The sequence below is a fragment of the Cucumis melo genome, chromosome 9 (genome assembly GCF_025177605.1).
Source record: "Cucumis melo cultivar AY chromosome 9, USDA_Cmelo_AY_1.0, whole genome shotgun sequence".
Taxonomy (NCBI): Eukaryota; Viridiplantae; Streptophyta; class Magnoliopsida; order Cucurbitales; family Cucurbitaceae; genus Cucumis; species Cucumis melo.
Window position 1 is genome coordinate 6175710 of NC_066865.1, and position 60948 is coordinate 6236657.

Genomic DNA, 60948 nt, shown 5'->3' on the forward strand with positions numbered 1-60948 from the left:
TTTCAACACATCTAAAGAAAGTGATTCCAAAAGTCAATATCAAATTTAATTATATCAACAATTATTTTCAGAAAGGCTCATATTAACAACTATACAATTTATTCATAGATTATTCCTTTTTAACAACTCTTATTCATATCTTAAATATTTATCAACAGATATATTAATATTTCTACCATATTTTCACATTTTTGTTATAAATTCAAGATAGAAGAAAAATCACCAAATATGCAACAAAATATAAAATAAACAATAAACACGGTACTTTATTTTAATATATATATATAAAATTTGAATGTAAAGTAAATTTAAAAATTCCAAATTTTTATGGACGGTTTGAGTTTAGTAAAAAAAAAAAAAAAGTTCAAGGTATTGCAAAAGGATATTTATTTATGAACTAAAAAGGATGGGGAAAGGGAATTGTTTGTGTATATATATGTTTTTTTGTTTTTGAAGAACTAATTGTTTGTATATAAATAATGTATATCACAGTCAAATTGTGCATATGAAATCTAAAGAAGTTGTATGGAGAAGACATGTGGTAGGGGTGAGTGAAAGCAGCGGTGAGATTAGCAAAGAAAATATAATTGAAATTCTTATGTGTATATATATAAATGAAATGACAGAGCATTTGATCTGTGATTTGGTGTTTTATTGTTGAGTGATGATGTTCACTTTTTAGAGTGTTATTATGGCTTTGCTTTTTTGGGTTTGTGGGTTCAACCAACTTTGCTAATATGGGTTGGATTTTATTTTGTTTTAAATTTAAACAAAGGGGGAAATCACTTTTTGTAGCTCTTCCTCTCCTCTCAAAACAAACCATTGAGCTGCTTGTTTTATGTTTTAAATTTCAGTTCTAATAGTTTGTATTCCAAACCATTATATCCTACAATTAACTACAATGTTACGAGTTTTGAATAATAATATTTAATTAATTGTAGACTTTTCTAATACAAATAAGGGATTTGAATCATGAATCCCTTGGTCTTCGGTGTACACGGATGTCAATTGACCTACAATTAATTACAATACACATTGTAATAAGAAGATATGCGAAATAGTAATTTTAGAGTTAATTGTAAGTTATAATAGTTTGAGACCATAAATATAGATTAAGATACCCTACCAGCTTTAAGTAAGGATCAAATAACTTTTAAATTATATATAAAAAAAAGTGTCTTTCAATCTTTAGTTGTTGTTTTGAATGATTTTTTTTTTTCTATATCTTCTCTCTCTATCCTTTAGTTAGTTTATTACACTCAAATTAAATTATATTGTTAACACTTAAATTAATACAAAAGATTATTCATTAACTTTGTAAGCATATATCTGAAAAATTGGAGAGAGAAGAAAGATACATCAATGCAACTTTTATATCTTAAAATTTTATTTATTTTTTTCAAATAAAAGCATTAAATATTTTGAAGGGGAAGAAAAAAGTGATTTTCTTTTTTCTTTTTTCCTTTTTTCCTTTTTTCCTTTTTTCCTTTTTTCCTTTTCTCATTTTCAAAAAAGAAAAATAAATAAATAAAGACAGTTGGATAGAGACATCTCATTTTCTCACATTTCACTTCTTTTCTTCTTCCTTCTTCATATTTTCTGCATTATATATATATATATATATATATATATATATATATATATAATATAATTTATTTTTTAAAAAATAGCAAAATATTAAAACTATTTGTAAATAATTTCATTTTTTTTATTATCTAATTGGATTTTTTCAGGAGTTTATCTAATTGAATTAAAGTATAGAAGTAGTTTATTCTAATTTAAAAGTTCGATGTGTTATGTTTTGAGCATAGTTTAATAGTTTTAATGATTATAATAATACAAATTTAATGATTTTCCCAATACTTAGTGTCAACGTCTAATTTGTTTATCTTTAATATGATTGTGTTATTGATCATTTGATTTTTTTTTTCTTTCTTTATCTTTTTTTAGAAGATTGATCATTTGATCGAAGTTATCTTTCATTGAGCAAATATTATAAATTAATTAGAATCTTATATACTTATTAATTAAAAGAAGAAGAAGAAGAAGAAGAAGAAAGAAGAAGAAAGCAACCCTACAAAAGGAATATATTAGAAATGATTTAGATAACAAGGTTGCTAGATTCTTTATTATTACTATTATTCTCTAAAAACAAACTTATTTAGTCCTAATTATACAATGAAAGCATCATCATTTAATTGAGTACAATTTTATCTCCTTATGATTAGTACTCATACGATGGGCCAACAAATATTGCCAAGAGTTTTATAAAATACACAATATGTTTGCTCATATTGCTAGTGTTGCAACTCGACCCCTAATGGGGATTCAAAGGCAATACCGCTAGAACCGAAATTTGTTTTCGTATTTGGTATACTTTTGTTATTTATAGCTTAAAAAAATGTGTCAAGTAGACTATCTAACTCTAGAGACATTATTGTTCAATAGTCTAAATTATTTTATCTAATAATAAAACAAAACAATTCTCCCTTACCTAAGCTAACACGTCGGTAAATTTCTATGTTGATTTTTGAATACTTGATGTTTTTCTATTTTCTTTAATTGTCAATTTCATAACGAAGATTAATTAATTAATTTATTTTTCTTTCTTGGTGTTAAATCTTAATTTGTTTAGAAATAAAGACCGATTGAAGTGATATATATATATATATATATATATATATATTCTTCATGTTTGATTAATCTCTATCAATTGAATCATTTATATAAAATGAAGAAAAGCAATCAATGTCATGAGAGTACGTGATAATGATATGAATTTTATTATTTATATTTTATAACTTAATTACTAGCTTTGAATATAATTGAATAGTGTATTAGCCGATAAATGGATAATAACGAATAATTATACAAAATCAAAGATAGTTAATCAAACAAACACTATTGACTAAAAAATAATAGTAAAATAATAGCTTAGGACTAAGATACAAGAATTTACATCCAACACAAAGTTTTATGTCTACTAAAACTACTTCGAAAGAATTAAATAACAAAACTTTGGGTATGTTCGTAATGACTTAAGAAAAAATGTTTTTTATTCTAAAATCTCCTTGAAAGAAAACATATGTGTGTTTGGCAACTTTTTTTTCAAAAGTGTTCTTAGGTAAAAATTTATTTGATTTGTAATAGAGTAAAAGGTTTATATATATAATTTTGTCTGTGAAGATTTCAATAGGAGTTCAATAACGATCATTAAAGATGTTGGTTTGAGGTGGTTGGGGACTGTTGCTGTAGAATGATAATCAAAGGTTAACATCAGTGGTCATTAGAAGTTAAACAATGACAATCACAAAAAAAAAAGTTGTTGGCAGTTAACCAATAACAATCATAGAAAAACGATTGACAAAAGTTGACCTGTGACGATTATTATAAAACCATTGACAAAAATAAGCCAACGACGATCCCAAATAAATAACCAATAAAAGTTGATAGGCAACGACCACGAGAAAAAGACGAAAGAAAGTTGGCCTACAGCAATTGACAGATAAATGATTGTCGAAGGTAAGTTGGTGAGGATAGTTGAAGTTGTTGACTGGATTGTTTCATACAAATTAGGGAGGTTAACCATTAAACACGCAATTTATTTTTCTAAACAGTTGGTTTTAGATATTTATCCAAAATCACATTATTTTATAAATTCATTTTTCAAATTTATTTTAGGTGATTGTCAAACACATGAGTTTTTTTTCAAAACCACTTATTTTTTAATTTAATAACTTGAAAATACAATCCAAATACACCCTTTAAACTTTTAAAATTATAGAACACACCGGTAAATCCAAATGATTTTTCCTTCAAATAGTTGACCTATTATTACAACAACGTTCAAATTTATTGTTATAAACCAATTTTCAACACTAAATTCTAACTTTTTGAAAATCATATTAGTCAAATTTGTAATTAAAAAAAGAAAGAAGAAGAAGAAGGAATCATTTGAAGCTTAGCCATAGTTGGAGTCAAATTCAACAATTGATCTATTCATTCCACATTCATTATAAATGAATATTAAATAGCATTAGATTTATCATTTTAAAAAGTAAAAATTATGTATGAAAAATTAAAAGACTGCATTTTTTTTTCTTTGTTATGAATACGTTTATTTATTTAATTTCTTGGACTTCGGCTTTGTGTTGGTATGTGAAAGTCCTCCAACGTTTGTGTATAATTAATTCTATAGGGAATTGAACCTAAAAAAAAGGTTTGTTTCGATAATTTGAATGGATCCGATAATTTGACCATTCGCCTTTTTCCTATATAACTTTTCTTTTCCTTTCCTTATTTTTGGGGAGGGCCTTAGTTTGAAAGTGATTTGAGCTTCACCTACAAACACTTATTCCATTTTAAATTATCATAAATATCTTCTTTGGATAATTGTCCCAAGCACCTCAAAACTGTCCTAATTAAGTTTATTATCCTACAAGAATCAAGGAACAAATTTAAAAAATAATCCTACTTTTAAAGAATTTCAAAAATAGGGTTGATTTGAAACGTATCACAAAAATAAGGGAAAATGACAAACTATTGTAAAAAGTATTCATCTTTTGTGGGAAAGGAAGTCATGTACCGAATGCACAACTTCCTTTAGTGACTGGATTAAAGTAACCCAGTGAAAGCCTACATGGCTCAAAACTGGTGACTGAATTAAAGGAAGGCACGTACACAGTATAAAACTTCTTTTAAAAAAATTACAATTTTTTTTTTAAATAGTGTTATTTTAAAAAATAATGTCAAATAGGGTAAGAGAAAAACTATTGTAAAAAATAGGGTAGTGAAACCATGGAAAGGTACATGACAACGCGTTGAAGTCGTAGATCGGGTACACGACAAGGCATTGAAGTCGTGGACCTAATTCATGACGTCGGTGAGCTGTCCGTCCTCACTGACAATCAACACTGCCATGAATGAAGTCGTAGACTTCTTCACTTAATGAACCCTCATCTCCTTCGACAGAAGAATTTTGCCTATTTTCGTTCTCTTCTCTTCCGTCACTCCACCCATCATCTACTTTTCATAATTGTGACCGTCCCACCATTTGATCATTACTTACTTAGGAGTGCCAAGGTATAATTATTTTCTACTTTTTAACATATATTTTTGTTTATTCATAAATAATTCACTTTTAATAATATTATTTTGTAAAACATTATAAAAATAATATAGTGAAATTGAGTAACCAATTCACGACTAGGTTAAGTATATGATTTTGTATAATGTAATTATTTGATTTTATGACTTGATGTATATTTTAGGACTTAGATTTTAGTGTATTGATATATAAATTTTAGGACTTAAATTCATAGAATTATTGATATGTAACTTGTGTAATTATTTGATTTTATGTTTTTGCATTTTTGTTTCATAAATTGATATATAAAAACCATGACCAACTAGAGGCGTCTTTCCTTTCCACAATTGCAAAAGAAAGAGAAAATATATTACCATTTACATCGATGAATAAGGCAACATTTTTCCATTATACTTTCCATACAAATAGACTTCATCAATCTGAATTAATGACCTACAGTATTTGAACTCTTCTATTGCAGAACGAATGAGGAGAAAACTCTCCAAAAAATAGTCGTCCGAGGAACATTAGATGAAAGAAAATACCAATTGAATTGAGTTCTAGGATTGTAACGTACAACAACACTCAACCAGTATGGAAGCTCTTCATACAATTTCTATCAATCACTAAAAACAACAATCAACATTTTTCTCTTGGCTTACCATACTCGTTTGTACTTGACATTATAACCATAATGTTTCTTAATTATTTCTTGGAGCAATGTCATAGTAACACTAGAATCAACTCTAATCATGTTTTGAATTTCAATACTCATGAAATTAGAATCGAGCTGTGAGTGATCTTATGTTAACTTTGAATACATACACGAATACCTTTGAACTTAGTAATTTCAAAGGGAATTGCCAAACATAGGTTAAAAAATGAGGGTTAAATGACTTTTGGGATAGTTTTTGAAAATGAAGAGTTTTTGAACAATTTAAGGGTAAATGAACAAAAATGCCCTTTATTAAATTTCTCTTTCCCTTTCCCTTGTCCTCCACGTAAAAGCTTTCGCTTTCCCTTCTCTTTCGTGTAGACTTTCCCTTTCCATCCTCTTTCACGTAGAACATCTGAAGTAAAAAAAATCACGTTTTCTTGGCTTTTGAAATTTTCTGCTCTGCTCCAATACTCTGCTATGCTCCAGTGTCGTTCGAAGATACTCCGGCCATTCGTCGCTTGCCGTTCGTCGATCCTCTAGTGTATTTCGTCGCTCCTCCTTTTCGAACCATTCAATCAACTTTTAGCGTTTTCTCTTATTTCGATGAGTTTCATCTCTAACCCATTTTCAATTTATTTGCTATAAATGTTTGGTTTAGGTATTTGTTGCGAGTTTCATCCGTAAATGTCTGATTTAGGCTATTTTGGAATGAACTTATTTGCTGTAAATTATTTTAGTCAAAGTTTGGTTTAAGTTCTTAGAAAGTTCAATGGATAGTGAAATGAATTGAAGTAGAGGATTTAGATGGGTCAAATAGAGGAGTAAGCAATAGGAATAGAAGAAATAGAAGGTTTCTTTATGTACATTGCTTTCTACCTATTATGTATTGTCTTATATTGTGAGCAATTTTTCATGCTGTTATGGATGCTTCTCAAACAACTCTAACTTCTTTTTTGATCACTTTCTCTCACCTGCACTTTATGCATTAGTTTGAATTGTTTTTATACATGTTTAGTAAGTCTCTTAGGCCCTCATGGTTTATCTCGTACATATCTTGCACACATCTCGCACCTTCCAAACTTTCACTATTTATTTCAAAATCAAATTGGTACACCCCCTAATCCATTTATAGTGATTCTTTGCATGTTTAGTAAGTCTCTTAGGCTCTCATGGTTTATCTCGCACACATCTCGTACCTTCCAAACTTTCACTATTTATTTCAAAATCAAATTGGTACACCTTCTAATCCATTTAGAGCGATTCTTTGCATGTTTAGTAAGTCTCTAAGGCCCTCATGGTTTATCTTGCACGTATCTTGCACGTATCTCGCACCTTCCAAATTTTGCATCTCACGGTTATTTTTCTTATTTCTTTGCATCTCGCAAACATCTCGCAGGCATCTCGTAGGTTTTTAAGTTCAAATGCTTAATCTCAAATGAATTATATACTTGTGCCTATGTGATTTAGGGTGCTTTTAGCTACTGTTTTTTAATCTCGCAAATAAGTCATACACATTTTTTTAATGTGATATGTCAACTTCTAAGTTCAAATCAATTTTTGCAGGAACTAAAAAACTTAAGGTAGTTTAAGGATGTCACATGTTCGGATTTTAGTGCGTTACAGTGGTGCATGGGATGAGGGACGAAGAAAATATGAAGGAGGCATGTTAAAAGGTATCGTTGTCAGTAAAGAAATAACACACAAAGATTTACAGGATGAATTATATGACCTTGCAGAAGTTGACCCTACAAAGTTCGACATAAAGATAAGATGTATATATGAGATAAAAGGGGAAAATGAAGCTCCTCTATTTAAGTTAAGCAATGACCGTGATTTGAAGTTTTATATTCTTAGTGAAAATCCATTGGAGGTCCCTCTATACGTATCATTTGAGCCTAGAAAAGCAAAATCAATATCCATGTCAACCATTGGGTTCTATTATGTTTAGATTTGGTAAGTTGTCAAGTCAAAGTACGGAATTCGCTTCCGTCACTTACAAGTGCCGAAGAGATGAGAAACATATTACTGTCGATTCGAGAGTTGGTGCAAAATTTGTTAGATACTACTAGATTCTTTGCTAGGAGAGGTGGATCATCGACATACAAAGAACCTTGACCAGTTGTCATTATCGACTCCATTCCACTACAACGAAATAATAGTGATTGTGGCGTATTCACCATTAAGTATTTTGAGTACATAGCTGCTGGTTTTGATTTAGATACGTTATGTCAAGAAAACGTGTCGTACTTCATAAAACAATTGGCATTTCAATGATAGACCAACACTCCTACGTATTGAATTTTGTTGCAAGATTTGTAGTTGTATATCATGTATGTTGCGAAATATGTACTTAAATCACAAGTTCACTACAGCTCCCACAATAAAGAGATGCTCCTACAAAAGATTGCAAAGGAAGAGCTAAAGTTCATTGTAGCTCCTCTAGTCGAAAGTTGAAGACAAAAAGAAGTGGTTGGTCCGAAGAAAAAAAGAAGTGATTGGTCCGAAGAAAGCTCTACAAGTGAGGAGTTGGATGTAGGACAAATAATTTTTTGCAAGAGAGATTTGTCAACGAGATTAAATGTGTTGGCAATGAATTTTTTTTTTTCGGTTTGTAGTAAAAAAGTCTACAAAAGAAGTTCTTTTTGTTAGATGCATCGACAACAAGTGTGGTTGGAGATTGCGAGCGGTGAGATTAAAGGATTCAAATATATTCAAGATTAAAAAGTATGTCAAAGTTCATTCGTGCTCTCTTGAGTTTTTGAATCGTGACCATAGACAAGCAAACACTAGAAGAAATCTGGTATTTAATGTCAATTGGAAAAAATGCAAACGAAGCTTTAATGTCGGTTTTCAAAAGATGGATATTTAATGTCGGTTTAAAAACGACATTAAAATCTCCCTTTTGAAAAGCGACATCAAATGATTATTTTTTTATATTTTTATTTTGTAAAACATTAAGTGTTTTTTTATTTCTCTATCTTAGTTTACCCTTTCTCATCCCACGTGATTCTTCCTCTCTTTTGTCAATTTCTTTCCTTCTCTTCTCTTCTCAATCTCACGTCACTTTCTTCTCTCTCTTCTTTGAACAGTTGTCGCGCCACAATCACCATCATCCCTCGTGCCAAGCTCATGCCCATTTGTCGTCGAAGAGTCCTTCGGGCTAGTTTTTTTCTTCGATCGCCGTTGTGCTCGCCACCACCGTTGGGTAAGTTTTTTTCTCTTTGGGCCGCTCTTCTTTCTTTAATTTGCATGCCTCAACCTCTCTGATTTGCGTCAACCTCTCTTAGTGCCTTAACCTTTGTTTGATTAGTTTCTTAAGACAAACACTCCCACTCTCGTAATCGCTACTAAACCTTACGCTTCTTTTGAACTCTTGAATTAATTAAACCCACCAACTACAAGTGGAGTTTGCATTTGCTACGATTTTCGTCTGTTACTCTACTAATTGTCCATCAACGGATGTTGGGAGCACATGGACAATGCCCTCACAGAGACTTCTATTTTCTCCTTGGTAAGTATTTTGGTCTCCCTTCCCAACCCCACTTTTTTTTTTCATTTTAATTTCATTTCTCATCGTTATTCTCGATTTCAACCAGTCAACATTTGATATCGAGACCAAACTTCATTTAACCATTGTTTGTGAAGTGCATCTTCAAGACATGGTTGTTTCATAGTGGATCACCTGGGCACTCACAAACTTGTTTGTGAAGTGCATCTTCAAGACATGGCTTTTAGATACTGGGTTATGGACTTATGGACTGCAATTTTAGATGAATGTGCTATAGATTGTAATGTCAAGATATGTTAAACTTGAATATTATGTGATGACTTTTGACAAGATATGTTCAATTTTTAAACCGGGTTTTTAGCATATTGAAATATGCAACTGTGCAATCAGAGTTTTTGACTAATGTTGATTATATATAACGCTGCTATTGTATATTTCCATGATGTTTTATTACCACAAAACTTATATGCATAAATATTCTTTGTAATAAATATCTGATCCCTTAGATTCAACTACATACGTAGTGGATAAAGGTCTTCAAGCACAAAATATGCATCTTAAGTTTTCTGCTATTGGTTGAATTGAACTTGACCGTCATTTGAATTGCTCGATAAAAACTGTAGGACTACATTAAGATGGGGTTCTACACTTTTTCTTCGGCCATTTCAAATTTCATTAGAACTAAGATATCATCCTGGGACATCGTTTTAAGTTCAAGGTTTTTGTTATTGATTGAACTTGACAGCCTTTTACTAGCTTTTGAATTGCTCAGTTGAACTTGTATGGTTTCAGAATTTGCAACAGGATATTACATTTCAAAAATTATGGTAGCTGATATAGTAAATGCTGGAAAGTAATCAAATGGCCATTTGAGCTCGAAGGTAATAATCTTTTCGTGTGAATGCACTTAAATGGGTTTTGTTTTCGTAGGAAGACTTCGAGAAATTTTGGTCAGAATGTCCATGGGACGATGATTTGAAGTATGCTAAAGCTATTTGTCATCAGGTTTGTTACTATTATAGCTTATAAATTCATCTAGACTTACAAAGGTTAATTTTTCCAATGAATATTCAAATGAAATAAAAGATTTGTTGGGAAAATTAAACATAATTCAAGATACCCACAGGTAATGTCTTTCTTCAGGATGAATTTCGCAAGCTTGCTGTAAAATTCAACCTACCAAACAAAGACAGAAAGGAATCACAAGGAATATGTTTCCTCGAAAAGGTACTTTGGGATGTGGTGATTCATACATATTTTTTGTTTGTTTGTCTTTTTCTTTTCAAGAGGCTAATGGCTTTCTCAAAATTCATTGTTCAATGCTTATCTATTTCTAATATGTTGGCGTTGCTATTTATATTTTAGAATATTCTTTACTACTTTTTAGAACTATTTATAGTAATACAGGATTTAGTACAAGACTTGCCAACTCGTGTTGAAATTTTCTGATGGCTATACGTTCCCTGAGCAAGTGTTTTATTTCCTTATTCTTCCCGACAGCCAACACCAAGGTCTAAGACTTCCTGGAGGACCTTGGTATGCCTTCTCAGTTTCGTTTCTTTCAGAATAAATTTGATGATCTCTAGCTGAGCTATATTACGTTATTTACTTACATCTCTTGCTGAGCTATAGTACAATGACGATTTTAGCTTTTTTGCCTTCGTCTAATGCAAGTATGTCGTGGAAAAAGATATAAAGAACAATGTAGTATTTGTGTCGAGAAACTATTTCTCATTTGACAAAAGGAGGCGGGTGTTTCGTATTGGATCTCTAAAATGGCTTGTGGTTTGCCTCCAGACCAATTTACTAGGCTTTAATGTAAGATGTAGTTTCAGCTTCCATCTCCCATATTTCTTGTTAGTTTCACTACTTCAAGTTGGCCTAGTCGTCACGATTTAACATAAAAGGAAATTTTCTTTAACTTTTCTATAAACCTTTAACATAATGGAAATGGAACTATGTGTCGGACGTAGTTGGGACAATCTTCATAAAAGTTCGATGTTTTTGGATTTGTCATATTGGTGTTGGTAATGGTCAAGTTCGAAAGGAAAGGATCCTTGAATGGGTAGTCTCTTTCTTATTATGTGTTGTTTGCTTATCATTTGGTACTCTTGTTAAACTTACTATTTGTATTATTCTCTTCCTGTAATAACTTTTCATAATGCTCATTTGTTTCACATTCTAATGTTATATTTCTTCCTTAATTCGAAACGAGAGGTTATTCATGAAATATATATATCAACTAAGTCCTAAAATTATCATGATGTTTTTCACAGGAAGCTACTTTTTACTAAAGGAATGATTACAATAGAAGAAATGGCTACAAGTGAATACAATTAGTTAGGCCCTCATCTGTGTGACACAAGATCTTGAAGTTAGTCGTTTGTGGAGCATTCTGGGCTATTACTGGTTGCAACTTTTGTTATTCCTTTCTCAAATTCTTTTTTTTTTTTTTTTTTTTTTTGTGCAAAGTATGATAATGTAATAGTTAAACTTTTCACTTTCTTTGTGTTTGGAGCCAAGTTTTATATATAAACATACAAAATATTAAGATTTGATTTTGTATAAATACAAGTAAAAGAGAAATATTATAGTTTCTAAAATAACATTGTTAGACATAATTCGAGAAAAATAATATCGATTTTTAACTATTTGGCGACATAAAAAATAGACAATAGTGCAAAAATTTAATAAAAATAAATTTGTAAAAATGGACCTAGAAGACAAGACTTTAATGTCGGTTTAAAACGACATTAAAGGCCTCTTTAATGTCAGTTTTAAACCGACATTGAAGGTCTTCAATAACGCTATCAAAGATGTCGGTTTAAAACCGATATTAAAGGCCTTTAATGTCGGTTTTAAACAGACATAAAAAAAGGCTTTAATGTCGATTTTAAACCGACATTAAAGTCCAATCGACATTAAAGGCCTTTAATAACACAAGCAAAGATGTCGGTTGGCAATCGACATGAAAGATCTTTAATGTCAGTTTAAACCGACATTAAAGGTCAGATTTCTTCTAGTGAAAATCAATATCCATGCCAACCATTGGGTTTTATTATATTTGGATTTGGTAAGTTGTCAAGTCAAAGTATGGGATTCGCTTCCGTCACTTACAAGTGCCGAAGAGATGAGAAACATATTACTGCCGATTCGAGAGTTGGTGTTAAATTTGTTAGATAGTACCAGATGTCATTGTCGACTCCATTCCATTACAATGAAATAATAATGATTGTGGCGTGTTCACCATTAAGTATTTTGAGTACATAGCTGCTGGTTTTGATTTAGATACATTATGTCAAGAAAACATGTCGTACTTCAGAAAACAACTGACATTTTAATTATGGACCAACACTCCTATGTATTGAATTTTGTTGCAAGATTTGTAGTAGTTGTATATCATGTATGTTGTGAAATATGTACATAAATCACAAGTATAGATTCTATAATGCACAAGTATAGACGCTATATAAATTAGAGAAAGCGTAGTTTATGAATGATCAATTAATTACATTCAAATATCATATTTGTTTGCAAAACTACTTGTAGGTAAATGATTGCTTAATATTTTTTATGTTTATTAAGAAGATCGTTTAGACTTTACTAAACGATCGCTATATGCACGATCTTTTACATTAGTGTGATACATATAAACGATCGCTTAATATTCTTCACCTAAACGTTTAGGAAACCGCTTAATATTCTTTTAGATATTAGTGTGGTTTATATAAACGATCGCTTAATATTTTTTTATGTTTATTAAGAAGATCGTTTAGACTTTACTAAACGATCTCTTAAAGATATATGCACGATTTTTTACATTAATGTGATACATATAAACGATCGCTTAATATTTTTCACCTGAACGTTTAGGAAATTGCTTAATATTCTTTTAAATATGAGTGTGGCTTATATAAACGATCGCTTAATATTCTTCACTTGTAAGTTTAGGAAATCGCTTAATATTCTTTTAAATATTAGTGTGTTTTATATAAAAGATCGCTTAATATTTTTTATGTTTACTAAGAAGATCGTTTAGACATTACTAAACGATCGCTTCAAGATATATGCGCGATGAGTATTTCTCTACACGAATGTTTTTATATAATTATTTTGTGATATGTATCTAAACGAATACAAACACTAATTCAAAAGTACAAGAACCAAATATATATTTATTTACCAAAAGTATTTATTCGCCCAAAGTTTCAGTACATACTGTTGTCTAAACAGTTTCATGTTTTGCAAAGTTAGACAATCATGGTCAACATTTGCTACAAGGCATTCCATAAATTTAGAACAGAAAATGTCATAATCCAGTGAACGCCCTTTCTGTAATGTGGTATTCGATATGCGTACTCGCCAAGGGCTATATTTGAATCATTTTGAAAGGAGGTTCACTCCAATTGCAATTGCGAGTGAGGCGATGCATCGTGCAGGCATTTCAAGATCTTGATAAACAAGTTTCTTCTGAACATAATTTGGCACTGAGTCGAACACGTATATTTTGCATTTTCTCATATCAGCTACAATAGCCGACCAATGTTCTTTTATGTTGATGCAGCCAATCACGTAGTTGACATCTCTCACCCTAGTTTATCTTGGAAATCACCAACATTTGTGTTGAAATAGTATTCCAAATCTTCTTCTGTCCATAGATTTAAGTGTGTTGTTGTGTCTGTCCATTCAAGTTTCTGATTGTCTGCTGTCAGCAAATGAGTATAAAAAAGACGTCAAACTATGCAGTGTGGCTTATTGATTCTAGTCTTAAAGAACAAGTAAAAAAGTTTAGTCAGAATATAATTATGCAGTTTAATTTCTATACAAAAAAAAATTAAAGAATAATGTATTGTTAAACGATCGTGTAACTTTGATAAACGATCGTGAAATGTGATAGGAGATCGGATATATAGTAAAACGATCGTTTATTTAAACAACTGATAAACGAAATACTTTCTGAAAATAAATTTTACCTGAATCAATCTCTTGAGCATCTGCTTCATTTCAACAGTTCCAATGGTTGCTTTTTGATTGTGTCATCCATCCTAGAGACTATAGAAGTCAGTGTAGATAAATCCTTACGAACTTCTTTTGTTTCGTTCTTCAGTTTCTTGTAGGATTTTGAATGACTTTGTTGTTCTTTGTCATTGGACTTCTTTGATCTGCAACGTTTCTTTTGGTGATTGGATGCATTTCAGACTAGTCAGCCACTGTTTGACTTTGTTTCTTTCGTTGTGACAGTTGTGGAGATGAGTTTGATTGCTCCAATGATTTGTTGTTTATTGCATGATCAGGAGTATTGGTATCACTGTTGTTAATATCTGGAAAGGATCGATCGTCCTCCATTTGCATGTTATCATCCCTCGAATTCGACCCTCTATGAAAGCTTTCTCTTGGGTTGATAGCTTAAATTTAGGTTTAACAACAGTCTGCAATGTTATAATAAAAGAATTGTTAATATAAACGATCATATAAGTAAAAATGTAAACGATCGCTGACAAGTTTTACTTACATTTTTGTTGTCGAATATGTTCTTTTGCAGCATTTTGTAAGATGGAGTTTGTGTACAATTCCATCTCAATATCTAAATGTTTTAGGTGATGAAAGAAGTATTTAAAAGCTTCGATTTGTCAACTTTCTTTTACACTCGTCTGCTCAACCGTTTAAAGACAAGTCTATAAGGGAAAAAAAACATATAAGCTAAAGAAGACAAAAAGTTCCAAAGCAATGGCATACTACAACATTAAACGTGCTTGCTTTTTAGGTGATTTTTATTTGTTTATACACTTTAATTAAATGCAAATTAAACATCAAAGTTTAACATATTTGTTTAAATGTTTTAGGTGTAGGCTTATGAAGTATTCTCAACTGCAAGTGAGCACCTTGCCACAAGAAACAGTAAGGGATTTAATCCTTAGGATATTGAGATTGAATTGTACACAAACTCCATCTTACAAAATGCTGCAAAAGAACATATTCGACAACAAAAATGTAAGTAAAACTTGTCAGCGATCGTTTACATTTTTATATATACGATCGTTTATATTAACAATTCTTTGATTGTAACATTACAGACTGTTGTTAAACCTAAACTGAAACTATCAACCCAAGAGAAAGCTTTCATGGAGAGTCGAATTCGAGGGGATGATAACATGCAAATGGAGGACGATGAATCCATTCCAGATATTAACAACAGTGATACCAATACTCCTGATCATGCAATGAACAACAAATCATTGGAGCAATCAGACTCATCTCCACAAATGTTACCACGAAAGAAATAAAGTCAAACAGTGGCTGACCAGTCTGAAATGCATCCAATCACTAACAAGAAACGTTGCAGATCAAAGAAGTCCAACAACAAAGTCATTCAAAATCCTACAAGAAACTAAAAAACGAAATAAAAGAAGTTCGTAAGGATTTATCCACACTGACTTATATAGTCTCTAAGATGGATGACACAATCAGCAAGCAGTAATTGGAGCTGTCTGAAATGAAGCTGATGCTTAAGAGATTGATTCAGGTAAAATTTATTTTCAGAAAGTATTTCGTTTATCAGTTGTTTAAATAAACAATCTTTTAACTAAAATATGTGATCTCCTATCACATTTCACGATCATTTATCAAAGTTACACGATCGTTTACTTTTATATACACGGTCGTCTAACAATACATTATTCTTTAATTTTTTTATAGAAGTTAAACTGCATAATTATATTCTAACTAAACTTTTTTATTTGTTCTTCAAGACTAGAATCAATAAGCCACACTGCATAGTTTGACAACGTCTTTTTTATACTCATTTGCTGACAGCTGACAATCAAAAAACTAAATAGGCAGACAACAGCACATTTAAATCTATGGACAGAAGAAGATTTGGAATAGTATTTCAACATAGCTGTTGGTGATTTCCAAGATAAATAGTGTGGAAAGATGTTAACTACGTGATTGGCTGCATCAACATAAAAGAACACTGGTTTGCTATTACAGCTGATATGAGAAAATGGAAGATCTACGTGTTCGACTCAATGCCAAATTATGTTCAAAAGAAACTTGTTGATCAAGCTCTTGAAATGCATGCACGATGCATCACCTCACTTGCAATTGCAATTGGAGTGAACCTCCTTTCAAAACAATTCAAATATAGCCATTGGCCAGTACGCAAATCAAATACCACATTACAGAAAGGACGTTCACTGGATTGTGACATTTTCTGTTCGAAATTTATTAAATGCCTTGTAACAAATGTTGACCATGATTGTCTAACTATGCAAAACATGAAAGTTTAGACAACATTATGTACTGAAACTTTAGGCGAATAAATACTTTTGATAAATAAATATATATTTTGTTCTTGTACTTTTGAATTAATGTTTGTATTCGTTTAGATACATATCACAAAACAATTATATAAAAATATAAAAACATTTGTGTAGAGAAATACTTATCGCGCATATATCTTTAAGCGATCGTTTAGTAATGTCTAAACGATCTTCTTAGTAAACATAAAAAATATTAAGCAATCGTTTATTTAAAGCACATTAATATCTAAAACAATATTAAGCGATCTCCTAAACGTACAAGTGAAGAATATTAAGCGATCGTTTATATGTATTACACTAATGTAAAAGATCGTGCATATATCTTTAAGCGATCGTTTAGTAATGTCTAAATGATCTTCTTAATAAACATAAAAAATATTAAGCGATCGTTTATATAAACCACCACTAATATCTAAAAAAATATTAAGCGATTTCCTAAACGTTTAGGTGAAGAATATTAAGCGATCGTTTATATGTATCACACTAATATAAAAGATCGTGCATATAGCGATCGTTTAGTAAAGTCTAAACGATCTTCTTAATAAACATAAAAAATATTAAGCAATTGTTTACCTACAAGTAGTTTTGCAAACAAATATGATATTTGAATGTCATCAATTAATCATTCATAAACTACGTTTTTTCTAATTTATATAGCGTCTATACTTGTGCATTATAGAGAAGAATCGATACTTATTTCACAACATACATGATATACAACTCCTACAAATCTTGCAACAAAATTCAATACATAGGAGTGTTGGTCCATAATTGAAATGTCAGTTGTTTTCTGAAGTATGACATGTTTTCTTGACATAATGTATCTAAATCAAAATCAGCAGCTATATACTCAAAATACTTAACAGTGAATACGCCACAATCACTATTATTTCGTTGTAGTGGAATGAAGTCGACAATGACAACTGGCCAAGGTTCCTTGTATGTCGATGATCAACCTCTCCTAGCAAAGAATCCGGTACTATCTAACAAATTTGGCACCAACTCTCAAATCGACAGTAATATGTTTCTCATCTCTTCGGCACTTGCAAGTGACAGAAGCGAATCTCATACTTTAACTTGACAACTTACCAAATCCAAACATAGTAGAACCTAATGGTTGACATGGATATTGATTTTGCTTATCTATGGTCACGATTCAAAAACTCAAGAGAGCACCAATGAACTTTGACATACTTTTTAATCTTGAATATATTTGAATCATTCAATTTCATTGCTCGCACTCTCCGACCACACTTATTGTCGATGCATCTAACAAAAAGAACCTTTTTTGTAGACTTTTTTACTACAAACTGAAAATTGTTTTTCATTGCCAACAGACTTAGTCTCATTGACACATCTCTTTTGCAAAAAAATATGTCCTACATCCAATTCCTCACTTGTAGAGCTTTCTTTGGACCAACCACTTCCTTTTGTCTTCAACTTTCGACTAGAGAAGCTGTAGTGAACTTTAGCTTTTCTTTTGCAATCTTTTGTAGAAGCATCTCTTTGTTGTGGGATGTCAAACGATTCATTGTTCATCTCAATTGATACCCATGTAAAAATATCATCTTTTGAATCATATGATTCCCATAAAGTCGAAGTGGTCCCTATCATGTTATCACAAAAGCCAACCTGAACTTCACCAATATCAACTTTATTCTCATATAATGTATCCATTGCAATTGGAGGATGAGGGTTTAAATTATGAACTTAGTTGTTCCCAGATACTGAATTGTAATATTTATTTAACACTTTCTTGCTTTGATTGCTTTTAGGCTCAAATGATACATATAGGGGGGGACCTCCAATTGATTTTCACTAAAAATATAAAACTTCAAATCACAGTCATTTTCCCCTTTTATCTCATATATATATCTTATCTTTATGTCGAACTTTGTAGGGTCAACTTCTACAAGGTCATATAATTCATCCTGTAAATCTTTGTGTTATTTCTTTACTGACAACAATACCTTTTAACATGCCTCCTTCATATTTTCTTCGTCCCGCATCTTATGCACCACCGTAACACACTAAAATTTGAACATGTGACATCCTTAAACTACCTTAAGTTTTTTAGTTCCTGCAAAAATTGATTTGAACTTAGAAGTTGACATATCACATTAAAAAAATGTGTATGACTTATTTGCGAGATTAAAAAACAGTAGCTAAAAGCACCCTAAATCACATAGGCACAAGTATATAATTCATTTGAGATTAAGCATTTGAACTTAAAAACCTACGAGGTGCCTGTGAGATGTTTGCGAGATGCAAAGAAATAAGAAAAAGAACTGCGAGATGCAAAATTTGGAAGGTGCGAGATACGTGCAAGATAAACCATGAGCCCTTAGAAACTTACTAAACATGCAAAAAAGAATCGCTATAAATGGATTAGAATGTGTACCAATTTGATTTTGAAATAAATAGTGAAAGTTTGGAAGGTGCGAGATGTGTGCGAGATACGTATGAGATAAACCATGAGGACCTAAGAGACTTACTAAACATGCATAAAAACAATTCAAACTAATGCACAAAGTGCAGGTGAGAGAAAGTGATCAAAGAAGCTAGAGTGGTTTGAGAAGCATCCATAACAGCATGAAAAATTTGTTAGAATTAGTAGCGCTTTGCCCTTAGAGTATTTCTGGAAAGAATAATATATAAGATTTTATTTCTTAAATATTTCTTATATCTTTTCCTTTCTTACTCCTATTGTACTCTATTTATTCTCTTCCTTTGTACCTATTATATTCGTTCATAAGAAAAATAATAAAAACTAAAGTATCGTGGTTTTTCTCCCGGTCCTCGAGTTTCCACATAAGTCTCGGGTTGTTGTCAATTGCTTTCAATATGGTATCAGAGCAAAGCAATAACGAAACTGAACCCGTCACTGCCGCTGCCGGGATCGCTGCCGCCATGGAAAAACTGCTCCAGAACCTACAGAAACCGCTGATCTACCCAACGGCAGTGGTTCCACAGCCGTACACGCCGCTGTCTGACCAGAAGATACCTCACACGCCGCCCTTGTCCAATGCATGGGCCCATGCGCCGTCACCTTTTATCTCACTGCCCAACCCATTCTGTTCTACACGCCGTCGGATGTTCAACCGTCAAACCCTTCCGACCATCCGCATCCTCACGCGTTGCCTATGAGCTCCGGACAGCAACCCTCAACCGTAAATCTATCAAATCTGTACAGTAAGCATCCATTGTACGTTGACTCTTTACAGCAATCGTTGTTTTCTGGTAACGGAATTGATCAACTCCAGAACAGATCGGACATTGAAGTGGGTGAGTATTCGACGCATTCCAAACCAACCGAGTTGCCGATGTATTCCAAGAATCCGGTAACTTCGTTTCCTAATTAACCATCAAACTATATAATTGGCTCTTTGGGTTCGTCTACATGGAATTTTTCAAGTGAAAAATTAAATGGGCAAAATTATTTTTCTTGGTCCTAATTAATAAAGATGTTCCTCGAAGGTCGTCACTAGTTCGACTTCTTAACTAGAGAGACTGTACGTCCTCCACCAGGAGACGCCTTGGAAAGACTCTGGAAAGGGGAGGACTCACTTATTCGTCCATGCTGATTAATAGTATGGAACCACAGATCGGCAAACCTTTACTATATGCAGCCACAGCAAAAGATTTGTGGGATACAACTCAAACCATTTACTCGAAACGACAGAATATCTCTCGATTGTATACACTGCGAAAACAAGTCCATAATTGCAAACAAGGGACCCTAGACGTGACTACCTAATTTAACAAGCTCTCTCTCCTCTGGCAAGAGATGGATTTGTGCAGAGAGACAATTTGGGACACACCAAATGACGATACACAATATGCTAAACTTGAAGAGGCTGACCATGTTTATGACTTCCTTGCAGGACTTAATCCCAAATTTGATAATGTTTGTGGTCGTATACTCGGACAAAGACCTCTTCCCTCCCTAATGGAAGTTTGTTTTGAAGTCCGCTTGGAAGAAGATCGTACTAATGCCATGGGTGTACTGACTACCCCTACCATTGACTCTGCTGCCTTTAGCGCTCGATCCTCAAATCATGACAGTGACAAGAATAATGGGAAGTCAATTCCTATGTGTGAGCACTGCAAGAAACAATGGCACACCAAGGATCAATGTTGGAAACTCCACGGTCGTCCCCTAGGAGGTAAGAAACGGTCCTCCAACGAGAAACAGAACTCAGGACGTGCCTACATTAATGAGACTACCCTGCCAGCACTTCTCAACCAACTGATTCTACTGCGAGCCAGACCAAGACTCCGACTCTAGGTGCCATTGCTCAGTCAGGTATGCCTCAGTCCCTTGGGCTTATTAGCGTTGATAGGAAGAATCCCTGGATCTTAGACTCGGGGGCTACAGATCACTTGACAGATTCTTCGGAACACTTTATCTCGTATGCCCTGTGTGCTGGTAATGAAAAATCCGAATAGCCGATGGCTCTCTAGCTCCGATCGTTGGCAAAGGACAAATAGTTCCCTTTGACAGTTTTGCTCTCCAGAATATTTTGCATGTCCCTAAACTATCTTACAATTTGTTATCTATAAGCAAGATCACTCGTGACTTGCATTGTAAAGCTATCTTCTTACCTGAATCGATTTATTTTCAGTACATGAGCTCGGGGAGGACGATTGGCACTGCCCGACATAGCAGGGGACTTTACATCCTTGATGATAATACCTCATGTAGTAGTTTGTCTAGGGTTAGTTTACTGTCATCCTACTTTAGCACTTCTGAACAAGACTGTATGTTGTGGCATTTTCGACTGGGCCACCCAAACTTTACATATATGCAATATTTATTTCCCCACCTTTTTTCTAAACATGATGTCTCTTCTCTATCTTGTGATGTGTGTTTTGGACTAAACAACATCGGGTCTCTTTTTCCTCACAACCATATAAACCTACACAACCGTTTACCCTCATCCATAGCAACGTTTAGAGTCCTTCCAAGGTCACCACCTCCTCGAGAAAGCGGTGGTTTGTAACTTTCATCGATGACCATACCCGTCTTACCTGGGTCTACCTTATCACAGATAAATCTGAGGTTCCATCCATTTTCCAAAACTTCTATCATACTATCAAAACACAATTTCATACAAAAATTACAATCCTTCAGAGTGATAATGGTCGGAAATTCCAAAACCACAACCTTAGTGAATTTCTAGCCTCCAACGAGATTGTTCACCAAATCTCGTGTGCCTACACTCCTCAACAAAATGGAGTGGCTGAACGAAAAAACCGTCACCTTGTGGAAGTAGCCCGTTCACTTATGCTTTCCACTTTACTTCCATCATACCTGTGGGGAGATGCTATTCTTATCGCTGCTCACTTAATCAATAGAATGTCTTCTCGTATCCTCCACCTTCAGACTCCCTTAGATTGTCTTAAGGAGTCTTACCCCTCTACTCGCCTTGTTTCTGAGGTTCCTCTTCGTGTGTTTGGGTGTACCGCTTATGTCCAGAATTTTGACCCTGATCAGACCAAATTTACCCATCGGGCTCAGGCTTGTGTGTTTGTTGGGTATCCCCTTCACCGGCGCGATTATAAATGTTTTCACCCGCCGTCTAAGAAATACTTTGTCACTATGGACGTTACTTTCTGTGAAAACCGACCCTACTTCCCATTAGCCATCTTCAAGGGGAGAGTGTGAATGAAGAGTCTAACAGCACCTTTGAATTTATTGAACCTACTCCTAGTACCATATATGACGTTGATCATCATCCCATAATCTTACCCACAAACCAAGTTCCCTAGAAAACATATTACAGGAGGAATCTCAGAAAAGAAGTTGGGTCTCCTACTAGTCAACCACCGACTCCAGTCCAAGATTTCGAACCTCCTCGAGACCAGGGTATGGAAAACCCTACAAAACCTTATACTAATAATACGATGAGTGAGAATGACAGATCTGATGTTGCTGTTCTTGAAAATATGGAAGAAAAGAACCGTGATAATGAGACTAAGGTTATAATAGAAACCAGTAACGATGAAGCTGAACAAGGTCATACAAGGAAACTTGATGAGTATGATCCCTCTCTTGACATTCCAACTGCATTGAGAAAAGGCACCAGATCCTGCACTAAACATTCCATTTGCAACTATGTTTCCTATGATAATTTATCTCCACAGTTTAGAGCGTTTACAGCAAGCCTTGACTCTACCATAATACCAAAAAATATCTACACTGCTCTAGAGTGTCCTGAGTGGAAGAATGCTGTTATGGAAGAGATGAAGACTCTTGAAAAGAATAGAACTTGGGAGATCTGTGCTCTACCCAAGGGACATGAAATTGTAGGATGCAAATGGGTGTTCTCTCAAATACAAAGCAGATGGTACGCTTGATAGACACAAGACAAGGTTAGTTGTAAAGGGATTCACTAAGACCTATGGTATTGACTATTCAGAAACCTTTTCTCCAGTTGCTAAATTGAATACTGCTAGAGTCCTGCTATCTGTTGCTGTGAACAAATATTGGCCCCTATACTAGATGGATGTTAAGAATGTTTTTTTGAATGGAGACCTTGTGGAGGAAGTCTACATGAGCACCCCGCCAGGATTTCAAGCCCAATTTGGTCAGCAGATGTGTAAACTCCAAAAATTCCTATATGGTCTGAAATAGTCTCCTAGAGCATGGTTTGACAAATTCACTACCTTTGTCAAATCCCAAGGGTACAATCAAGGGCACTCTGACCATACTTTATTTACAAAGGCTTCCAAGACAGGGAAGATTGCTATTCTAATAGTTTATGTGGATGACATTGTTTTAACTGGAGATGATCAAACATAAATCAGTCAACTAAAGCAGAGAATGGGTGATGAATTTGGAATCAAGGATTTGGGAAATCTGAAATATTTCCTTGAAATGGAGGTGGCCAGATCTAAAGAAGGTATCTTCGTGTCTCAGAGAAAATACACCCTTGATTTGCTAACCGAGACAGGTATGTTGGGATGTCGTCCTGCTGATACTCCTATTGAATTCAACTGTAAACTAGGAAACTCTGATGATCAAGTTCCAGTTGATAAAGAACAATATCAGCGTCTTGTAGGTAAATTAATTTACTTATCCCATACTCGTCCTGATATTTCCTTTGCTGTGAGTGTTGTCGGCCAGTTTATGCAGGCTCCCTATGAGAAACATATGGAAGCTGTTAACAGAATCCTAAGATACTTGAAAAATACACCTGGTAAAGGGTTGATGTTTAAAAAAACAAATAGAAAGACCATTGAGGCATATACTGACTCAGATTGGGCAGGATCTGTTATTGACAGAAAGTCTACCTCCGATTATTATACCTTTGTTTGGGGCAATCTTGTAACTTGGAGGAGTAAGAAGCAAAGTGTTGTGGCCAGAAGCACTGTTGAGGCTGAATACAGAGCTATGAGTATGGGAATATGTGAGGAAATTTGGCTCCAGAAAGTCTTGTCAGATCTTCATCAGGAATGTAAGACACCATTGAAGCTTTTCTGTGATAATAAAGCCGCTATTTGTATTGTTAACAACCCAGTTCAATATGATAGAACTAAACATGTTGAGATTGGTCGGCATTTCATCAAAGAAAGACTTGACAGTGGAAGCATATGCATTCCGTACATTCCTTCAAGCCAACAGATTGCTGATGTTCTTACCAAGGGGCTTCTCAGACTACCCTTCGACCTTTGCGTTAGCAAGTTGAGACTCATCGATATTTACGTCCCAACTTGAGGGGAGTGTTAGAATTAGTAGGGTTTTGCCCTTAGAGTATTTTTTGAAAGAATAATATATAAGATTTTATTTCCTAAATATTTCCTAGATCTTTTCCTTTCTTACTCCTATTGTACTCTATTTATTCTCTCCCTTTGTACCTATTGTATTCATTCATAAGAAAAATAATAAAAACTAAAGTATCGTGGTTTTTCTCCCGGTTCTCGGGTTTCTACGTAAGTCTCGGGTTGTTAATTGCTTTCAATAGCTCACAATATAAAACAATACAGAATAGGTAGAAAGCAATGTAGATAAAAAAAAACGCTCTATTCCTTCTATTCCTATTGCTTACTCCTCCTCTATTTGACCCAATTAAATCCTCTACTTCAATTCATTTCACTACCTATTGAACTTTCAAAGAACCTAAACCAAACTTTGACTAAACTAATTTATAGCAAATAAGTTCATTCCAAAATAGCCTAAACCAGACATTTACGGATGAAACTCGCAACAAATACCTAAACCAAACATTTACAACAAATACCTAAACCAAACATTTACAACAAATACCTAACCTATTTTTGGCAATTCCCTTAATTTCAAGCATTTTGTGGCTCTTACACCTACTTCTACGTAGCCTCCAATTACAGCCCTCTTTCCACTGTTTGCATCTAATATACCAAATATTTTAGTTTGATTCTACTACAACAATTTCATAGTGTTTTGTCACACAAACCTTTTAACGACCAACAGAAGATCAAATAACATTTTCTTTTGAATTAAACGGAAATTGTCCATAGATATATTCATATCTCCCAATGCGGATCCTTGTTCACGAACAAAATCAACAATGTCTCAATCTATTTGTGTAAATATCTCAAATGGTATCATTTCACTTTCACGCCATATTTTCTTCATTTCCAAAAAATTCATCAACCTCTACATCTATATCACTATCCCTATCCTTACCAAGTTCAAGAATAACTAGATCTTCAGGTTGCATCGACATATCTAATCAGCTGGTAAAGTTTAAAAAATATCGAGACCACCATTTATTTCAACAATACTATAATCAAACAAAGCCTACTTACCTAATTAGTCAAAACCCCAAATTTAAACAATCTAAATAGTTTTTATTTCAAAATATGCACACTTTTAATTTTAAAAATTTACACATCAATGCATATTCCAATAAAACAATGCAATGTCTAATTTAGAAAACAAAAATGCAAAGTCATCAAATCAAATAATTACACAATTGACATATCAACAATACTATGAATTTAAGCGCTAAAATGTACATATCAATACACTAAGCCCTAAAATATACATCAAGCCATAAAATCAAACAATTATATTTCCACAATATATACAAAATCATACACTTAACCTAGTCATGGACCGGATATATGATCTCACTATATTATTTTTTACGATGTTTTACAAAATAACATTATTAAAACAAATTATTCATGAATAAGCAAAAATATATGTTAAAAAGTAGAAAATAACTCTACCCTGGCACTCCTAAGCAAGTAATGGTCAAATGGTGGGACGGTGACAACCACGAAAAGGAGACGACTGATGCGGCGGCGGAAGAGAAGAGAATGAAAAGAAAATAGGCAGAATTCTTCTGTCGAAGGAGATGGAGTTTTTTTAAGTGAGGAAGTCGTGTACCCCATCCACAGCTTCCATTTGAAGTGTGGACCCGATCCACGACCTCGTGCATGCTAGACACATGGCATGACTGCCAGTGAGGATGAACAACTCATCGAAGTCGTGGACCGGATCCACAACTTCAATGACTAGTCGTGTACTCAGTCCGCGACTTCAACGCATTGTCATAGATTGGGTCCACGACTTCAGTACCCTATTTTTTAACAATAATATCCCTCATACCTTATTCTTTTACATTATTTTTTAAAATAACATTATTAAAAAAAATCAAAGGCTAGTTATTAACTCAACTGAGTGTTATCCATAACTCAATCAACATGCATTTATTAGTCATTCCATCACAGTTGTGTTTAAAAACAAAAAGAAAAAACTCAGCTTCCATCAAACCAAAGACTGTATCGCAAGCTTGTAGGTTCAACCCTCAATGTTGTCTAGACCCTTAGGAAATGGGCAAAAATAGATTTTAACTTGATTAAATATGAAGTCTTCCCCTTAAAAGTTGTCCCTATCAAAAATATCATTTAAACAATCTACCAACCAACACTCGTTCCATTTTTGGACTGTACCAATTACCAGTGGAATGAAAGGAAGAACACCCAGCGCCGAAAGGAAGAACACCCAGCGCCGAAGTCCACCAAACCACATTTTAATACCTCATAAACAAAGTAAAAAGATGAGACCCCTAGGGCCGCATTACATGTCTTTTCGGAAACTATCAATATAAGTGTAGGAATGACTATGACATAGACAATGTGTTCTATTCTTAATTCTTATGGCCCTCCTTTCACTCTTGGCAGACATCGAGCCTGAAATAGGGAAGAGATAATCTTATTTGGAGCCCCGGTCCTTCAAAGGGGGTGTTTGGCCCAAGACTTTAAGTTGGTGGAGTGAATATTATAGGTCACTTCATGCTTGTGGTTTCAATCATAATATTTGTTCCTTTCAATTATTATAACCTACCATTAACTACAATATTGCTATTTCAAGCATCTCTTTGTTACGGTGTCTACTATATTTCATCAACCTTTATTTTCTTCTTTGTTGCAATGTTTACAATTTCCTACCCAAATTGCGTCCTAAACACATACTATTATAACCCAGATTAAATTAGTCCACCCTAAACTTAGACTATCCAAATCTACAACTACTATATCCCAAAAACTACAATAACCAAACCAGCTCACACCCCAAACACCCTTAAAGGGTTTTTTTTTTGGAAAATCTACAAAATACTATAACCGAAAGACTATAATAACTAAACCAACTCAGCACCCCAAACACCTTCGATGGGTTTTTCTTGAAAATTTATCTTCTGTTACTGACTGATTCGATCACCTTTTACGGAGTCAATCTTTTTGCCTCTTTAGAAAGTGAAAATCCCAAAAGATTGAAATGTTTTGTTTGTCATGTTATTCATGAAAACTCAATAACTTCAGAGAGGCTTTCAAGAAAGTTTCCATCCCTTATTGGACCTTCTTGTTGTATTCTTTGTCCGAGGATAAAAGAAAATCTGGATTATTTGTTTTGAAACTGTATTTGTAACTATGTTTACACAGTTCGGAACTTTCTTCTTTGGTGTGTTCGACATCCAGTAGCCCTGACACATAGCCTAGAGGGTCAGAGTGTTCGAATGAGAAAATGCTCATTCATGATGTATAATGTTTCTCTTTGGACTTCGGTGGCGAGTGAGCCCATTTTGTAGTTGAGGTTATATTTTGTTAGATTCAAGATCCTTCCTAGAGGAAGCCTTTGGATCATTTTATTTTTGCAATTCCTTATATTTTTTCATTTTCCATCTTTCATTAATGATGGTCTTTAATATAAATACACACACTCAAAATATCAAGTCAACCTAAATTATTTCCTAGATTACAAATGCAGCAACCCTTACAGTAGAGAGCAATAGCAACCAAAGCACGCTAAAAAGAATAAAGCTCAAGAGAAGTAAATTTAGTAGAATCAACCTCAAAAAGAAGAAGATTACATACCAGGCCATGGTGCTATTGAAGCATGGATTGCCAAAGGCCTAAAGTTACATGGATATGTTGGCAATTGGAAATGATCCACACTATCCAATTTATACAAGAGGTGAATCTAAATGGCATCACAATAATTTTCCAGCCAAGCAATAGCAGACTTGAGGATGCGAACCTCACCGGTGAGAAGATGTTGGGCCATTAGCCTTCGTCGTGCCAACTTTCTGCACAGACAAGGAGAATCAACCGGCTCTATTGCCTGCATGACCAGTACAAGAAGATTTAGCTTGTCTAAGAAGTACACCGTATATATACATATTTAAAATCAAAGACATCACTTTTCATTGATGAAACAAAAAGAGACTGGACCAATTCTCATATTGCAATTACTTTTCATCAATGAAATGAAAACAGACCAAATACTCATATTACAATGATACATAATAACCAATAGGAATCATTTGACAATTGGATCAACAAGTACATCAAGACATCTCAACTAGGTTTACACATCCATAGCACCCTCATCACATCCCAAAAGGAGGTTTTAATGATAGATCTCAAATTCCCAAAAGCGACAAATACAAAGCAACAAGATAATGAAAGACATAATTAAATTGAAAAAATGAAAGCATTCCAATCTAAGCAAATATCCTGTATAAAGTAATCTTTGAAGGCTTTGGATTGGATGCACCAAAAATATACAAACCCGTTACCCATATCAGTATCACAAAATCTCAATATACAACAGAAAGCAATGCAAGGAATTGAGCAACATAAGAAAGAAAAGGTTAACTTTTCCAATATTGGTGACATTGCCTGCATCCAACAATATGACATATATTTTCCAGTCCAAAGCGATCGAGTTTGAAATATATACGTGTGTGTGCACACATGTTTGGGATATATATATCTACACACACATACGTTCACAAATATATTTAGCTCCCAATATTTGAGACAAAGGTTTGACTTGAAAGTTTGCATTTACTAAGTGTTAGAATTAGTGAGCTTGGCCCAAAAAAGGATTTACCCTAATTTCCTTTCCTCTTTTATCATAAATATTTTGTCTATTTATCTTCCCTCTTATATCTTTTGTTAATATGAGAAATTAATAAGAAAGTCAATAGTAGTTTTTCACCCGGTACTCAGGTTTTCATGTTGCTCGGTGTCTACTTTACTTTACCGTTTTTAACACTAGGTTTGAGAGGTTTTGGGAAGTTTGAAATAAACCTGAATTTTTAAACCCAGGTTTGGCAACTTCTCCCCCAGATGTAGGTTAGAGCTAGGAAGTTGTGAGAGTACTAGTGAGCGATATATTTGGAATGTTTGTAGAATAGTAGTAAGAACATAGTAGTAATTAGTTAAGTGGTGTTTTGGTTATAATAAAGGAAGTTGAACATTTTAGGGGAAGCATCGATTTTGGGTTTTGTTATTGTTTTGGCAGAGACATAGCCCCTTTTGAAGGGCTATCAACATTGTAATTTATTTTGACATTGCAATATATTTCTATCAATTTGTTTGTAATTGTGTTTCCTAAACCCTAGTTAGGAGAATCTAAAGCCAAACTCACCAGTCACCCAAGCCTGACCTCAGGCCAAATGCCACTACTAAAGGTAAGCAGAACCAGTGGACATATAGTGTGTCAGCATTCAAAACAGTAATACATTAGGAAAGAAATGGAATAACGGAAAAAATGTCACAAAGATGGCTCTGACTAAAGTCAATAACCAAAACTCTTCAACCATCCAGCTATAAATATTACAGAATTTCACCAATAATCACAACCAGAAAATCAAAATCTAGTCTGATACATGCATCGCATACTGCATAACTTAATTATAAAAAGATATGGGAAAAATATCTTCTTGGTCCCTAAATTTTGAGTTAGTTTTCATTTGGTCCTTAAGTTTTCAATAAGTTACACTTTACCCATTCAGTTTTGAGTTTAAATTCCATTTGGTTTATGGGTTTAATAATGTTACATCTTTTTCTGAGTTTTGAGTTTAATTTCATCCGTCCGTAGGTTTCAATAATTTATATATTTTTCCGAGTTTTTCCAGCTACACACTTTTGTCTTTGAGGTTAACTTTGAATTAATTAATTTAAAATAATTGTGATGTGAATTTCTTAATTAATTTTAATAGTGATGGAAAATTAGTGAAAACAAATTTCACTATTTTATATTAATGCATAGACATTAACACCAAAGATTAAAAGCGAGTCTTTGGTGAAAAATCAAGGTTGAAAGTGTAAATCTTGAGCCTAGAGGCCAAATGAAAACAAGGGTAGAAATACATTTTGAAAACTAGAAACCAAATGAAAACTAGACCAAAAAACTAGAACCGTACAGTAATTTTCTTTCCCAAACAACTTTTTGTCGAACAAATTGATTTTGGAGTGTGATTACCTCAATAGATGCATTATACTCTTCAACTAATTGTTTGAATTGAGAGAGCAAAATCCGATGTGCTTCAACTTCTTTATTGACATTCTTCAGTGGAATTCGAGCCAATCGACCATCACCATTAACGGCTTCATAACTTAATTCATTTAACTCTGTACAATCAAGAATCAAGATATCAAACTTGAGTCATGCCAATGCAGAAATGACAGCCAATAAATAGAGAGATACAAACCCTGAGGATTAGTGCAAGACAAAATACGAGCAAATGCACGAAGTGATTGGGGAAGCCCTCTCCCTTTCCCTGTGGCACATCTCACTTCCCTGATGGTGTATAAGAATTACAAAAGTTGTAATAGAAAAAGAAACTATTTGCTTCACAGAGCTGACGCAAACCCAGAATACAAATACAAACAAATAAGTGAAACAGGTAAATCCATTTAGATCAACCTAGTCAATGTAAGATTATGAGGGAGGAAAGTTGAATGGGCAAAGTGCGTGAAAAAGTACAACCTTGTTGTATTAGCCTTCTTGTACTTTCACAATGTAGAGAAATGGGATTTCTATCCAGGTTTGATTATCTAAATTTTGCTATAGTCAGTATTCTATTACTCGAACTCCAGCAAACTCTATTGAATATATTTGCCCTCGAAAAGTTTATATGGGCGGGTGACAGACCAAGCAAAAAAAATTCTTCTCACTCAGACGTTCATTATCTTTACTTGACTGCATTTATATACAAACATAAATTTCCAATATACGTAAACATTCAATTCATATACTTTTTTCAGCATGCCGTCCATCACCACATGGGAAGCAACTCAGAACAACAAATCGTTAAACTCAAAACAGGACTCTTCCATATAGCATATACTGCATGTAACACGAACAATTCTATTTGGATTTTTTTTTTTTTTTTTTTGGAAAAAAGAACTTTCATTGAGAAAAAATGAAAGAACATATGGACACACAAAAGACAAGCCCACCAAAAGAGGGAGCTCTCTCTGCAAGAAGGAACTCCAACCGAGAGAAATAGTGTTCAGAATTTGATTCGGAGAATTGATCCATACCTCAAGTATCAAACACAGGAATTTCTTAGAAATTTAAACTTGGGAGTTGTATCTTTATTTTACACAAAATCACCTGAAACTTATATAAGAGAATAATAATAAATTTAAAAGGGGAAATTTTTTATGGCTTGTTAGAGTTTGCTGCTTAGTGGGAGCTTTTGGGGTGGAATAATATGGTCTTAAGAGAACTTCAGAGGTCATCAATTGATATTTGTGCCTTTATTAGGTCCAAATTCAACATTTCCTTGCACTCCAGTGGCCGTGGCTAAGCCTTTTTGTAATTAGTTGTTGAGCGTTATTTTAGTTGATTGGAGGTTCTTTCTAGTTTGATTCTTTCTTTTCTTTTTCTTTTTACTCGTTTACTCTATGCTGGCTTTTCTTTTTCATTTTTTTCCAATTAAAGTTAAGTTTTTATTTTAAATTGAATCTCCCCCCTCTTGGGACAAGAAAAAGTTCCATTAATAATTTGGAGTTTACAAATAGAGAGGAATTCCATCTAAATGAAGTTACAAAAACTGGAGAGGCTTGTTTCCTTTAGAGAGAAAAAATGAAGTTACAAAAAACTCCTCCAAGGGGATAAAAGAGAGTTCAAGGCTTAAGCTAAAAATATTAAACTAGTTTTTGATAAGATACTAACCTGATGGTGAAAGAATTCCCAGTGGAGTAAACACCTTTAACATAGTCGGTACCTGGTGTGCAACTTCTTCGCCAAAGTTCCAGCTTTATTCTCGCCAAAGGATCACCTTTAACAGTTTTAACCTGGACCTGAACCTGAGTATGCCATATTTCCATGTAGACATATACAATTCAACATTCAAATGAGAATCCATACAAAAAAATAATAATAATAAAGAGCATCATCTTCAAAAAAGAATTTTAAAAGTAAAAGAAGCGAATTCAAATGATAAATAGCATTACCAAAATATACAAGTATCATCCTACACATCCAATTCTTTTCCTAAAGATCAAGAGAAAAAAAATAGTTATTATCCTAAATGTGAAAATGTCTGAAAGCAAGGAGAGGTTGCCCTAGTCAAGCATGGGAGAGATTGATCAAATAGGAGAAGGTTGATGTTGAAGAGGAGGATCAGGGGTTTGTCCATCCAAGAGCCATGCACTTACATAACAACTTCATGCAAGATTGAGAGAATTAGAAAAACCAAAGAAAATTGTTTGCATTTGTTGGTTGTAAGATGACATAAAGAATCAAACCTATGAAACGTGGACACTGCATTTTGGATAGAGTGTCGGTGTCGAACATGCTCACCTGACATGTGTCAAACACACAAAATTGTGTCATCTTTTTTTCTTTTCCTTTTTTATTATTCTGACAAGCGCCAACATGCAAGGACATCACTGGATGACACGCTGGGAGTGGGCATTTTTTATTATTATTCTTAATATTTTTTAAAAATACACTTATTCATTTTCTGTCCCTTCTCATCTAATTGCTGCTTTAGCATATTTTCTATGCTCAAAAAAGCTTGGGTCTTTGATGGTTTGTTAAGCGCCAATGTGTTCCAATTATTGAGGGGGCCCTATTTATAAAAAAAAACATTTTCTAATTTGGATTAATTCGATAAAAGCGCTCCTAGCAGAGATTTAGTTTGGACGTAACCAACGCACCTTCCATGATAAGAAAAGGGAGTGGGTTGACATCTTGGTGTTCTTCACATGCAGAATTCAAAGTTTACTACTCCATACAGGACATCTGCCTCAACTGGACTGCCTTCATTTGAAGAGATTAAATGCAGTTTCCGCAATTGCTAGTTCACAATTTGTGTTTTTGTAGTTTTGACGGGGTTTAATTTGTATTTCTACTTTTTACTTTTCATCTTTGCTTCTATCTACTATAAGAAACTTATATTGTTATTTTGGTTGTTATCTTGGTCTTTTCAAGTCCTTAGTATTGTTCTTGTATTTTGGATATGATGAGGGTGCTAAAGGGGTGTCAACCTAGTTGAGATGTCCAGGTACACCTACTGATCCTATCTCTCTCTCTCCCCCATTTCTAAGCTACTCTATTACTCACAACGTATAACTCTCTTGTACTTTGAGTTTATTAATAATATTGAAGTTTGTCTCCTTTTCAAAAAAAAAAATATTTTTTTAACAAATAAAACCCAGCCCCTCTAAAAGTCTTCCATGTTTGGCCCTCTCTCCCATCGATCAACAAACCCTAGGTCTCCACTCTCTAATCCTTTGACATTCAGCCACTCCCCTCCGATCAGACCAGCCGACGACCACTGCTCGCCCGCTCCAATCAGACAACGCTGATATCCACCTCTTCGATTAGAAGATTGGTGATCCGATTTGATTCCTTGCTAGGACAAGACCGCCGCTCATTTTAAGGTTTTCCCTCTTTTTCATTAAAGGGTAGACATTCTCCCCCCTTTATTACTTCTTTTCATTGTAGTTTTTTCATCTCACGTTTTTTAAGCTACTGGGTCAACCTTCCTCATCTTCATGTTGTGAGAGGAATTGGAGCACATATTCATTTATTAATTCAGCTAGGCGAAACAAGTTGCTACCTCGATGTGCAGATGATCTGGTATATGTTCGTAGTAATTTGTGTTTTTTGTCAAGAAGAACTCCAAAATATTCACAAGGGCAGACAAAATTATGGAATATTGCTGGAGATTCTTTTGAAGATGTTGGGATGCTTGAAGTGGTCCATTTATCATTAGATGAACCAGATTTAGGGGCAGTAGTTTTTATTGATGATGGTACTAGTCCTAGTGGAAATGAGGCTAACAATTGTGAGGTTGAAGATGTTATGGAAGTTTGAGAATGTAGTTTTAAGCTTCTAGTTTAGTTTTTACTTTTTGTTTTGGATGAAAGTGTGATTTCTATTTAGGATTTTGTATTTGTATTGGAATTTAAATTTTTTTAATGAACTCAAACTAATGTACTCATTATTTATGTTTTAAAGAAATATTGTTATGTTCTAACATAAATGATTAATTTATCTACAAATTACATATACTATTTAAAAAAAATGCAACGTGACACTAACGTGTTGTGTCCTACTTTTTTAGAAATCAGGGGTATCGCCGTGTCGTGTTGTGTTTCCTAGGATCAAACTAAGAAGACCGCTTTAAATCCTAAAAGGAAGTCCTAATTGATTGAAATTATCATCAAGTGAAATTACAATAATACTTCAACTTTTTTTTAGAGGAACAGCTATACAATAACCATAGTTCTCCATTGCCTCAATAATTTTCTTCAATCTAAATTGCCATAACTTACCTGATCATGAATGTTGTATGGAAGCGTAAACCCAAAATCCAACATCAACGTAGCATTTGAATACTTCCCATACCTTATTAGTACCTGTTGAATAGCCCTAGTAAATTTAAGGGTAACAAGATCAAATGTATTACATCAATTAAAATGGATTGTATTGGCTTGTGATTGCTTGCGATTGATTGCAATATAATCACAGAAGTAACCAATAAAGCATGTACATGAGACAATATCATGTATGAGTCATATGTAGAAACAATATGCAAACCATGAAACTGCTCAAATCGAAACTTTCAAGAGAAGAAATCTGTAGATCCATGGAAAATATGCTAGGCCTCCAATCACCAAATTTTATCAAAGAAAGAATAAGAAGGATATTTCAACATAGACAATACGGTTATTAGAATTGTCAATGGTCCTAACAATACATGGCAGTAGAAGGAGGGGGTATATATTTTGGTCCTAACAATAGGGTGTTTTGGGCTAGGGTTGGGGATCTGAATATTTTGGTATTTTTGTATGAACCCTGCTGTTCATTGGGAAAAGAGCAGCCCTCTTATTTGGCTGATATTGTTCTAGAACTCTTTTGTGGTTTGATTGTCTACTTTGAATAAATAAATAAATAAATAAATATATATATATATATATATATATATATATATATATATATATATATCTCTTCTCCTCTTATACTGTAGTGTGTGTGGCTGGTTTATTGTTCTGTGTGTGATGTGTTGGATATAATAGTTACAGGGACCTTGAAGCTTAACAGTGGTATCATAGCGAGTTGACACTCTGGGGAGGTGGAAGAAAATGACGCAAAAAACTGATAGAGGATCATTTAACTGCTTCAGAAGCTGAGATTGAAGCGATTAAGCAAGAGGTCCAGAGGCTGCCGTTGTTGGAGAAAAATGTAAAAAAAAATGCATGCCATGTTGACAGCGATGTACGAAGACCATCAGAGACAACTGGGAGGATCGAAGCTGACTGGGGTAAGCACGGGAAAGAGGAAGGTCCGAACTGAAGAAGTTGTCGAAGAGGAAGCGGATGAGGCAGAAACGTCCATGAGCATAGAAACAGGGGCCGGACAGGATCGAATCAAGTTTAAAAAATTGGAGATGCCCGTTTTTAATGGGGAAGACCTGAATGGTTAGTTCTATAGAGCATAGCATTATTTCCAAATGCATCTCTTGAATGAACGTGAGAAGTTGAAGATTGCTGTAGTGAGTTTGGAGGGAAAAGGCTTGAGCTAGTTTAGGTGGGCAGAAAATCGGAAACAATTCAAATCATGGAAAGAGTTAAAGGAAAGAATGTATAATCGGCTTCGGAGTAGAGAACACAGAACGTCGTGCGCGAGATTCCTTGCAATCAAACAAGAAGGAACGGTGAAGGAATATTTGTAGCGGTTTGAAGAACTATTGGCACCATTGCCGGAGATAGCAAAAGACGTATTGAAGGGAACTTTTACCAATGGGCTGGATCCAATATTAGGACAGAGGTGTTTTCCATGCGGGTCGTGGGCCTTGAGGACATGATGGAGGCAGCCCAACTAGCAGTGGAAAAAATTGAGGCGGCTAAAAGCAGCCCAACCCCGTACCTAAAAGAGACAAAAACGACCCAGAAAATCACACCAAAAAATTCGGAAGGCCCAGCCACAAAAATGGTAACAATCATCGAAAAAGTTTCCCCCCACCAAATCAAATGCGTTTCAACCTAATGCCACAGGAGGAGGAAGCCGACGCGAACAACCCTTTCGGCGATGGACTGATTCGAAGCTTCAGGCGAGAAGAGATAAAGGTTTGTGTTACAGATGTGACGAACCATTTAGTAAGGCGCATCGCTGCAAAAATAAGGAGCTTCGACTGTGTGTGGTATCCGATAACCTTGACGATGCGGAGATGGAAGATATAATGAACAAGGGAGGCATGGTAGAAGTCAGTCCCGTCGTGGAGTTATCTTTGAATTCGGTGGTGGGTCTCACGACCCCAGGCACGTTTAAGGTCAAAGGTATGGTGGAAGATCGAGAGATTATGATCATGATCGACTGTGGAGCCACCCACAATTTCATCTCATTGAAATTGGTGGAAGAACTGAACATCCCTATAGCAGAGACGACCAACTATGGGCTTATTATGGGCTCCGAAAAGGCTGTTCAGGGGAGAGGAATGTGCAAGGGGTCACAGTGGGGCTTCCGGTGCTAACGATAGTGGATAATTTTCTACCACTGGAGTTGGGTAATCTGGACATGGTTCTTGGTATGCAGTGGCTTCGAAAGCAAGGAGCAATGACCATTGACTAGAAGGAATTAGCGATGACATTCATGGTCGGAGACACCAAAGTAATCTTAAAAGAGGATCCATCGTTGACTAGGATGGAAGTATCTCTGAAAATGTTGGTGAAGCAATGGCACCTGGAGGATCAGGGCTTTCTAATAAATTTCAGAACCATGGGCATCTCAAAAACGGACAGACAACTTATAATTAAAGAATCAGTAGAGGAATTGCGGCCGAAATTCGAGCAGCTCGAACTGCAATTTATAGATATATTTAACATGCCGGCGGAATTACCACCAATGAGGCAGGTTGACCACCGAATTCAACTGAAGGAGGGCACAGACCCCATCAATGTGAGGTCGTACCGTTACCCACATGCCCAGAAAAATGAAATTGAGAAGCTAGTGAATGAGATACTCAATTCGAGTATTATTCGGCCCAGCGTCAGCCCCTTCTCTAGTCCCTTGATCCTAGTGAAGATGAAGGACAGGGGATGGAGATTCTACATTGATTATAGAGCATTGAATAGAGCAACGATGCCCGATAAATTCCCAATTCCCATGATTGATGAGCTGTTGGATGAGCTGAACGAAGCAAGTATCTTCTCCAAAATAGATTTAAAATTCGGGTATCATCAAATCAGGGTACGTGATGAGGATGTGAAGAAAACAGCATTTCGAACACGCGAGGGGGACTACGAGTTTCTAGTCATGCCGTTTGGTCTTACCAACGCACCCGCGACATTCCAAGCCCTTATGAATCAGGTTTTTCGACCTTATTTATGTAAATTTTTGCTGGTATTTTTTGACGATATACTTGTGTACAACAAGGATGTAGAGACTCATTTAGCGCACCTTATAGTGGTGTTCCACTTATTGAGAAACATTACCTTTTTGCCAACCGGAAGAAATGCCACTTTGCGAAAGATCGAATTGAATACTTGGGACCATTGGGTCTCAACCAAGGGAGTAGAGGCGGACCAAGACAAGATTAAAGCCATGTTCGAATGGCCAGTGCTGAAGAATGTAAGAGAGCTTAGAGGGTTTTTGGGGTTGACTGGATAATATCGCCGTTTTGTAGCAAATTATGGTGCCATTGCTACACCCCTCACACGGTTGACAAAGAAAAATAATTTCCATTGATTAGAGGAAGCCATGAAAGCATTCAAGACCCTAAAGAAGGCCATGGGTCCTAGCTTTACTAGATTTCTAGCAGCTGTTTGAGATAGAGACAAATGCATCGAAGTTCGGATTAGGAGCCGTGTTGTCACAAAACAAGAGATCGATTGCTTATTTTAGTCAAAAACTATCGGAATTAGCGCGCGAGAAGTCAGTGTACGAGAGAGAGCTAATGGTCATTGTCTTAGCGGTGGAAAAATGGCGGCATTATTTGTTGGGGCATCGTTTTGTGGTGTTATACTGATCAGAAAGCTTTGAGGCATATTCTGGAACAAAGAGAGCTGATACCGGGTGTCCAAAAATGGCTAATGAAGTTAATGGGATTCGACTTCGAGATCTTTTATAGGGCTGGACTGGAGAACAAAGCGGCAGATGCTTTATCATGCATTCCAATTGAGGCCCAGCTGAACGTGATTTCAATACTATCCATACTCGATATCGTGGTGGTTGAAAAGGAGGTTCAAGAGGATGCAAAGTTAAGGGCAATCTTTGACCAATTATTGGTGGATCCCGATTGTATTCCTCGTTATACAATTCGACAAGGCAGGCTGTTTTATAGAGGCAGATTAGTCCTCCCTAGGACATCGAGTTTAATTCCGACCATCTTACACACCTTCCATAACTCAGTCATCAGGGGACATTCAGGCAATTATGCACCTATAAAAGGATCGCTACGAAGTTGTTTTGGGAAGGAATGAAGAATGATGTTAAATTATATGTGGAGCAATGTCATGAGTGCCAACAGAATAAGGTCCAAGCGTTATCACCGGCCGAACTACTACAGCCCCTTCCTATTCCCAACTGGATTTGGGAGGATATATCCGTGGATTTTGTAGAGGGATTACCACGGTCCAAGAGATTTGACACTGTATTAGTGGTAGTGGATCGACTAAGCAAATATGCTCATTTCATCACCTTGGGCCACCCGTTCTCGGCCAAAACGGTAGCCATGGTGTTCATTAAGGAGGTGGTGCGCCTCCAAGGATACCCCCGTTCGATAGTGTCGGATCGTGACCAAATGTTTTTAAAGTCACTTTTGGAAAGAATTATTTCGTTTGCAAGGCACCCAATTGAAGAGAAGCATGGCGTATCACCCCCAAACGGACAGGCAGATGGAGGTGGTTAGCAAATGTTTGGAACTATATTTGAGATGTTTGTGTCAAGAGAAACCGAAGACATGGAGCGATAAGATTGTGTGGGCCGAGTATTGGTACAACACCAATTATCAAGCTTCGATCAAGACTACCCCCTATGCTGTAATATATGGGCAGCCCCCTCCTCCTATGATTTCTTATGGCCAAGTGGGCACAACGCCAAATGATTCGGTGGATTATCAATTGCAATCGCGGGATGAAACGTTAGAGGCCTTGAAGAGACAAACATACCCAAGAGCAAATGAAGAAGTTTGCCGATGTACACCGTCGGGACGTGGTGTTTGACATTGTAGATTGGGTATATTTGAAATTATAGCCCTATAGACGGCAGTCGATAGCAAAGAGGCGTTGTGAAAAGTTATCTCCTAGGTACTTTGGGCCATATATGGTGTTGGGTAGAGTGGGAGAGGTAGCCTACCTGCTGGACCTACCGGAGACTGCCAAAATACACCCAGTTTTCCATGTTTCGAAACTTAAAAAGGCAATGGGTGACAAACATCAAATCCAGCCAGACATAGCAGCACTCAATGATCAAATGGAGTTAGTTTTGGAACCCGAAAATGTGACACAATTTCGTTGGAATGATGCCGAAAGAGATTGGGAATATCTAGTCCAGTGGAAAGATCAACCAAGTCATGAAGCAACATGGGAATCCTACGCGATGCTCGCAAACCAATATCCTGATTTCCACCTTGAGGACAAGGTGACTCTTCTCCATGGGAGTATTGCTAGGCCTCCAATCACCGAAGTTTATCAAAGGAAGGGTAAGAAGGATATTTCAACATAGAAAACATGGTTGTTAGGATTGCCAGTGGTCCTAACAATACGTGGCAGTAGCAGGAGGGGTATATATCTGGGTGTTTTGGGCTAGGGTTGGGGATCTGAATATTTTGGTACTTTTGTATGAACAGTGCTGTTCAATGGGGAGAGAGCAGCCCTCTTATTTGGCTGATATATATATATATATATATATATATATATATATATATATATATATATATATCATATCTCTTCTCCTCTTATACTGTAGTGTGTGGCTGATTTATTGTTCTGTGGTGTGTGGTGTGTGGTGTGCTGGATATAATAGTAAGAGGGACCTTAAAGCTTAACAAAATCTCAATTCCAACTTCTCCCGTGCAAGTAGATTTCACAGATCATGTAATTAACAATGGTAAGCTTCTACAAGTATCAAAGGTTGAAAAAAGATTGAAAATATGTTAAGACTTCATATCATACAAGTAGTTTGTACACATCCATGGTTCAGAAAAAATTATAGTTTTTTTTTTTTAAATTAATGAAATATAAGCATATAACCATAACTTAAAGATAATAGCCAAAAAAACATGGAGAGCCACTGAAGGGAAGTTTGTTTGCTATGTTGATAGAGCAAAACTGAAGGTGAACGAATAAATAAATCACTCCACCTGAACCTTGTATATTTAGTTGAAGTTAAAAATCAAAATGAAAACTTACATGTTCACCAGGGGCATAATCACGATCAGCAACAACCTAGACATATATATTCAGAAACTTGAAAGTCAAAAAAGAAAGCTTAGTTGAGGAGAAAAACGTATAATAGTAAATAAGCAATAAAACAAACTAATGATATCAATTACAAAAGGAATTGTTGGTTTGAAGACAGAGGTAACTATGAAGCTAGAACATCCATGTCAAGAGAATGCCAGGTCAACTAAGAGTGTAAGGAAAATATCATGATGGACAGCAAAAGAACTTCCATAGATGGAGTAGATTTCAAGTAACATTATGTTAACTTCCAGAAAATAGGGTTTATGACCAGAGAGAGAGGAGGGGACCTCAGAGAGCTGTTTGTCATCATCATTTAGTACCATTGCTTCTGAAGCACTATTGTGATTTAAAAAATCTGCAAATGGAATCTGTCAAAAATATTAAATTATACAAATATAACTAAAGCAAAGCTTCTTTTGTACTAAGAAATCTGCTCGAGCTCACAAAAAATGTATGCAACCAAATCAAAGCTTTTGGTGTACAATAGAAAAGAAATATCACTTCGTCTAATAAAAGAATACCAGAGAGACACCCTCGGTGCTTCTCCATGCTCTAGAAGTAACTGTCAAACAATAGTAAAGTAATGAAAATGTATAACAAAAAGTTTCAAGGAATTGCAAACTGATAGCAACTCAAACTGTTTGGCTTCACTACATATGCACGTCAGAAGAGGAAAACATCAAAACTGACATACCAACCGTCTTGACAGAATTTACCTACCAAGGGCATATGCATGCATGAAATCATCGCAACTGATCCTATCAATAATTTCAGGAAAGGCTTCCAGAGCCTGAAATCATATGATGTATGCATAGCATTAGGAAAATCAATCAAACTTCAAAAGTAACCTCAAGTCGAAAATAGATTGAAACAAATTGATAAACATGGTCTAATAAAATGCTATTTTGTATGTAATTTGTAAATATTTACAATATATATAATATATACAAACATAAAAAAAACATTAGTGCTAACAACAAAGAATTGCACAACTCATATAATACCTAGATGCAAAGCTAGGATTCCATTTTGCAATTCTGATTGACCAAAAAAGTTCATACTACAAAATAAAGATTTTTTAACTTGATGATGTAATATACCTGATTTTATCGGGACATATTAAAAAGTCGATCAAGTTCAGAGTTCAATTAAAACTTAATCATTGAACTAGGGAATAGAAACTTTGCATATGAAGATACTAATATAGTATCAGCATGGCACCCTCTAATGTCAAGCTATAAAAAGAATTATTTAGTTAAAGCAAAGCACTTACTTTCCTGATTGCCCGAAATTCCCTTTTGATTTGTGATCTTTGATTAAGTGATTCCTCATATAAAAAGCTTTTACGAATCATCTCCAACTCACTTTCTTTCCAAAATATCTGCAAAGACTCAAAAGGGCAAGAGTCAGAGCCAACATGTTCTCTGTGAGCTTTTCCAAATTAGTGTCGAACATCGTATTATTGAAAGCTTAGAAATTTCAGCAGCTCATTAATAAAATAGAAATTGATTCAGATGAAGAAAAATAAAGAATGATTCAGGGGAAACAAAACAAATATGAAAGAAACAGAAGAAAAATAATGACCCCTACGACCAAATTGCTGCCAAAAAAAGCCATGATGAAACTAGCTGACGAGCTTTTTTCCTTGTTTTTGGTAAAAAGAATTGGTGAGATGTTATGCAACCTTTTATGACATGCAGTAGAATAAAATATTAATGACTTGGTGTGCTTGCTATACACGGACAGGCATACACATCCACATATATATTAATAAGAGAAAGATAAGGAAGATCAAACAAAACAGAGAGAATTACTATAACTTCATAGCATGTAGTTTCTCGGCGAACATCCATGGAAAACTGCAAAAACTTTATCCACATAATTTATAGTCCGACCACATATTGAGAATGCAGGATTATGTATGGAATTTATTCCATAAGTAATTCTTGTTTGGTTTAGGATTATTAGAAACGCGCGCACACACAAAAAATTTTCAACCTATATATGGTTGGTCATATTTGCCAAGCTGATATAACACGTATGTCGTTTCCATATATCAGCTCCTTCAACGTGATATTGTTTCCAACATAACGGGAGAAGGCAGAATACTAACTGTGTTATGCATTTCCGATGGTTGAGGAAGTCGAATGATGTAAGGCGCCCACTCAGAACCCTAGCATGAAGAAAATAACTCATTCATCAAAATTGAAAATCTCAATTGGTTTTTCTTGTTCGAGTTAATACCACAGATGAATGCAAATATAGCTCTCATCTTCGAAATAACCAACCAAACCAAGTCCTTACCAGGCCCAGTTTCTGTTCAAGAAGAATTACAACAGCGAGCTTGGCAACATTTCCAATCTCATTGCCTAAAAGATCTCTAATGGGTAGAGGAAGAATATCAGGTGAAATTTGCTGCAAAGAAAAAAATATCTGACAACAATATTTTAAATACATTCTCCTAAGTACTATAAAATTCATCAAGAAGTTGTTTACACTATACCACATTGAAAGGAACCTTTAAAATACAATCTCCCGCCCGTATAGTCTCAGAAGCAAACAGAAACCTACAGTTAGAAAACGTATGATATTGATTAAAATTGTTCAACCCTTGTAAGAGTGTAATGGCAGAGCCGCGGAAGTCAAAGAAGTGTGAATACCTTCCGATGGAAGATTTCCCAATAGAAAGCACTGACGAGATCTTCGTCTCTGCTTTTTGTTCCAACCATGGTAGAAATGTGTCATCGTTACTCTCAGCCAAGGAATATAGTTCCTGGTAAGTGCAGAATGATTAGCACCTAACTTTGGATTGAGGTGGTGACATTAACACGAGTATACTATTCAACTACAGCATATTGGAAGAATCAGCAATATACCTTGTGAAGAGAAAACGTTGAGAAGTGGCTATTGAAGTAGAAAGCATTAGAAGTAGAGAGTACTGGAGATGTCTGCCATCGCCATATATTGTATAATCGAACTCCCAAAAGCATTTAAGAGATCTCAAAGTTCTCTGTTGAATTCACATTAGGACGAAATCCCCAAAGTTTACATCAGTAATATACATCTCAAGCTTTACATATTTCATAAAAAATTAAAGCGCAGTTAAAAACAATGAACTTACATTACCTTGTATTTTATGCAAAAAATGCAATGCCCATAGTACTCCAATGAGTCCAAATGGTTGACGAGTAAGAGAGAAGTTCTGCAACTTACAGTTCTAACAACGGCCTTTCAATTCCATATTTTAAGGATTTCCTTCTCCAACGGCTTTTCACTTTCATACTATATATTTCCGATTCAATTCTCTGCAGGTCGTAGTATTCATGGTTTTAACCTTATTTTCTATAGAAAATCAAGAGGTCTTGAACTTCCAATAAAAAGACAATACATATTGCACTTTTAAATTTATGATACCTTCATTGTGAATTAATGTGATTTGACCGTGTCGATGAATCCAAAATAATTATGCAAATGAGATAAAATTCTGACCATCTTAAATCGACATGTAATCAACATCAGCAATACAAAATCAAGGGGTGAAAATGAGAGTACTATGACTTCTACTCTTAGTGCCAGAAGCAAAGTAATGTCCCTTTTTCTCTTATTTAGTACGACAATGGCAAGATTGAACCTACCACCTCTAGGAAAGAAGACTGAGTCTATTATGGTTGAACTGAGTTTTTTTTAAAGTCAATCCAATTGCAGTGTAGTTTTTTTTTTAAGCCAATTCAATAGTTCTTTGTGATCTTGCTAGTTAATCTTATGATAAGCTTTAATTTCCACCAAAATTTGATTCTACAGGTTGCTTGTGGACTCACCAATAGACCACTGGACTCTTCATTAGCTAATATCAATGAAGCAAACGCCAAAAGTGAATTGGCCGTAGTTGGATGCATCGATGACATGTAAAAGTTTTACAATATTGTACGCCACTTTTTGCTCTCTCTTCTTTCGCACGTCTTTAAGTGAATTGGTCGTAGGTGAAGGAAATGTTTTCAAGTTTTCATAAAATTCTTTCAAAATTATATCTTTTTTAAATGCGTTCCTGTTCATAATGATTCCAAATTACGGGTAGCTTTCAAATTAACGAAAATTTTCCTGTTTCTCAGTCTCCGTTCATAGCCCGAACTTCTGATATGGCTAGTTTAGCTTAAATAACAAGTCGACAAGGGTTTCCAGAACATACATACTCATTCCAACAGAGGCCCCACTAAGAATTCTTCATCACATCCGTCGCCCTTGACTCACAACCTAAAAATTCAAAAAAAAATATGAGAAAAAAAAATCAATTTACACTCCAAAACTCAAAACTTCAATTAGACGAGGCAAAGAGGTGATTAAGGGGCATCGATCGCAACATAAATTCAACCATTATCGAAAAACATATTTCCTCAATATGAGGCTTAATCCAACAATGCGGTGAAAGAATAACGATGCAATGCAAGCATTTTAAACGAACTGGAAGCAATAAAGCAGTGACTGGCGACAGGAAAGAGTTAGGGCTGAGGCTTGAATTTGCATCAGAAATTGAATTACTCTGGAAAGGTAGGTTTAAGGTTAGGTTTTATGCAATCTAATCGTTCTGAATATCGATCTGCTATATGATTTACTTCAGTGTGTAACAATGGTGGAGGAAATCAGTGAGAAACCGTGTCGGCACTCGGCAGCTGAAGAAGGAGTTAGAGAAAACGAAATTAGGAGAAAGCCGCCATTTTATAGTAAATGTAAATGGCGCGTAAAATAAAACTAAAATCGGTATTATTAATCACTTTGACCAAAAAGGCAAAGGATAAACTATCAATAGATTGATAACATTCACTTTGATTTAGTATTACGAAACACAATTACTTACAAAGGGTAAACCACTGTATAAATGTAATCAGATGGGTCACATTTTTTAAATTATCGAAAAAGTGAATGAGGGTACTAACTTATTAATCATTAAATTGTAAGTTAAAACTAGCGTAAATATTAAGAATGAACATACAATTATTAGATTCGAGTTGGTAAATGGTTTATTTAAAGTTTAAGTTATAGCGACTTTAAAGTTTATCCTCCTCTTAACGTGTAATATTTTGGTTAAATAACGTGTCTGAGTGGTTAAGTTCTTTATATTCTTGAAATAGTTCTTATCTTATAATTCACACGTCAATTTGATTGATGGTCGAATGAATATTTTGTTGTAAAAATAAAAAACAAAACAAAATCCAATACTCCATTTATAGCTGGGATTTTCTCTCACTCTCTCGTGAAATGGATTACAAGAATATATGTACTTCTTTTTGTTTTACATTAATAATTTAGTCAATCTAAAACTTTCCATTATTGTTATAATTATTATTTGGAGTAGTTATCCAATGGGATAGTTCTATATAGCTCTTCGAGTGTTGAACTAAAATATATAAATAAATATCTCCTTAGGACAGCATGGGTATGGGTTCATCTAAGTGGGTGTGGCCTTCTCTACTAGGACCATATCTATAAGCTAACTTTCCTTAAATTTTTCACAATTTCTACAAAGATGTTTTCATAAAAATTTGTCGTCACGGGTCAATGTTTAGAAAAGATCGAATGGGGTAAAATTACAACTAAAATAGATTGAGAATAATAATAGTAAAGAAGGAAGAGAACAACAGGTTGTGGTTTCTTTGTGGAAAATTCTTAAGCAAACTAGGGTAAACCACAAGTAAGGATAGAAGAATGGATGAATAACAAACTCTCCCTATTTTATCTTGCACTAAATTGTTGGAGATTTTGGAGTGGCTTGACAACTATTGGTCTTCACCTATTTATAGCCCAAGGAAACTCAACCATCAAACAAATTCAATGGCTCCAAATTGTCCTTGAAAGATACAAAGGATCTAGTGCTTCCAATTTGTCCTTGATCAATGTGAGAGATCTAAGGGGCACAAATTGATCTTAGACAAAGTGTAAGATCTAATAACCTAAAATTATCTTAAAAATTTAGAAATTCTCTTGAAAATGATCCAACATACAAGGCAAGCCAAAAATTATATTGATTCATTGTCGTCACAAAATGATTTGTATCATTAGCATAGAGTGACATCGCTAAAGTTGACCTCATTGAGGTATAATACATCAACCAAGTATCTGCTCGATGAGGATGCTAAAGGTACGTAGTCTGAGATGATCTAATTGATTCATTAGAACATGTTAACTCGTGTCAACAAATACCAAATTAATATCTCAAATAGTCATCCAAATATACTCTACATTATGTCAGTCCATGAGCATCCAATATCATCACTTGTAGTTCTTATGGATAATGTAGCATTATTAATTATGGTCTATTTGAAATGCAATGAGTGTTTGAAGAATTAAGATTTGATCTCCAACAGTGGCAAAAAATAAATAAATAAAATATATAAAAATTTAATTGAATGAGTTTGCAATCATTCTCATCCAATGATAAAACGTTAAGCATACTTAATTTTGTAGCTTATTTTTCTTTTCTAAATTGGTGTGTTAACGTGTTAGATCATATACACCTTTAATATTTTTTCTAAAACTACAATCGATGATAAAAATAAATGACCACTTACATTCAATCAAACTATGTTCACTTTTCAAACAATGGAAGGGACTACATCAAAATGAATTCATAATAATGTTGAATTAATCGTTTTCCTAGAGATGTGAAAATTTAAGCCTTCAACATTAAGAGAATTGTCAAATAAAATTGAGCAATACCCATACAGTCCGATCCGAACTTACACGGATAAAATACACTGTACTTTCACTCAAATATCACAACAAATCCATTTACGTATACGAAGTTAATTGTTTGATCAAGCATATACATATGCACAACTTTTACAAAATAATCGAAATCATATGCAATAATGCATTCTAAATTAAAAAAATGACAAATGGCGGAAACATTTTCAAGGCTTTCGAGATAGTAAAGGTTCTAATTGAGGGTCAGTTTCATTGAAACTTGGAAGCTTTTGGAAGCCCGACTCTAATTGACTCACTGATAAATCCTCACTTCTCGACTTCACTAAACTTTGGAGAAAGCTTGATTTATCTTTAGGAGATGAATCTGATGTTTTGGTTGTTTCATTTAAGCTCTCTACATGTTGAAGACAAACTTGAACTGCATCATGAACTCTCACAAAAAACCATTCCTTGCCAATAAGCTCGACGACGCCCGATCTTGAAAATGTAAGCAGAACATCTCGATTCGGATTGGAAATGGCAACCTGTATACGAAACAAATGGTTAGTTGAGAAATAATTAGTGATTGTTTGTGTTGTGGTGAGAGAAATGAAGTTAAAACTACCTGAATATCACGGAGTTTGTACTCTTGATACAAATCTTTTAGAGCTTGGACAGCACTTGAATCTATGTAGGTAACAGCTGCCCAAGTTGAGAACACAATGCAAAAACAAAAACTGAAATTAATAATTTAGACTCAAAAAGTCCAAAAAAATAAAGAAGCGAATAGTTTTAGGTCGTGTTTGAGAATGGATTTAAGCAGAACTGAGTTGATTATATGTTAAGGGTGTTTGGATTGACTAGAGAAAAACGCGGGAGGATATATAAACTTACGTGCCATCTCTATAATCACGAAATAGACTCTTTCAACGTCCGGTCCACGACCAGTAGATTGATCCACTTCTACTTCATATTCACGTAACCTGTGAAGAAAATATAGGTATTTTTTGATTTTTTGTATACTTGAAAAAACTAAACGATAAAAAGGCAGGTAATTGGCCTCGATGGAATTGTGAGGACGAGGACGGGTGGGAAGAAGCACCTGTCTTTGATGTAACTTGTGTTTGCAAAATAAATTGGTGCATCAATTCGAACAACCACAATCCCATTATAGGTATATGCTTCAGGATACTGTTGAACATTTCTATACACAGTGGTGCCGGGAAGACGCCCCAATACAGCTGTAAAATGACAAATCAAAGAGTTAACATTGAAGTACGAGGATACAATAGCATTTTGTTAGACGTAGTAGTCATTAACAAGTTTGTTAAAAGAAAAGGGTTATAATAGAGCAAGTTAGAACAAAGTAAGTTGAACGATTGATTAGTTGTTTGTGCTTGCGTATAGGGTTGGGATATTTAGCAGTAATTTCTTATTCTTGAAATCGTCAACACAAAAGCATTAGAAATGTACCACTTACCCATATGTGGATTTGCAGATTCGTGAATGACAAAGGCCAGTGAAACACCCACCTACGATATAAACTTCACATTAAACCACATTCTTTTCAAGATACTCTTAGAAAATAGAAAGGACGCGTCAAACAACATTAAATAGGTCAAAACCACGAATCCGTTCGAGTTGAAAGCTAAGACAAAACAATTTCCGTAATAAATTTGAGCACACAAAAAATCAGTAAATACTCATGTAAACAATAAAACTATTGTTCAGATCAGATTATAAATACGTACCCCAATTAAGACACCAATCTCAATACCCAGGAACAAAGTAGCAATGGCAGTTATCACCCAAAGAAGAAAATCCTTCTTATCTATACGCCACAAAAAAATAGCTTCCTCGTAATCCACCTGAAACAATAGGCATACAAAGAAAAATGAATAGCAGTTGCTGCATGACAGCCGTAAATACACATCATGAAAAAAAAAAAAAAAAGAATAAGGTTCCATAATAGATGATCTCATTGAAACAAAGCAGGGAAATATGGTCCCTTTCAACCGTGAATCCCCCATTTAAATAAACCAGGAAACATGATTTGTTGCAATCAGTCAAATTATACGAAAGAATTAATGACTATTGAACAACAAAACTTCATACTTTTTTCCTAGTCCTTTTTCTTGAGCAAACTCTATCAAATATGACCATGTGCTCTAGCTCTATTCATGACTTAGCTCATTTATTAGATAAGAAGTACATATAGTCATCATTTGTTAACATGAACAGAGGATAAAGCTAAGAAAAAGAATCTGCTAGATTAGTGGTGCTTACCAAAGTTATTACAGCAGAGATGACAATCGCAGCCAAAGCACACTAAGAAGACAGAGAACAAATTAACAAAGTTAATGCATGGTTGGTTTTAAAGAGACAAATAGTAGTGTTTGTGGTGCAAATAGAACTGGAATCTCAAATTTACTATAATACTTCTGTTGGAACTCCAACACAATTTCCTTTATTGCTTTACTCAATTAGGATTGATGAGATATCAATCCTTGGTTACAATCTAATCTCTGTTTTTCTCTCAACCAGAAAAGCAGAACAAACTCACACTAATTTCTCTAACAAACAAAACCTGTCCCTTCCCTCTCACGCTATCTCTATTTAACAGCTTTTCCCGCCCAAATACAGCTGTCATTCCCACTCAAACCTGCGCACTAACTCTATTTACATCACGTGTTTATTTATCTAATGTACTCTACACGTGCCACATACTAACACAGCCTCACGTGCTACATACTAACACAGCCTCTTCTTCCTTCTGCTGTAAACTTGTTTAATAAGAGGTCTATCATTACTTCCCCCTTTTAAATTCACCTTGTCCTCAAGGTGAAGAGTTGGAAATTTTTCTTTCATTTCTTCATAGGATTCCCAAGAAGCTTCATGCTTAGGCAACCCTTTCCAACACACCAAAACTTCCCACTGTTCAGCCCCTGTTTTTCGATATTCAACAACTTCTTCTGGTTCAGACTTCCATGTATAATTCTCATCAACAAACTGAATAGTAGGTTGAATATTTTCATGCTGTCCCACCAGTTTCCTCAACTGAGATACATGGAATACCGGATGAATTCTGGAATTGTCAGGCAGCTGTAAACGATAGGCAACGGGTCCAATTTTCTCAATAATTTCATATGGCCCGAAGAAACGCGGAGCAAGCTTTTCATTCCTCCTACTTCTCACCGTAATCTGTCGATAAGGGCGAATGCGTAATAATACATATTCCCCTACAGAAAATTCCACATCTCTCCTTTTTCGATCCGCATATGACTTCATTTGCTCTTGTGCCAAGCGCAAATGCTCTCGTAAAGAGACCAGAACAATATCTCTTTCCTGCAGCATCTCCTCAACAGTAGAATTCTTAGATGGAGAACTTCCATACGATACAATAGTAGGAGGTTGTCTGCCATAAACAACTTGGAATGGAGTCATACCAATTGAACGTTGATAAGTCGTATTATACCAATATTCTGTCCATGGCAGCCATTTAATCCACTCCTTAGGTTTCTCATTACAAAAACATCTCAAATATGTTTCCACCCCTCGGTTCACAACCTCCGTTTGGCCATCTGATTGAGGATGATAAGCTGTACTTTTATGTAACTTGGTGCCCGACAAACGAAACAATTCAGTCCAAAATTGGCTAAGGAATACTTTGTCTCTATCCGACACAATGGATATAGGAAACCCGTGCAATCTTACTATCTCCTTAACAAACAACTCAGCCACAACCTTAGCAGTAAACGGGTGTTTCAATGGTAAGAAATGCCCATATTTGCTCAATCTGTCCACCACAACCAGAATTACTTCATACCCATTTGATTTTGGAAGCCCTTCCACAAAATCCATAGATATCTCACTCCATATAACCTGAGGTATCTCCAATGGAACCAGTAAACCAGCAGGTGATAAAGCCATTGTCTTATTTCTTTGACAAGTTAGGCACTCTTCACAGTGTTTTTTAATCTCCGCCTTCATCCCTTTCCAGTACAACTCTGCTGCTATTCTTTTGTAAGTTCTCAGAAACCCAGAATGTCCACCAACTGCTGAATTATGAAAAGTGTCTAGAATTACCGGTTTCAAAGAAGATTGCTGAACAATTACCAATCTACTCTTATACATCAACATTCCCTTCTGCAAAGAATAGCCGTCTACTTGCAACTCTTCTCCATGCTCAAGCTGTCTCACTATCTCTTTATATTTAGAATCTTGAGACACCTCTCTTTTAATCACATCCAAGTCAACCGTGACAGGTATAGACAACCCAAACAACTGTACTTCTTCTGGTTTTCGTGAAAGAGCATCAGCTGCTCGGTTTTCCACTCCCGGTTTATAAACAACCTCAAACGAGTAGCCCAACAATTTAGCTATCCACTTCTGATACTGAGGCTGTATAATCCTTTGATCTAATAAGAATTTAAGCGCCTTCTGATCAGTTTTGACTCTAAACTTCCCAATCAGCAAATACGGTCGCCATCTTTGAACTGCTAACACAATAGCCATAAGTTCCCTTTCATACACTGGTCGACCCCTGTCTCTCAATGCTAATGTGTGACTGAAATACGCTACTGGTCTTCTGTCTTGAACCAATACAGCTCCCACTCCATATCCAGAAGCATCAGCCTCGATTTCAAATTGCTTATTGAAGTCCGGTAAAGCTAACACTGGTAAGGATACCATTGCAGACTTCAACCGGTCAAAAGCTTGAGTAGCTTCCTCAGTCCAACTGAATCCTCCTTTCTTTAATAACTGAGTCAGTGGTGCCGCTATAGTACCGTAATTGCGCACAAAACGCCGGTAATATCCTGTCAATCCAAGGAATCCTCTAGTTTCCTTGACATTTGTTGGACGAGGCCATTCACAAATTGCTTTAATTTTCTCCGGGTCCACTGCCACACCTTCTCCCGAAATCACATGTCCCAAATACTCAATTTTTACTTGAGCAAATTGACATTTCTTCTGGTTAGCATACAATTCATGTTGCCGTAGCACTTTCAACACCATTTCCAAGTGTAAAGCATGCTCCTTCTCATTTCTACTATAAACTAATATGTCATCAAAAAAGACTAGCACAAACCTTCTGAGGAATGGCTTGAAAAGTGTATTCATCAAGGCTTGGAAGGTAGCCGGAGCATTGGTCAGCCCAAATGGCATGACTAAAAATTCATAATGGCCCTCATGTGTTCTAAAAGCCGTCTTCTCTATATCATCATCAGCCATTCTAATTTGATGATACCCCGATTTCAAGTCGATCTTAGAAAATAGACTTGCTCCACATAGCTCATCAAACAATTCCTCCACTACTGGTATGGGAAACTTATCGGGAATCGTGGCATTGTTTACTGCTCTATAATCGACACAAAATCGCCAACTCCCATCTTTTTTCTTAACCAACAATACAGGACTGGAATATGGACTTGTACTCGGCCTTATCACTCCTGAATTCAACATTTCTTGAACTAACTTCTCCATTTCCCCCTTCTGCTGAAATCCATATCGATATGGTCGCACATTAATTGGATCAGTCCCATCTTTCAAATGTATATGATGCTCTATCTCTCTCCGTGGAGGTAATTTTTCTGGCCAATCAAAGACATCTTGGTACTGTTTGATCACTGAACTAATCAGTTCCTTGCTTACTGCTTCTGTGTTTAACAAACAATGCTCTTCATCTCCTACTGTTCTCACTTGCAAGGATCTACACTCGATCAAGAATCCACTATCCTTTTCTTCCCAGTGTTTCATCATATTTTTAAGACTGATCCTTGCCTTAGTCAAGCTAGGATCCCCTTTGATCTTCACTTCTTTTCCTTCAGCCACAAAAGATAGTGATAGGTTCTTCCAATCTACTATAGTTACCCCCAATGAATACAACCATTGCATTCCCAAAATGACATCTACTCCTCCAAGTTCTAAAGGAAGAAAATCCTCCACGATCCTCCAACCATTCAACTGAACTTCTAGTTTTTCACAAATTCCTTTACCCTGGACAGCTGCTCCAGATCCTAAGATTACGCCATAGTGTGAAGTTTCTTTGACTGGTAAAATCAACTTCTTCACTAGTTTTTCAGATACAAAATTATGTGTTGCCCCGCAGTCGATCAATACAATCACTTCTTCTCCAAGCAATTTACCTCTCACCTTCATAGTTCCAGGATCATTTAGACCAACCACTGAGTTGATTGATAATTCAACCACTGTGGTTAACTCTCCATTGACTTCTAGGCGGCCCAAATCTTTTTCCTCTTTCTCTTCCTCAACTATTTCATATTCATCTTTCCCTTCGGTTATTACAAACATCCTCAACTCACGTTGCTCCTTCAATCTACACTTATGGTCTGCAGAATACTTCTCATTGCAACGAAAACATAAGCCCTTCTCCTTCCGAGCCTGGAATTCTGCATCAGGTAACCGTTTATATGTTCCCTCCCTTCGATTTTCATTGGAGGCCTGACTTCTCAAGGTAATAGTTCGTGTGGAAAAAGAAGAATTTCCTTTAATGTCTCCTGCTACTCCTCCCGGATTTATTCTTCCATTGCTAGCAGTCTGACTAGTCAACTTTCCCCCTGAGTACCCACTCATTTTCGCCTCCATTCTTACTAATTCCCTGTTTTCAACCATCTGTGCTGCTTCCATCATCTCTGCCAAACCTTTCGGTCGACAGAAGACTACTTCCGATCTAACCCACGGCAACAAGCCATTCATAAACGTATCTTCGATCACCCATTCCGGCAAATCATTAACTGGAGCTACCATTTTATCAAACAAATTGATATACTCCTCTACAGATCCCTCTTGTTTAATTCTCAGAAATTGCCCGCCAATAGTACCATCTTTACTGGACCGAAAACGTATTAACAACCTCTCTTTCATATTCGACCAACTAACAAATTTATTTCTCTCCTCTTGAGATCTATACCAATTCAGTGCTGGACCATCGAAACTAATGGTTGACACTAACATTTTCTCAGACTCTGTTAATCTATGAATTTGAAAGTACCTCTCTGCTCGGAACAGCCAAGAATCGGGATCCTCTCCAGTGAAAACGGGCATCTCGATCTTTTTGAATTTGTTTCGGTCAGAGTATCCTTCGTCGCTGTCGGTCCTCCGTTCTCCTCCTTCGTTTCTGTGATTCCGATCCGTTTCATACATTCTACTGGAGGACGCGTCGCTATCTTTCCCTTTCGCTTTTTCAAAATCCTTCACGGCGGGTTCTGTCGCTTGCCCACTCATCGTTGATCTCTCCTTCGAACTCGTCTCAATGATCGTGAACAAGAGCTGCTGCTGTTTTTCCGATTGAAGACGCATCAGGTCGATGCTCTTCGCGATTTCGGCTAATCCTCCCTCAATCGCCGGCATTTTACTCAACTCCTTCTTCATTCCGGCAATCTCCTGGTCGATGTATTCCAGCCGTTCTTCAATGCGGGTCTGCACCATCCTTGCCGGAACACGGCTCTGATACCAAAATGTTGGAACTCCAACACAATTTCCTTTATTGCTTTACTCAATTAGGATTGATGAGATATCAATCCTTGGTTACAATCTAATCTCTGTTTTTCTCTCAACCAGAAAAGCAGAACAAACTCACACTAATTTCTCTAACAAACAAAACCTGTCCCTTCCCTCTCACGCTATCTCTATTTAACAGCTTTTCCCGCCCAAATACAGCTGTCATTCCCACTCAAACCTGCGCACTAACTCTATTTACATCACGTGTTTATTTATCTAATGTACTCTACACGTGCCACATACTAACACAGCCTCACGTGCTACATACTAACACAGCCTCTTCTTCCTTCTGCTGTAAACTTGTTTAATAAGAGGTCTATCAACTTCCTCCTTCCGAAACTACAATCCATGAATTATGTCCAGTGCAGTGCAGGTTAATGAAGTCCAAGTCCAAAAGAGGATATGAAAGATGGTAATAGTAATAAGAACTAAAATAAAAGTAATTTTTAACCTCAAAGTTTAAGCGTTAAAGATTAAAAAGAGTTCATAATATATTATTAAAAAACCACATTTAAGTTTTCTCAGCTCCTATTCAAAATATTTAACAGCGGTTGCAGCATTAGTGATATGATCTTCTCTGTAAAAGGAAAAGGGAACGCAATGGACCAAACAATAACATGGTCCAAGTATCCTGCTACTTTAATGTCTTTTATAATGCAGAGAAATGAGATAAACCTGAGGTATGTGCTCAAACAGCGGAGTCAAGAAAAGAAGGGCACCACCCATAACGATTCCTGTAACAATCTGAGATAAGCTAGTTTTTGCTCCACTTTCATGGTTCACAGCTGATCTTGAAAAAGAACCTACGAAAATGGAAGAAAAGGTAACCAGACTGATGATTTGTTGAACAAAGAAATATCAAATTATTATATATTTCTAGTCAATTATGAGTCCATGGTTAGTAGCTGAATAAGAGAAATTTCAAAGATAATTTACCTGTTGTAGGATATGCAGAAAAAAAAGAGCCAACAACATTGGCTACTCCAAGGCCAAATAACTGTTACAAAAAAATAATAGAAATTAGAAATAACTTTTCCCAAGTTGAAGTAGTCTGTTTCAAGGTGTACAAGATATGTTTTCGAAGGACAAAAGAAGCATACCTCCTGATTTGAGTCTAACTCATACCCATTCTTGGCTGCTAATGCTTTCGCAATCCCAACAGATTCCTAAGTACAAAAGCGAATGTCCAAAAGAAACCACTGATCATCAAGCATGATAATGACGTAAGCACCAAATTTCTGGAGATATGAAAAACTACTCCTACCAATATAGCCACTCCAGTAATTAGAAAGGCAGTTGGAATCAGCGACTTCACATGCTCAAATCTTTTAGGAATTGAAAACGTTGGAAGGCCTTGGGGAATGTCTCCAACCTAAACCAATAACACTCATTTAATAAGCATTTTTGCTTCATTATAAACAAATCATCTGAAGTTTCTAATTCCTTAAAAAACTATAAGACTACCAAATATGTCCGAGAGTTAGCGGTTGTATGTTCATAAGGAAAAATAAAGAGCAAACGGCATGAATATAAATCAATTAAATACCACAATCAACATTGTAAGTACGAAATGCAAATATATGTATGAAGTCTTTCACTAAAACTACAAGGTCATCGTCTATGCATGGTTCATAATTAACATATGCCAATTTTAGTTTACGGAGCATTGCAACGAAACTAAAATGATTTTGGTTTGAAGCATATTATTATAAAAAACATTTGCATAAAACTGTTGAATCTGTATAAGGTAACAAACAGACCGAGAAAGGATCTTAATTTCTTGTTATTATAATTGCTTACCAAAGAAATGGAAGGTAGATTTAATATTTTCGTTAAAGTTGTGCCCATAACAACTGCTGTAAGGGGACCAGCAACTCTGAGAAACCGTAAGTGCTTCCTTGTTTTTCCCTAATCACAAATGCTAAAATCATAACAATCTGATGATAATTTACTATTCTTAATAAGTAGATAAAGTTCCATACCAAATGCTTCATGATTTGGAGTACCGCAAGGATAGCTGATCCCATTATAAAAGGTGCCCATAAGAACTACAAATTAAAATCTCCATTAGATGGTAAACATAAAGAAAACTGAATGAGAGAAAATCCTGTAAAAACAATCTAAAATGCAAAGATACTTTATCAACTTATTATTTCCCTTGTTTGTTTTGTTGTGTATTAGTTGATGTTCCAAACTAAATATGCTATGAGCGCTATAGTGGAATTGCTTACCAAGTAAAGGAGATTTCAAAATTCAAGATTAGAACTTTAACTTAATAGCCAAAATAGGAGTTCATGTAAAATAACTTAAAGTGCATCCTAAGGAGATTAGAAGAGAGACAGCACTGTCCATTGGAACTAAGTTCGATCAGGTATTAATTAATCGGCTTTGCATGAAAAGTTTCTAGTTTGAAGCTACTCTAATGCAAATCACCAAAAAATATTTAATATAGGAACTGCAATACATACCCCGTCTGCTCCAGCTATTATGCTCTCAATAAGAGGGACGATTTTGCTACTTCTTGATACATCATACCCCAGAAAGTATTTCACTTGGGATAATCCAATCACAAAGGCAGAAGCTGTAGTAAATCCAGAGATTACAGAGTGGCTGATAAAGCGAATGAGCCATCCAAGTCTGATAAAAGGCAACAAAATAGTGAAATAGAGTATCTAACTAGGTCAAATTTAATTAAATTAATCAAATAAAAGAATTATTAGGAGACTAGTTTTCTTCTTCTACAAAAGGATTCTGCCATATGACGTTGGTTAAGGTACTAGCTGTTATGTAAGTGCAATATTCACCCTCATGCTTTCGTTTTCGGTATTCCAAAAACAATGTTTTAGTTGTATAACACAGCCACTAAATAGGATAAAAACCAATAATTTTGTTCAAGGTTCAGTTTGATAAATGCTAGAACGTATTTTATCAATGTAATTGATGATTAATTACATATAAGTTTGCTGGTTCAACTGCCTAATTTGTCAAATATCAATATAAATATATTGAGATATGAAATAATAACCTTTTACATGAACAAATTTCTCATGAAGTGGGAAGGGATTCCTACCTCAAGAGACCCATTGTGCATTCCAGTATTCCAACCATGAGTGCCAATAATATAGCGAGTTCAGTATATAATTCCTCAGATGAATTGACAATTCCACCCAAGACATTGGAAACCAGTAGAGAAACCAATGCTACTGGACCAACGGCAAGCTGACGAGAAGAACCAAATATTGCATACACAAACAGAGGGAGAAAACCTGAATCTGACTTGCAATAAAAATTACAGAGTTAAATGAAAATAGGTTATGTAATACAGAGAGGCTTTCAAATCTATGAGCATTAAAATGTTAGAAAAATGTAGGGAAGAAAAGACACCAACACCATCGGAACAGTTTCATTTCAATTAAGAATTGTTTGCTTACAAAGTCCATATATTGGTCGAAGCCCAGCTAGTTTTGCATAAGACATTGCCTGGTAAATTAGAACAAGCAGTCAGACCATAACTTAAGTCAACTGTCGTGAAATATTTAAGTAACATAGAATCTAAGACAGGTCAAAATCTTCAACAACACAAACTTGATCTATGATAAGAAAATTTACATTATGCCATAATAGATCTTTTGAAGTTACTAATCTGTACAAAACACAAATTATTTCTATGGTAACAATTCAATCTGACTGTCTTAGTTACAACTTGTACAGATCTTAGTGTTCATTGCTCATTTTCAAAAATCATCGGTTACACCTTAACATAAGTGACAAAATCGATGAAATGAAACTTGTAAAACGCAAGCAACATAATTGAGTTGAACCATGGGAAATATAAGATAGTTGATGTCAAGAAAAGATTGTCCAAACATCAATATTTCCTTGCTTGACTGATTGAACTTGATAATTTATTCTTGTTCCATAACCAAGATTGAACGTTTAAAGGAACTGCCAATTGTGGTACTCGTACTAAACTTGAACTTAAACTGAGTGGACGTAAAACCAAAAACATTCATAATAACCCAAAGTAAATGGCTCCAGAAATCATTAAGGATGAGGAACCGGACTTGAAGTTACTAACCCATGAAAAAAGAACCAAAAAAGAAAAAGAAAAAAAATCAGTGTCCTGAAACAGAACATACTGCCTATAGAATTTCAGCAAACACTCTGTAGTGAATTTTCTTTTCGGTTTAAAACGCTGTTCAATTTTTTAGCTAAAACCAACCAAGATGCAACGTACAAATTTCCAAAACAAAAACACTCGATTGGCATAATTGACTTATTCTTTGTTTTAAGCCACCAAACAACATTCAAATCTCTTGTAGTTTCTTTCCTATCTTCCTCAACAGCTAAACAGAAAAAAATGTCGGACTACCACAAATCATTTCTGACTCCAACTTTGAGAACAGAGAAAAAAAAAGTATGAACATACCTGCGGAACGAGCATGATACCAATAGTAATCCCAGACAAGAGATCGCTCTGTAAATACTCCCGCCATTTGTAAGTTCTAATCCAACGAGAACAAGGTAAGAGAAGCTCCATCCAGTGAACCCAAGTCATCCGCTTAACCTTCGTCGTCCATGACTTCACCAGATTACCGGCGCCGAAGCCACCAGCCGCAGAAGACGACGTCGTAGTAGGATGCTGCAATGGAATGACCTTAACAGGTCGGCCGGAGGTAGGCATGGAGGAATTAGAGAAAGAAAGACTGGTGGCGCTAGGTGATGAGTATGTTATCTCCATGCGCAAAATCAGCGCATGGAGTTGTATGGATTCCGAGGGAGAACTAGAGAGGGAGTGTTGATTGAATGAACGGAGACGGAATCGGAGGAAATGGAAGAGATTTTGTAGACGGAATTAATTTGCCGGGAAAATTTTGGAATTCATGGTCATGGGACGTCGTTCACCGGAGGAGGTGGCCTCTCCTCGTCAATCATCTGTCAGCATATAAATAAAAGAGGACTTAGTGCGAAGGACATTTTACAAAATCCTCGTTCGTTTTTTCATAGAAAAGAAAAGGATACATATTCCCCTCTTTCACAAAAAAAGTGTATTATATTATTTTTATAAATACAAACCATAAAAAAATAATTACATTATAACTTTTCTGTTTTTACCCTTTTTAATGTTTATCAACGAACTCAATTTTCTTTCCTTTGTTTATGTCATTGTTCACTAATTTCATCTAATGTTTTAAATCTATTTCTACCAATATCCAAAAACTCAATCAAACTTTACACTTCGAATACAATCTTACTAACTCTAAAATAAAAGAAAGAGATAACCTAATCAAATTCTTCAACTCAATCATTTGTATTTTTTATTCGAAAAAACTTAAATGAATTAATAATTATACATGAAAAATCTTTCGAAAAATTACTCAGCAAAATTTTATATTTTATTAACTGTATCTAACAAATAACTTTAATAGAATTCAAAACTTTTGTTCTTTTCATAAATATTTTAGTTCATTTATTTAAATTTGAAAATTTTCGAATTTTTTCTTATACAATATTGTCATCAACTATTTAATTAATTAAAGAGTCGTTTCAAATATCATTTCATATAAATATCAATACGCTAGTTTTCAGACAAAAACGTTTTCTAAATAAATTAACAAAAAAAAAGAAAAAAAGTCATTGAATTGAAATTATTAATTATTAAAAAAACAACTAAATAACGAAATTTTGCCTTAAGGTGATGAATGTATTTGGAAGGTTTTGCGTCCAAATTCAAAATTGGAATTTGCGTGGTGATGAATGCTTTCGGTTCTTGATGCCTACAAGGCGACGCTGGGGGGCGTCTTACCCTATCTAACTCTTATTTCCTCTTTTTCCTTTTTTCTTTCTCTTTTAAAAATGGCTTAATTAATTGAGTTAGACTTTATTATTATTATTTATTTATTTAGGGTGTGTTTTTTTATTTATTATTATTTATTATTATTATTTTATAGATAAGTAGTGTTGGACTTTC

General features: G+C 35.1%; 2 protein-coding genes and 1 long non-coding RNA gene across 16 annotated transcripts; all 3 read right to left on the reverse strand.

The window, feature by feature from the left end:
- Positions 1 to 13452: 13452 nt before the first annotated feature.
- Positions 13453 to 15245, reverse strand: LOC127151051 (uncharacterized). The gene is made up of 3 exons (XR_007823758.1): positions 14765 to 15245; positions 14226 to 14681; positions 13453 to 13954 (listed from the first exon to the last, which is right to left on the reverse strand). It is a non-coding gene; the product is annotated as an uncharacterized LOC127151051 (long non-coding RNA).
- Positions 15246 to 27837: 12592 nt separating this feature from the next.
- LOC103501651 (uncharacterized) lies at positions 27838 to 45482 on the reverse strand. Of its 14 annotated transcripts, none has more exons than XM_051090389.1 (18): positions 45315 to 45482; positions 44969 to 45029; positions 43905 to 44083; positions 43655 to 43788; positions 43439 to 43551; positions 43282 to 43345; positions 43083 to 43193; positions 42892 to 42951; positions 42052 to 42159; positions 41499 to 41568; positions 41300 to 41340; positions 41066 to 41146; positions 40725 to 40760; positions 34650 to 34733; positions 32038 to 32171; positions 30566 to 30654; positions 30337 to 30485; positions 27838 to 28150 (listed from the first exon to the last, which is right to left on the reverse strand). In XM_051090389.1, exons 4-18 carry the CDS (start codon positions 43766 to 43768, stop codon positions 28103 to 28105), a joined length of 1302 nt encoding a protein of 433 aa, XP_050946346.1. In that variant the 5' UTR covers positions 43769 to 43788; positions 43905 to 44083; positions 44969 to 45029; positions 45315 to 45482; the 3' UTR covers positions 27838 to 28102. The 14 variants fall into 14 exon arrangements, with proteins under 14 accessions (XP_050946346.1, XP_050946336.1, XP_050946337.1 ...); XM_051090379.1 differs by having other exon boundaries at positions 27838 to 28185; XM_051090380.1 differs by having other exon boundaries at positions 27838 to 28185; positions 44965 to 45029.
- Positions 45483 to 47544: 2062 nt separating this feature from the next.
- On the reverse strand, positions 47545 to 60005 carry LOC103501653 (sulfate transporter 4.1, chloroplastic-like). Its single transcript, XM_008465292.3, has 17 exons — positions 59407 to 60005; positions 58409 to 58457; positions 58048 to 58249; positions 57446 to 57614; positions 56960 to 57025; positions 56778 to 56885; positions 56242 to 56349; positions 56078 to 56143; positions 55914 to 55974; positions 55653 to 55780; positions 49743 to 49784; positions 49208 to 49324; positions 48937 to 48988; positions 48559 to 48697; positions 48351 to 48439; positions 48082 to 48158; positions 47545 to 48001 (listed from the first exon to the last, which is right to left on the reverse strand). Exons 1-17 carry the CDS (start codon positions 59716 to 59718, stop codon positions 47684 to 47686), a joined length of 2103 nt encoding a protein of 700 aa, XP_008463514.1. The 5' UTR covers positions 59719 to 60005; the 3' UTR covers positions 47545 to 47683.
- Between the last annotated feature and the right edge of the window lie 943 nt (positions 60006 to 60948).

What these genes read in the sequence shown, in the direction of transcription:
- LOC103501653 (XM_008465292.3), bottom strand. Translation starts at nt 59,718, where the DNA reads ATGGAGATAACATACTCATCACCTAGCGCCACCAGTCTTTCTTTCTCT. An exon ending in TGCACAATGGGTCTCTTGAG is followed by an intron (nt 57,615 to 58,047) that starts GTAGGAATCCCT and finishes GCCTTTTATCAG; the next exon opens with ACTTGGATGGCTCATTCGCT. An exon ending in TCTCTGCTGTAATAACTTTG is followed by an intron (nt 49,325 to 49,742) that starts GTAAGCACCACT and finishes CTATTGTTTCAG; the next exon opens with GTGGATTACGAGGAAGCTAT.
- LOC103501651 (XM_051090379.1), bottom strand. Translation starts at nt 43,768, where the DNA reads ATGCTTTTGGGAGTTCGATTATACAATATATGGCGATGGCAGACATCT. An exon ending in GGGAAATCTTCCATCGGAAG is followed by an intron (nt 43,346 to 43,438) that starts GTATTCACACTT and finishes TTCTAACTGTAG; the next exon opens with GTTTCTGTTTGCTTCTGAGA. An exon ending in GTCTTGCACTAATCCTCAGG is followed by an intron (nt 30,486 to 30,565) that starts GTTTGTATCTCT and finishes TTGATTGTACAG; the next exon opens with AGTTAAATGAATTAAGTTAT.